Genomic DNA, 72,089 nt, shown 5'->3' with positions numbered 1-72,089 from the left:
GAATTAAATAAAATGAAATACATTAAGAGTGTAGCACACTGTAAGCACTCCATACACTACCTTCTACATTGCTAATTACCTTCTAGAAATCCAGAGATGAGAGGGGATTAGACAAGTTCTCAGGGACTGTGTTCTTGATGCTATCAGCTCACATACTGAGTTTCAAGTTCAGTTTTCCATTCACTTGAATTCCATTGCAGTGTGACTGACCAGATTACTGTCTCCAACTCACTGCGGTTTTGTTTCACTCTCAATAAAACCCACAATCCTTTCATCAGTGTCTTTTATTTAATGGGGTGAGGGTGGGATTCTGCCGCAGAGAAAATATCTCAGGAAGTTGGAAGTGTGGTAAAATGGAAAAAAGAAATCCTGTGTCTAGTGTCATTCTCTAGAGAGCTTTAAAAGGCACGATGAATGAAGGCAGGAGGGACGAGAAGGTTTTGCACAGGGGTTTGGGAATAACCAAATAGTTCAATGTAAGAAACGGAATGGAAGGAAGATGTATTTGTACACCAGACTGCCATAAAGAAGAATAACCCCAGAAGCACCTTTGCAGGGTAGGAGATGGAGAAAGCATGGAGTACGACATTGTTGAAAAAAGAAAAGATGGGGTAGGCAGCACATGTTACAGGGGCTGGTGGAGTTACAGTGCAGGGCGGTCAGTGCGGACCACAAGCAGGTAGGCGTGGTCCAGGCAGGGTCCTCCACATCATGAGCAGCAGAGCTACCAAAATAGTGAGAGCGGCAGAAGCTGCGGGATGGGCGCACTCCCGGTGTCCACCTCACCACGTGCAGAGACCGCCTAGGCCAGGACCGCAGTATTCCAAGCCTCCTGCACACAGAGCAGGGCAGAGGGAGCTGACACTGGGGTGCAGAAAATGGTAGGCCCATGAGACAGAATATATGTATCAGGTTAGAGACCAAAATTCTGCAGGAACCCTCCTTGTCAGACAGCCTAGAGAGGAGGGCAATAAAGAAGATAAGGAAAACCCAGGACACCAGACCAAGGTCAATGGCCACCTCAACGTGGATACTGCTGCAACTTCAACTACTGACGCAGACACCCAGAAAACCCTCAACCTAAGGAGAGCAAAGAGACAAATATAGTCCATCCACCCACTGAGAATTCATCCACTCCCAGGGCTGACTGAGTAGGGCAGTGCTAAGTCAATGCCAGCTTATCACCACTGCAGTCATCCAGTTTAATCATCCAAGAAGAAGAAATGAACATGAGATTCCAGCAGTATGAAATGAACAGAAGATAGGCGCTGAAGACCTTAACTGGTTACTTTTGCGCATTGACCAAATGACTAGAACTATCTGCACTGTCCCTGCAGCATGGAGTTTTCATTTTTACCTAAAGACATCTCTTTTTGGTAATGACAAATGTGGTGTTTTTCTTTTTTTTTTTTTTTTTGAACCCTGGTTTTTCTCAATACAGCATTAAAGGTTTTAAATTGTTTCATATCTAGTGAAGCTGAGATTTTTAAGAACCTCATTTTTAAGTTGTAAATGAAAGTTTACAACTTGATTTTTTCAAAAAAAAGTCAACAAACTACAAACCCCATCTTAATAAAGGTCTTAACTTGTAAAAGGACTTTTTAAAGTTAAAAAAAGAGAATAACATTACATTACCTGTCCTGGCTTACAGAGCCCTATCCGATCTGGTCCCCTCTAATCTTTCTGATCCTATCTATTGCCACATTTCCACTCTCCTTCAGAAAGCATCCATAAGGCCTTGGCATTAATTGTCTCCTCTTATTGGCATGCTCTTCCTCTAATCTTTGCAGGATTAGTTCCTTCTTGTCACTCAGTTCCCAGCCTATTACCTTCTCAGGGAGGCTTTTCTTGACTAAACAGAGGCACCCAGCCACTCTGTTACATCAGCCTATATTAATTATCACTGTGGTATCTATATTTTTCATTTTTCCATGTTGTTTATATTTGTTTTCCTCCCTTAGAAAGTAACCTCTTTAAGGGCAGGGATTCTGTTTGTTATTTTTTGCTGTTTTCCTGTCATCAGAAACAGTGTCAGAAACATAGTAGGTGCTCAATAAATGCTCATTAAGTAGACATATGGGGCTTCCCATGTGGTGCTAGTGGTAAAGAATCTGCCTGCCAATGCAGGAGACGTAAAAGATATGGATTCACTCCCTGGATCAGAAAGATTTCCTGGAGAAGGGCATGGCAATCCACTCCAGTATTCTTGCCTGGAAAATTCCATAAGCAGGGGAGCCTTGCAGTCTACAGTCCATGGAGCTGCAGAGTCGGACACGACAGAACAACTGATCACACAGACAAGTTAGATATATTCATGCGTAAATAAGTTGTAGAGAGAGGTCTTGTTCAACACACAGTGATTCCTCTCGGCATTCGAGGCCCCCACCTGTCTCCAAAGAGTTCAACATCTCCACCCAAATATCACATCTTGGCATGTCAATGTAAAGCTCAATTGTCAGTAGGATAGCCCAGACCTGAAGGCAGCGAGAATTTAGAGAACAGAGATAGAAGAAACAAGAAGAACCCAGGTACAAGTGGTAACAGAAAGGAGGACAAAATGGTATCCAGGTAAACCAAGCAAGCACACACTGACATCCATAGGTGCCAGGTACTTCACTATACCCTGGAAAGATAAGAGATGCGATAGTCCTCATCTGAAGTGCCCACGTGGTCCCTGACGACCCAACCTGAGAGGCCCAGCAGGAAGGGGCATCATTTGGGTGACCCGACAGATGGGGTTAACAACCTGAGCAGAGTGGCCAGAGTGAAGAGAATTTCATCTTAGAGATGACAATCACCAGGCAAACAACGTAGTCAGGGACCAAACCAGTGGCCCCACTTCCCTTCAACGGGAATAGGTTCCTCGTTACCTGTATCACTTACTGGGCTTCTGGGTTCAGCACGGGATCCCATAGTCAAAAAGTGTTTGAAGCCACTGTGTATAAGGCAGATTCAGATCTTGGGCTAGTTTAACAGCAAAAGAGTTTCAGTACATTCCATTATTTAAAGACAATATTTGCTTTAAACCTCTTCCACTTCTGTCTTTAAGAAATAGATAAATAGAAGCAATGCACCAACATTCTCATTTTCAAGTCCCCAGTGGGTTTCACTGTCACAATCACCTGGGGTTATCATGTTCCTACCTCAGCAATTGCTGGCCAGCTGAGACCCAGAGCATCCCACTCCAGTTGGAACAGAGTTGTCTCATTCTTCAGAACAGAAAAAGTGAAAGTGAAGTCACTCAGTCGTGTCCGACTCTTTGTGATCCCATGGACTATAGCCTATCAAGTTCCTCCGTACATGGGATTTTCCAGGCAAGAATACTAGAGTGAATTGCCATTTCCTTCTCCAGGAGATCTTCCCAACCCAGGGATTGAACCCAGGTCTTCCACATTGAAGGCAGACTCTTTACCATCTGAGCCACCAGGGAAGTCCAACAAAGGCTAGTATTGATTTCTCTATGAGCAACCGTATTTAGCTCTTGTGCCTTCAGTCTGAGGGGCTCTGGAAGCTTCAGGTACTTTTCCTGGAAGAGACTAGGCATCTTTTTTTTCCTTTGGACTGGGGATGTTTGTTCCCCTGGTTTCTTAGATAGGCAACAGGAAGCAACTTTCATGAGCTGAAAGGCCAGACTACAAAAAATCAATACGTCAGGTGTTTACAAATTTTTCACACTCTCACCTGCCATCATGGGTTAGTCTTTACCAAGATGGCCATTCTGAGTCACTAATTTTTTTACTGGAGTATAATTGCTTTACTGTGTAAGTTTCTGCTATACAGTGACATGAATCAGCTATATGCATAGATATATTCCCTCTCATCTGAGCCTCTCTCCCTCTCATACTGCCCCTCTAGGTCACCACAGAGCACTGAGAGACCTCTCTGTGTTTCACAGCAGCTTCGCACTAGCTATCTATTTTATACATGGTAGTGTATTTATGACCAACCTAGACAGCATGCTAAAAGCAGAGACATTACTTGGCCAACAAAGGCCCATCTAGTCAAAGCTATGGTTTTTCCAGTGGTCATGTACGGATGTGAGAGCTGGACTATAAAGAAAGCTGAGGACCAAAGACTTGATGCTTTTGAACTGTGGTGTTGGAGAAGACTCTTGAGAGTCCCTTGGACTACAAGGAGATCCAACCAGTCCATCCTAAACAAAATCAGTCCTGAATGTTCATTGGAAGGACTGATGTTGAAGCTGAAACTCCAATAATTTGGCCACCTGATGTGAAGAGCTGACTCATTTGAAAAGACCCTGATGCTGGGAAAGATTGAAGGCAAGAAGAAAAGGGGACAACAGAGAATGAGATGGTTGGATGACATCACCATTTCAATGGACATGAGTTTGAGTAAACTCCAGGAGCTGGTGAGGGACAGGGAGGCCTCGAGTGCTGTGGTCCATGGGGTCGCAAAGAGTTGGACACGACTGATCGACTGAACTGAACTGAGTGTATTTATGTCAAACCTAATCTCCCAATTCGTCCCACCACCCCTTCCCACTCTGTGTCCACATATCCAGTCTCTCCATCTGTGTTTCTATTCCTTCCCTGCAAACAGATTCATCTGTACCATTTTCTAGATTCTACATATGTGTGTTAATATACAGTACTTGTTTTTCTCTTTCTGACTTACTTCACTCTGCATAGTAATGTAAACTGATAAATAAAATTCAGGGGGAGAGAGGGAATGGTAACTTCTAAGATATGTACAGGTTCCAAAGTTAACATAGGACATTCCAGTCCATTCTCTGAGATGGTCTTCCTAGCAGCTCTGTAACAGAGAGAAGGCAGGGATGAGAAAACTGACTCAATTTCCTATTGTGCTTCTTTTCAGAAAAACTGTTTGGCTGTTCTTCCCCTGACATGTAGAGTAATTTGAACCAAACTGATCAAAACAATTGTTTCCTTTAATCAGAGCCATCTTTCACGCATATTTAGTAAAACTTAGGTGGAGAAAGACCCTGGTCTTGGTGTAAACCATGGTTAGCCCCAACAATTTATTCTTCCGTCCCAAAGATTCTACCAGTTTTGCATCTGTCTATTTCTCCTGACACAGAAATTACAAAAAATAATTTGTTCATAAGTAATATCATATGGTAAAAAGAATAATAATGCTAAATCATTTGTTTAATGTTTCCACACACCTCATGTTACACCACTCTTACAACAGTGACATGAATATTAGTACCTTATTTTACAAAAGAATAGATGAAGAAATTGAAAAGCAAAAAATTAGTTAAATCACATTTAAGATGGCACTCAAAAGGAAGGAAAGCTCTGCATGCAAGCATTTTTACTGGCCTCTAAAATCTGTTCTCTTACCGCCCTCTTATAATGCATCTCAGGCTCAGAGGTTGAGAAGGAAGTACCTGTGTGTGTCCAGAAAGGAAACTGTCCAATTCTCCCTTCTTTCCACTAATATGTATTGAGTATCTGTTATATGCCAGATATTAGTCTACTCACTGGGGCCAAAGCACTGAAAAACAAAGGCTCCACCGTCCTGAAATTGACATCCTAGATGCAAACACTCTTGGGTTTTGAGCAATTATTATTCCTCACTATCTACTCTCCCACAAAAAGAAAATAGGATCTCCTTATACACACATCACAAAATAAGAAATTATACCTCTAGTCATAGTTAACTGTGAAGGCAGTGGTTCTCGGTCTTTTTATTCCAAGGTGCCGGTTAAATACCAGAACCACCACTCCATTGATGACTGTGACGTAGACAAAGAGGCTGGGTTTTCTATACAATTCCCTGCATGCTAGCTAATCTTAATTGCTTTTTTGTTTCTCAAAGAAGCACAGCACTCTGCAAGAAAGTATTCTGTTATTGTAAGGTAACTATGAATCCAGAGGTAATTATATGCGAACTGCAGCACTTAACTATGAACGGTCACAAATTACTCGTGACCCACAGCATAAATGAGGTAGATATTGAGATACTATATTCTGGGCCAAGTTTGTATCACCAGGATTCCTGTCTTGGAGAAAGGAGTAACTTACTAAATCATCATAGACAATATATATATATATATATATATATATATATATATATATATATATCATATACCATATATCATGGATCCATAAAGCCTATGTATTGGCTGCGGATCCGAAAATGTGTGCAGCTTTTGGGATCATTTTTTAAAATTCATCAGCTTAGCACACAATAGCAGTCAACATGAAAGGTCAGAAATGGCCTTCCAAGTAGGCAGGGAGAGGAGGAAATCAGAAGATATGGAAAACCTTCCTCCTAACTTCACAGACAGGATTCCCAGGTAGCTCAGTGGGTAAAGAAGATGCCTACAATAGAGGAGACGTAGGCAGACGTGAGTTTGATCCCCTGGTCAGGAATATCCCCTGGAGGAGGGCATGGCAACCCACTCCAGTATTCTTGCCTGGAGAATCCCAGGGACAGAGGAGTCTGATGGGCTACAGTCCATAGGGTCGCAAAGAGTCAGACACGACTGAAACGACTTAGCATGCACGCATGCACACAACCTTACAGATAAGCCTTCGGCCAGTCTCATATATGGTTCATACCAGAAAGGGCATGATAGCAATTACTAAGATTCATCAAAGCTCCCTCTTTTTATTGTCGCTAGGATGTGGGAATCAAACATCTTGGGTGAGGAAAGAAAAGTGGTACTTTTATTGGATTTACGTGATGTTTCCTCCACTACACAGCCTTAGAACCCACCCAAATGAGTCAGGCTCCCTGCAGGAAGCAGAACTGATCCTAGATCATTCAGATGAAGATATTTTAAATTAGGGACAATTACAAGAGTACAGGCATAGTTAGAAAAAGTGAAAGTGAAGTCTCTCACTCATGTCCAACTCTTTTCCAACTCTTTGCAACCCCATGGACTGTAGCCTACCAGCCTCCTCTGTCCATGGGATTTTCCAGGCAAGGGTACTGGAGTGGGTTGCCATTTCCTTCTCTAGGAGAGCTTCCCAGCCCAAGGATCGAACCCAGGTCTCGCACATTGCAGGCAGACACACAGCACCATCTGAGCCACGAGGGAAGCCATAGTTAGGAAACAATCCAAGATGACGGGCAATGAGAAATAACAGTGTGGGGACTTCCCTGGCAGTCCAGCAGCTGAGACTCTGCGTTCCCATTGCAGGGGGCCTGGACTCAATCCTTGGTCAGGAATCTTGATCCCACATGCTGCAACTGAAAAAAAAAAAAAAAGATCCTGTATGCCACAACTAAAGATCCCACACGCCACAATGAAGATGGAAGATCCCATGTGCTGCAAGTAAGACCTGGCACAGCCAAATAAATAAATACATTTTAAAAATAATAATAATATGAAGAGATGACATTAATATCCCTAAAGCCAAAGCTAAGATGTTCCAGGAACCCAAGATGGAGATGGAGCCTTGGAGGAGAGTTCTCCAGACAAACTGGGGATATGTAGTTCTTGCCTGAGACAGGAACCAAAGCAGGAAGAGGGTTTGGACAGATACATGCCAACCTCTCACTCCCTCCACATTTCAGTATACTGCCATTGCATCTTACTGGTTAAATCCAACAATTAGCCTTCCAGCCAGGAAGTCTCATTGAGGCTATCTGCAAGGGTCAAGTGTGCAAAGCACAGAAAAGAGCAGAAAAGGGAAAAGAATAGAACTGTGGGTACAAGTGAATAAAAGGGGTAAAGTTGACCCATCCTTCTAGCCCCATCTCAAGTCAGCCTCCCGTATTTCTGTATCCCTTCCCTGATTCCCTGGTGTCTCTCATCTCCACTGACCTCCTGGTCTCAGCAGCTGCTCTCTTCTCCCCAGCGCTCTTGCACATACTGCTCCTTTTTTCTCAGACTCCTTCTCCCAGTCCTTCTTCAAACATACAGTTTTTCCTCCTCCTCAGAGGCTCTTTAAACACCATTTCTCAGGGAGACTTCAGGAGACCCAACATTTCAGAGTCCTCCTCTAGAAAAGGTAGAGAAATGAAATGAGCAGACAAATTGAATCTACTGGAGTCCTTTAGAGTGTGTACTATGGAACTGCTGGCGAGGGTGAAATTCAGAGGGGCTGAGTGGCTAAAACCCGCAGTAGCTAAACTTCCTCATGAGGAGAGTCTCAGCGCTGCCACCACTGCTCCCCTATTCAGCCCCTCCTGCAAGTAGCTGATGAATTTGCCGGCAGTGCAGCAGCTGCAGGAGATACGAGTTTGGTCCCTGGGTTGGGAAGATCCCCTGGAGGAGGCCATGACAACCCACACCAGTATTATTGCCAGGAGAATCTCATGGATAGAGAAGCGTGGCAGGTTACAGTCCATAGGGTCACAAAGAGTTGGACACACTTATCCAAGTGGGGCGAGGGGTGGCTACACTAGCAGGCTGCTCAAACTTCTAAACCCAGCTGGGGACTGGGGATACCCGTTATGGACTGCTTTAATGTCCCCCACTGCACCATTGTTAAAATATGTCACACATGCAATGATGTATTAGCATGCATCTTCCCCTCACCCCACACCGTCAGATTCAGCTTTGCTCATTCTGTGTCAAGACTGCATAGCCCTTAGCTCACTGCTGGGAACCTCCTAGGTAGATCTTCAAAAATTATACTGAATAAAAGAAAGGAATGAGCCCAGGATTTAGACAGACAAATGATACAAATAAAGACATAAAGATAGATGTACATATATATAGACGCTAGATCAGAAAATACAGTTAGATTGCATTTTCATTCTGTGCCAATGAGACCCCATTTGCAATTTTGACTTTGATATTAGGTATCTTCATTTTAAGGAGACCTTCACTAATCAGAATACTCCTATAAAAATGGGAAGACTTACAAAGTACTGGAAGTCATCTGACAACCTTAGTGGTAGATATCTTGCTCATTCTAAATATACTTTTTAAATGCCTTTTCCTTACTAAATACTGTCAAATGAATTTGCACAGAAAGGGAGTTTTGCTTTTAACTGTGATAGGCAGCTTACTTATTTATACATGTATACCATGCTTAGATATGCACATTACACCACCCTTATGGCAGAAAGTGAAGAGGAACTAAAAAGCCTCTTGATGAAAGTGAAAGAGGAGAGTGAAAAAGTTGGCTTAAAGCTCAACATTCAGAAAACGAAGATCATGGCATCTGGTCCCATCACTTCATGGGAAATAGATGGGGAAACAGTGGAAACAGTGTCAGACTTTATTTTGGGGGGCTCCAAAATCACTGCAGATGGTGACTGCAGCCATGAAATTAAAAGAAGCTTACTCCTTGGAAGAAAAGTTATGACCAACCTAGACAGCATATTCAAAAGGAGAGACATTACTTTGCCAACAAAGGTCCGTCTAGTCAAGGCTATGGTTTTTCCTGTGGTCATGTATGGATGTGAGAGTTGGACTGTGAAGAAGGCTGAGTGCCAAAGAATTGATGCTTCTGAACTGTGGTGCTGGAGAAGACTCTTGAGAGTCCCTTGGACTACAAGGAGATCCAACCAGTCCATTCTAAAGGAGATCAGTCCTGGGTGTTCTTGGGAAGAAATGATGCTAAAGCTGAAACTCCAGTACTTTGGCCACCTCATGTGAAGAGTTGACTCATTGGAAAAGACTCTGATGCTGGGAGGGATTTGGGGCAGGAGGAGAAGGGGACAACAGAGAATGAGATGGCTGGATGGCATCACTGACTCGATGGACGTGAGTCTGAGTGAACTCGGGAGCTGACGATGGACAGGGAGGCCTGGCGTGCTGCGATTCGTGGGGTCGCAAAGAGTCGGACACGACTGAGCGAGGGAACTGAACCGAGCCATGCTTACTGGGCTTCCCCAGTGGCTCAGCAGTAAAGAATTCGCCTGCAGTGCAGCAGCTGCAGGAGACGCAAGTTTGATCCCTGGGTTGGGAAGATCCCCTGGAGGAGGGCATGACAACCCACACCAGTATTATTGCCTGGAGAATCTCATGGATAGAGAAGCGTGGCAGGTTACAGTCCATAGGGTCACAAAGAGTTGGACACAACTGAAGTGACTTGGGATGCATGCACCATGCCTACTACTTTTATCCAAATCATAAGATTTTAAGATTGTGAAAGTTTGCATGAACTGCCAGGGGACAGTGAAAGACAATGAAATTTATGGTTTAAAACCAAAAGCTCACATTTTTACAAGTCTATTTAAAGAAGTTCAGGAAATAGAACTGCCTTATGACAAAGCAGTCCCACTACTGGGCATACACACCGAGGAAACCAGAATTGAAAGAGACACATGTACCCCAATGTTCATCGCAGCACTGTTTATAACAGCCAGGACATGGAAGCAACCTAGATGTCCATCAGCAGATGAATGGATAAGAAAGCTGTGGTACATATACACAATGGAGTATTACTCAGCCATTAAAAAGAATACATCTGAATTCATTCTAATGAGGTGGATGAAACTGGAGCCGATTATACAGAGTGAAGTAAGCCAGAAAGGAAAATACCAATACAGTATACTAACGCATATATATAGAATTTAGAAAGATGGTAATGATAACCCTGTAGGAAAGACAGCAAAAGAGACACAGATGTATAGAACAGTCTTTTGGACTCTGTGGGAGAGAGAGAGGGTTGGATGATTTGGGAGAATGGTATTGAAACATATATAATGTCATATATGAAACGAATCGCCAGTCCAAGTTCGATGCATGATACAGGATGCTTGGGGCTGGTGCACTGGGATGACCCAGAGGGATGGTACGGGGAGGGAGGTAGGAGGAGGGTTTAGGATGGGGAACACGTGTACACCATGGTGGATTCATGTTGATGTATGGCAAAACCAATACAATATTGTAAAGTAATTAGCCTCCAATTAAAATAAATAAGTTTATATTAAAAAATAAACATAAAAAAATAATAAAAGGGAAAATGAAAAAAAAAGAAGTTCAGCAACCAAAGTAATGCATATGCTCACCATAAATGTTTAGCTACAAACCAATATACTCAATTAAATGCTTATCTTCCATAAATAAACTAAGCCCCAAAATAGTAAAAATCAGGAGACAAGATAATGCCCAGAACTTCATCTTTTCCTAAAGAAAAGGCCACTTCCCAAACTAACTTTTAAGAAAGAAAGATATATTTTTTTTATTTCAGAGGCATTTCCTTCCTTTATGTTGGCAATATACATTCCAACAGCAAATCTGCTTCTAAAAAAATGAGTTTGTATTAATGCATCTTAAAAGCATGAAACTATAGCTCAGACTAGATGACTAGCTGCAAACAAGAATGCGGATGGAAACACTGTTTTATGCTCTGTAAGCATGCTGCACTCTGAAGCATAAAAGTACTGGGAATGTCACACTGAAGATTATCTGTGCATATCTTTTCTTCTTTCATTTTGGACTGCAGTTAAAGTCCATGCTAATATCATTTCCCATTTCCCAGAAAAGAAATTAAAAGTCAGAAACAATTTAAATTACTTGAATCCTCTCCCATGAGAGGAATTTGTATACCTCAGAAATGAATGTGGCTCTTTGATGGTGAATGCTTATTTGCTGTTGACAGCTTTTTAGTGAAAAAGATAGAAATCAGATTGAATTTCGACAGTGAGAAATTGAGAGCTTGTTCTGCCAGCAGGAGGCTGAGGCCTCTAATTTTACCTCTGCAAAACAAAGATGAACCAAGAATATAATCTACCTACTTTTCAAAAACAAAACATAAAAATTCTTCATGTAGCCTGCTTCAAAGTAAGAAAAATTGCACATAGGGTCGGCTCTGTTCTATCTATCCTGGTATTAATATAATAGCTGGACTGTATTCAAAAGCAGATAGAGTAGATTCCAAATTCCATTATACTCTCGTTTCTGAACTTTTCATTTGAACAATGAAGTCCACAGTAACCCCATCAAACTTCCTTAAACCAAAGGTCTGACAATCCCTGAATACTAAAATATCTCTAACACACAAAATTAAATTCTATTCTACACGCAAAAAAATCGATTGTCAAAAGTACTTTGTTGCAATAGTGGTGATATACAGATAGCCTTCATTAGACTCTAGTAAGCTCCTAATGATATATAATAAATCCAAACAGACAATACTTGTTTCATAATAGAAATAAAACTTGGCTTTGGCGAATCTGTCAGATTCTTCAAAAGCATTTAATTTTCTAACATTTGGATCTGAGGCAAAAGCAGTGTTTATAAATTTCACATCCCAAATGAAGCCTGAGGGGGGGAAACATTGTAACAGTTTTCCAAGCTAATAGATTATGGTTGTGAAAATTCAGTTCAGTTCAGGTCAGTCGCTCAGTCATGTCTGACTATTTGCGACCCCATGAATTGCAGCACGTCAAGCCTCCCTGTCTATCACCAACTCCCAGAGTTCACCCAGACTCATGTCCATTGAGTCAGTGATGCCATCCAGCCATCTCATCCTCTGTCGTCCCCTTCTCCTCCTGCCCCCAATCCCTCTCAGCATCAGAGTCTTTTCCAATGAGTCAACTCTTCACATGAGGTGGCCAAAGTACTGGAGCTTCAGCTTCAGCATCATTCCTTCCAAAGAAATCCCAGGGCTGATCTCCTTCAGAATGGACTGGTTGGATCTCCTTGCAGTCCAAGGGACTCTCAAGAGTCTTCTCCAACATCACAGTTCAAAAGCATCAATTCCGGCACTCAGCTTTCTTCACAGTCCAACTCTCACATCCATACAGGACCACAGGAAAAACCATAGCCTTGACTAGACGGACCTTTGTCGGCAAAGTAATGTCTCTGCTTTTGAATATGCTATCTAGGTGGGTTATAACTTTTCTTGCAAGGAGTAAGCATCTTTTAATTTCATGGCTGCAGTCACCATCTGCAGGTTGTGAAAGAGACTTTTGCTAATACAGATTTTTAACATCTAGGATGTTTCTGATACCATGACCTTGCGTGTATTATCTCAGGAAGAAAACAAGGTAGGTGTTAGTACAAATTCAAAACAGGGTTTCACCAGGCAAAATTCCTTGGGCTCTTCTTTGTCCTGTAAAAGAACAGAAAATAAAAACAATAACAACTGTTTCTACTACTACTATTACTACCAAGCTGCCATACAGAAAAGCATGATGTTTCAGGGGATAAAATTAATCAAATACAAAAGTAAATACAATGAGGGATTTCCCTGGTAATCCAGTGGCTCACTGCTGTTCAGTCACTCAGTCTTGTCTGAATCTTTGCAACCCCATGGACTGCAGCTCACCAGGCTTCCCTGTCCTTCACCATCTCCCAGAGCTTACTCAAATTCATGTCCATTGAGTCAGTGATGCCCTCCAAACATCTCATCCTTTGGCGTCCCCTTCTCCTCCTGCCTTCAATCTTCCCCAGCACCAGGGTCTTTTCTAATGAGTCAGCTGTTCGTATGAGGTGGCCAAAGTATTAGAGCTTCAGCTTCAGCATTAGTCCTTGCAATGAATATGCAGGATTGATTTCCTTTAGGATTGACTGGTTTGATCTCCTTGCAGTCCAAGTGACTCTCAAGAGTCTTCTCCAATACCACAATGGCTAAGACCTCACTTTCCCAATTTAGGGGGCCCAGGTTCAATCCAGGACTACACAACTATAGGGAAATGTAGATGTGATATTTGATAGAGGCAAAAATATATAGATACAGAATATTTCTGTTTTAGGAAGCCTCAATCAACCATGTGTTTTCAACAAGTTTAAATTTTGAGCATCAACACTACATAACAATCTAGCTATAAAAAATAAATGAAGTCTAATTGAGCTTATTAGTCCAAAATTACTTTACTAAATTCTAAATTTAAAGTAATATTAGGATACAAAAAAAGATCTGAGAGCTCATCCAGTTTAATTTGAGAATTCTACAAAAGAGAAAGTAAGTCCACTGAAAGAACCAACAGATTTATTTTTCTGGAACTTGGTTAGTTATCCTGAAAAAGCTCCTAAAAACAACCAGAAACACTAGCAAAAAATATGGTAAACATCCTTTTAAAGTGTGTTGGTTAGTCAGAAAGAAAATGATCCCAGATGGAAATATGAGAATAGAAGATGAAATGAAGAGCAAAGAAAGGGTTTTTTTTTTTAAGGTGGATGAATCAAAATAAGTATTTATTAGGCAAAATAATGAATATAGTAATAAATTATGGTATTTAATATACATTAAAAAGTGTAGAATAATAACAGTACAGGCAAGAGTTAAATCAATAAAGTGCACTACAGCCCTAGAATTTTTATTGAATTAGTAAAAGTATTAAACTATATTACACTGGAATAAATTAAGGATGCATGTCTTAATGTCTTAATGCCTAGAAAAACCACAAAAAGAAAAGTGAAATAACAATGTGATGGAAATGAAATAATAACTTTTAACGATAATCAATAAAAGGCAAGAAATGAGAGAAAAAAGAATATGACCAATGTGATAAACAGAGAACAAATACTAAGTCAGTTAATGTAACAGTAAACATCAGTGGACGAGACCCTCTGCACAGGCACACATACACACATCCAGCAACAGAGCAATGTACCCACCAACATCTGAATGCAGTTAAAGCTACTCTTAAATGCGTGTGTTAGGAGAGAAATGACTAAGTATCACTTCAAAGAGAAAACTCTTCAAAAATAAAGAATAAAAAATAAAATCCGGAGAAACAGGGGGAAAGAAGTAACAAAACAAGAGCAGAAAATAATGTGAAGACAAATATATCAAATAAGTCTACAAACTTGAAAATTTTTTGAAAAGATAAAAAAAATTGTTTCCTAACAAAAATGATTCACAAAAACAGAGAAAAGCAATGCACAAACCATCCATTTCAGTTAAGAACAAAGGGATATTTCTACAGATTCTTCAGATGTTAACAAGATAATACAATGTGATTATCAACATCTCTGTGCTAATAAATTTAAAAATTAGATGCTACAAAACATTGTCTAGATTAAAAACAACTTAAACTATCTTCTTAAAAGAAATACAGGGAAAAATAAGGAATTTCTAAATAGTTTTATACTCAAATTTAGAGAAATTAAACCTATTATTAAATTTTACCACAAATAAAATTTCAAATCAGATTATTTCCCTAGTAAAATCTTCTAAATATTTAAGAAATAAAGAACCCCAACAGTATACAACCTCTTCCCTAAAAACAGAAGAAAATATGGAGAAAACCTCCAATTCATTTTATAATGCCAGGGTAGTTAAGTTCAGTTCAGTTGCTCAGTCGTGTCTGACTATTTGCGACCCCATGAATCCCAGCACACCAGGCCTCCCTGTCCATCACCATCTCCCGGAGTTCACTCAAACTCACGTCCATCAAGTCAGTGATGCCATCCAGCCATCTCATCCTCTGTCGTCCCCTTCTCCTCCTGCCCCCAATCCCTCTCAGCATCAGAGTCTTTTCCAATAAGTCAACTCTTCACATGAGGTGGCCAAAGTACTGGAGTTTCAGCTTTAGCATCATTGCTTCCAAAGAAATCCCAGGGCTGATCTCCTTCAGAATGGACTGGTTGGATCTCCTTGCAGTCTAAAGGACTCTCAAGAGTCTTCTCCAACACCACAGTTCAAAAGCATCAATTTTTCGGTGCTCAGCCTTCTTCACAGTCAAACTCTCACATCCATACATGACCACTGGAAAAACCATAGCCTTGACTAGACAGACCTTAGTCGGCAAAGTAATATCTCTGCTTTTGAATATGCTATCTACGTTGGTCATAACTTTTCTTCCAAGGAGTGAGCGTCTTTTAATTTCATGGCTGCAGTCACCATCTGCAGTGATTTTGGAGCCCAAAAAATAAAGTCTGACACTGTTTCCACTGTTTCCCCATCTATTTCCCATGAAGTGATGGGACCAGATGCCATGATCTTCGTTTTCTGAATTTTGAGCTTTAAGCAAACTTTTTCACTCTCCTCTGTCACTTTCATCAAGAGGCTTTTGAGTTCCTCTTCACTTTCTGCCATAAGGGTGGTGTCATCTGCATATCTGAGGTTATTGATATTTCTCCCAGCAATCTTGCTTCCAGCTTGTGTTTCTTCCAGTCCAGCGTTTCTCATGATGTACTCTGCGTAGAAGTTAAATAAGCAGGGTGACAATATACAGCCTTGACTTACTCTTTTTCCTATTTGAAACCAGTCGGTTTTTCCATGTCCAGTTCTAACTGTTGCTTCCTGACCTGCATACAGATTTCTCAAGAGGCAGATCAGGTGGTCTGGTATTCCCTTCTCTTTCAGAATTTTCCACAGTTTATTGTGATCCACATAGTCAAAGGCTTTGGCATAGTCAACAAAGCAGAAATAGATGTTTTTCTGGAACTCTCTTGCTTTTCCCATGATCCAGCGGATGTTGGCAACTTGATCTCTGGTTCCTCTGCCTTTTCTAAAACCAGCTTGAACATCAGGAAGTTCACGGTTCACGTATTGCTAAAGCCTGGCTTGGAGAATTTTGAGCATTACTTTACTAGAGTGTGAGATAAGTGCCATTGTGCAGTACTTTGAACATTCTTTGGCATTGCCTTTCTTTGGGATTGGAATTAAACCTGACATTTTCCAGTCCTGTGGTCACTGCTGAGTTTTCCAAATTTGCTAGCATATTGAGTGCAGCAGTTTCACAGCATCATCTTTCAGGATTTGAAATAGCTCCACTGGAATTCCATCACCTCCACTAGCTTTGTTCGTAGTGATGCTTTCTAAGGCCAACTTGACTTCACATTCCAAGATGTCTGGCTCTAGATGAGTGATCACACCATCATGATTATCTAGGTCATAAAGATCATTTTGTACAGTTCTTCTGTGTATCCTTGCCACCTCTTCTTAATATCTTCTGCTTCTGTTATGTCCATACCATTTCTGTCCTCTATTGAGCCCATCTTCGCATGAAATGTTGCCTTGGTGTCTCTGATTTTCTTGAAGAGATCTCTAGTCGTTCCCATTCTGTTCTTTTCCTCTATTTCTTTGCATTGATCGCTGAAGAAGGCTTTCTTATCTCTTCTTGCTATTCTTTGGAACTCTGCACTCAGATGCTTATATCTTTCCTTTTCTCCTTTGTTTTTCACCTCTCTTCTTTTCATGGCTATTTGTAAGGCCTCCCCAGATGGCCATTTTGCTTTTTTGCATTTCTTTTCCATGGGGATGGTCTTGATCCCTGTCTCCTGTACAATGTCACGAACCTCATTCCATAGTTCATCAGGCACTCTATGAGATCTAGGCCCTTAAATCTATTTCTCACTTCCACTGTATAATCATAAGGGATTTGATTTAGGTCATACCTGAATGGTCTAGCAGTTTTCCCTACTTTCTTCAATTTCAGTCTGAATTTGGTAATAATGAGTTCATGATCTGAGCCACAGTCAGCTCCTGGTCTTGTTTTTGTTGACTGTATAGAGCTTCTCCATCTTTGGCTGCAAAGAATATAATCAATCTGATTTCGGTGTTGACCATCTGGTGATGTGCATGTGTAGAGTCTTCTCTTGTGTTATTGGAAGAGGGTGTTTGCTATGACCAGTGCATTTTCTTGGCAAATCTCTATTAGTCTTCACCCTCTTCATTCCACATTCCAAGGCCAAATTTGCCTGTTACTGCAGGTGTTTCTTGACTTCCTACTTTTGCATTCCAGTCCCCTATAATGAAAAAGATATCTTTTTTAAGTGTTAGTTCTATAAGGTCTTGTAGGTCTTCATAGAACCATTCAACTTCAGCTTTTTCAGCGTTACTGGTTGGGGCATAGACTTGGATTACTGTGATATTGAATGGTTTGCCTTAGAAATGGTTTGCCTTTAAGCTAACATCAAAATCTAATCAGAGAAACCTATTTTTTAAAGAACATAGACACACATTCCTGAACACAATAAAACTCACCAGTATATAGGAAAATATGTTACAACCAACTTGCATTTCTTCTCAACAATATTAGTTTATCATTGAAAATTCAATATAATGCATCAAAATAAGAAAATAAAATGAGGGGGGAAATCTATTATTTTTACAGATACAGAAAAGGTATTTAATAAACTTCAAAACTCTTTCATTATTTCAAAATGAAACTTTCAGCAAATTAGAAATAGCACAGCATTTTCTTTATCCGAGAAATCACATCTTTAAAAAAAAATCACACTTCATATGCTTTCATGTAAAAATTCTTCCAACTTTAAGTTGAAATATTAAAAGATTTCCCCAAGATCAGGAATAACAAAACAAAGTCACTGCTTAGCAATTCAATCCAACATTTAATAATGAAAAAGTGCCTAGCCAAGGCTTTAGAATTAAAAAATGCAAAGAAAAGCAAAATTAAAAGTGTCATTATTTACACACTATATGGTTGTGTACATAGTTCAACTCTATCGACAATATATTAGACATAATAAGTGAACTTAGCAAGAATTCCTAATGAAAATGTCAATACACAAAAAATATTTGTATTGATAAATATCAGAAACAAAAATAAATTTATTTTTCAAAAATATGTATCAAAATATCATCCAAAAATTGAATACCCAAAAATTTATCTCAGAACAGTATGAAAGACTTTGGTGCTAAAAATTAAAAACTAATACTGAGAAAAAAAAATTTAAAGGATAAAAAGATGGAATGAAAGAAAAAATGGGAAAAAAAACATGGAAAGAAAAGTCATGTTCAAAAACTCAGTGATCTAAAGGTATCAATTTTCCTTAAACTGATCTGCAGATCTTATGCAATTTTGAAAGAAATTTCAAAGGTGTGTATGTGCATAAATTAATGTCAGTAAGAACAATTTACAGGGAAGCATAGTCTGAGCTTTGTTTTAAATATCAAAGCTGTGCACTTACACTACTAGAAATCAGAACTTAATTATGAAATTACAACAATTTAGACTGTTGGATATTGGTATAAGGAAAGGCTAAAAGACCAGTGAAAGATTTTCTTAAGTCCAGAAGTGAAATCACAATAAAATGAGAAACAGCCTTTATTGCTACTGGGCCAATTGAAAATGCAAATAGAAATATTGACCTCCTACCTCACACCATACATAAAACTCAATTTTATATGAATTGTAAAAGTAAATAATAAAACAATAAGCTCCTAGGAAAAAAATAAGAAAATATCTTCATGACTTAGAAGCAAAAATATTACAAATGGGATGCAAAACTGCTAATCATAAAATTTCTGCCTCATTATATCAGTTCGGGCCCAAAGTGCCATCCCAAATGACTTCTATAATGCCTGCCAACAGAGATTTTAAAAAACAACCCAGAGGTTTGGAGACACTAATCAAAGTGACAAAGGTTGACCAATGAGAGACAGAAGATGGATAATAAGAATTCAGATGACAAACTCTCTTATCATTTATCCCTTCAAAGTACTATTCCAAAACAGCTTCTCTGTCCCAAAGCACCCTGTGATCTTGAGTAGTTGGATCTGCTGAGCAATCAGCTGTGTCTGCTGTGGCTTGTAAAGCAGTGGCCACCTTCTTTTGAATACCTCTCCTCTCTCTCAACTCATATTCCTTTTCGCTGATTTTTAACTGCCAAGTGAATACCTGCTGATTGTATCAGAATTTACCCTTGCCTTGGGCTCTGTTTTGGTGCAGACCTGTGACAAATGCACTGATGGATGGATAAATTAATGCATGCATGTGTGATAAGTCATGTCAGCTGTACCCGACTCTTTCCCACCCCAAGGACTGTAGCCTGCCAGGCTCCTCTGTCCACCGGGTTCTCCAGGCAAGAAGACTGGAGTGGATTGCCATGCGCTGCTGCAGGGAATCTTCCCAACCTGGGGATCTAACCTGCGTCTCCTGTGGCTCCTGAACTGCAGGTAGATTTTTCACTGCTGAGCCACCAGGGAAGCCCCGCATAAATGAATAAAACAAGTATTATAATATCAAGTATGTCAATATGAGAAGCACTATTATAAAAATCACATACACGTAGTCCCCTATGTCTAAGCCCAGAAATCATAATTGTGAAATTTTTTATAAATATATATATTTTTGTCCTTTAAAAAAAAACTTTTCCACTTTATTGACATATAGCTGACATATAACATATGTTTAAGTTGTACAATATGATTATTTGATACATATATATACTGTGAAGAGAGTAACAGAATACAGTTAGTTAACACATCCATCACCTTACATGATTACTTTTTTTTCTGAAGAGCTGAGAACATTCTTCTTTTAGCAATTTTCAAGTATATAAACAATATTGTTACCTACAGTCATCATGCTATACATTAGATCTCTAGAACTTAGGTTTCTTATAACTGGAAGTTCACACTCTTCGACCACCTTAACCTACTTCCCCCACCTCCCCACTCCCCGCCCCTGGTTCCAGAGGCTGGGAAACCTAAGATCAAGGCACCAGTGGATTTGGTGTGTGGTGAGGATAGCTGTTGGGGCTTTACCACTTTACAGTGGTAAAGAATCCACCTGCCAATGCAGGAGACACAGGAGATGCAGGTTTGATTCCTTAATTGGGAAGATCCCCTTGAGTAGGAAACAGCAACCTACACCAGTATTCTTGCCTGGAGGATCCCATGGACAGAGGAGCCTGGTGGGCTACAGTCAATGGGATCGCAAAGAGTCAGACACGACTGAGCAACTGAGTACACACACACATGAGGACAGCTGTCATCGCACTGTGTTTCATGGACAGCTGTCATCTCAGTGTCCTCACGTGCTGGAAGGGGCAAGGGGCACACTGAGATGTAGCAGGGCACTAATCCCATTTATGCGGGCTCTGTTCTCCTGATCTAATCACCTCCCAAAGGCCGCGCCTCCAAATCCCATTACACTGAGAAGGACAACATGTGAATTGAGGGGGACACAAACATTCAGTCTATGGCAGGGTGGATGCTAGAACTTTTCCTGTGTGAATTACAGGGTGTCCATAATAGAAGATGGCAAAACCCAGTAAGCCTTCAATAATATCATTTCCAGAAAAAGGAGAAATCCTAAAATAGCTTTATTTTCCTCTGGCGCCTCTTATCAGCTTGTTTGCAAAGATCATTTGTGGGCAGTAAACTAGGCTAGAGGCTGCTTTTCTGACCCTACATCATGAAAAAGAAAAGGTGGCAAAAGATAAACAACTACACTTCTAGGAGAAGCTTAGGAGCATGTTCCCTTCTCCCCTTGGAAATAAAGCTCAGAAAAAACATCAGGAAGAAGACCACATTAGAGAGAGACGACATAGAACTGGGATGGGGCAGCTAAAAGTGAGGAAGTCTATATAACAGTGAGAACAGAAATAAATTCATTTTCTCGTTACCTGCAACTTCTACTTTTCTGCAGAAGTGAATGGAGAAAACCCATCTGATGGAAGAAATAAAATAATGCACCCTTCCCACTGCAACCCTATGAGCAGTAATATACAGGAGCATCCTTTTATAAGCAAGTTTTTAATCAACTGGATTCAGGTTTGGAATTCATATTTGATTTAGACTAGGTCCTATGCCGAATTTGCCATTTAAAATCATAAATAGATAGATGGGTAGATATATGATTTGTCTATTTTTATATAATTTAGTAATGAAAGGATTCAACATTCTTAATCATTTCTTGAGGCAATAATACAGAATTGGGAGAGCAAAGGCATTTGAAATGAGTCTTTAAAAAATAAGAAATAACAAAATAAGATATTTTTGAAAAACACATTGTGTCTGGCTTTTTCTCCCTTTCCAATTCTCTTCTTGCTTACCAAAGGGCTGAAAGCATATTTTTTGGAGTGATAGGATTACACAAAAGGCAAGGACACTTCTCCACAAACTTCCTCACATTCTCGCACCTCAACTTTTAATTAAAATATTGTCAGTTGGGGATAAGGGGAACAAAATACAAAAGTAATTATATACAGGAAAAAAAAAAAAAGCATATTTCACCAGAGCATAAGCTATTAGCACTTCCTTAGTTATCTGACCATCTGAATTTAAACTCACATGCTGAGCTCCTGTGAGACTCCAGCATCCAAATCTGCAGAGAAGAGGAGTCAACACCAGAGCTGGAAAACGGAGCAGATGCCCTTGTGAATGAACCCAAGGCCAGAGATAAGGAGAGGGGGCAAGTTTGCCTACGGAGAATCCACACAAGCCTGAGTCTCACTGTGAATGAAACCAATGACTAATCACAGCTCCTTTCATGGTACACATAACAGACATGAGTACCTTGGAAAGCAGAAGCCCTGGTTTGTACAAAAGAGGAGGAAGAGGAAACGACTATGGCCAGTGGTCTATTGGTTTGGACACCATGATTCAAGCAATAACTTTAAAAGATGATGAAGAGCTCAAATAGAGCATCGGGCATGCATAACTCCCTCCCCATATCACCTCCTCTCACTGACACCCCTGAGGTTTCCCAGAGAACCCACTGATGTGGGACATAACTGCTTTCAGTGCTTAACCCTCTCTCCAATACATCTGAGGAATTTAACTTTCTGTCAGTCCTGCCCTTACTCTGCAAGCGAGTGGCCAGATTTCAACTGGCTGAAGATTTCCACCTACTTTAGATCAACAAAAATAAAGGCACCTATTTCACTTGGCTTTATTCCCCAGTTTTGTTGACTTTGTAATACTACATACATCAGGAAAACACAGGTTCTTAAAGGTCATTACAGAAAGAAACATTAGTGAGTATTTTTAACATCTACTTTGTGAGAAGTGTTTTAAACAAATGGCTCATTTCATCATATGGGTGTGATGCATATTATGTCCATCATTCACATGAGAAAGCTAACCTGGATCATGCTGCTTAATTTCTCTGAACTTCAAATAGCTAATCTGGAATCAAGCCTGGGGACTTCCTTGGTGGTCCACTGGTGAAGAACCTGCCTTGCAATCCAGGGGACCCAAATTTGATCCCTGGTCAGGAAACAAAGATCCCACATGCCTCGGAGGAACTAAGCCCCAGAGTTACAACTAGAGAGTCCGTTCACAGCAACAAATGATCCCATGTGCTGCAACTAAGACCCAATGCAGTCAAATAAATAGTGGAAAAAAAAGAAAAAGAAACCAAGCTTGAATTTGAAATCATGCAGACTCTACACACACACACACACACACACACACACACACACAATCTTTTATTTCCCCTACAAATGATAACTCAGCAGGGCCCTTGAAAACAAGAATATCTCTCTTCAGATCTTTTTAAGCAGGCTGACTCATCCACTAGGTTCATCTCAAACAGAGGTGATGAGGTTGAGCTGATGATTGGGTATAAGCTTTGGTTTAAAGAGGACTTGATTCCTGGATTGAGATTCCCAGTGGCAGGCAAAATTGACTCTTGTAAGTTTAATCATAAAGTTCATTAACTCATCTCCAACTGTTGACTAGATCTGTGTCTCTGACAACTTGAACTCCTTGATATTCGATTTTCTCTTCTATAAAATGAGAATCACAGAGAATCACTCTATCTGGGTGGCTTCTGGCTTACAACAGTAAGCTCAGAATTTGATAACCAATGTAAAACACCAAAGCAGTGTCCAATAATTGTGAGTTCCTTTCCTTGTCTCCACTGTCAATGGGCAAAGAGAGTCTGATCGTGAGGAGTGAAGGAGGAAGTTAGCAATTATGTGAGGCTGCTTTAGAGTGCAGGTAGTTTGAGCAGAATCAGAAAGCATCTCTACAAGGAAGCTTTAGGTAATCGGCCACATCCACAGACAGCTCAAGCTGTACAGTAATAAGCATTTCTAGTACTTCCATGATTTTTCTTCCATCATGTTAAAGGTTGACACCAGCAGATGCGCAAGCCATTTCACTGGCAATTTTCACAAAATGCCCTGAACAGGCACAATAGCAGACTCCGCGGTGATGCATAGTGATGCCAGTGAACAAAGCAAGTACAGCCCACTGCTCTGAGCTGCAGGCTGCATTCTGAGCCCATCACTGTGTAAATGGATGTGGTTGAGAGAGGAAGGGGAGGACAAGACATTGTAGGATAATTCAAACGAGCTTCCTTGACCCACAACTGGATGTAATCAGAAAAGTCTGGTAAATGTTGCTAGAAGTAAAGGAGAGACATCTGGAATATTGGTGCTGGAGCACTTCCACAGGTATACTGGCACAAAAGAATTTTGTGATTCTTGGGAACTGTTTTCTCTAGACGATGAACAGCCGTAAGGAGAACTAGAGAAACTGTAGAAGGAATCTGTAAGGATAATTTAATGCAAGCTACTTTTCCTCTGCTCAGTCCTCCCCACCAGGTACTGCTGCTGCTGCTGCTGCTAAGTCGCTTCAGTCGTGTCCAACTCTGTGCGACCCCAGAGACAGCAGCCCACCAGGCTCCCCCGTCCCTGGGATTCTCCAGGCAAGAACGCTGGAGTGGGCTGCCATTTCCTTCTCCACCACCAGACACTGGCCAAGCATTAATGCAGTTTCTAACCAAGCATCTCCACTTGCCATTCGATGTTCCCACAATCACACAGTAAAGTGTTTCCCAATGTCAGACTGCAGTCTTCTTCACTGTACTCAGACAGAATCCATTGTTTCCAGATCTTACACCTAGGGCAGCACAGATGAAGACTCACCTTCCACAGGAAAACCTCCAATATCCTGGTTCCTCATCCCTGAAAATGTACTAGCTTGTCAACATTCTACCTGAAGGATCCCAGAAATGCTTACTTTCAACAGATAATAAGGCCTGAAGGACAGTGGAATTTTCACCTCCCTCACTTTTAATATTTTATTTATATTAACCCATTCTATGCACTCACTATTCTGATAAGCCACAAGGGACTGAGAGTAAATACCCTCGAATTTTGCTGAGCTCTCTATAGGTATTTTAGGTACTTTATTATTACTTTTCTTAATCCTTGTTTCTACCCTGGAAAGAAAGGGTTGTTCAAACCATTTATGAGTAAGCCAATTTAAGCCAGTCTATGGAGAAGGAAATGGCAATCCACTGCAGTATTCTTGCCTAGAGAATCCCATGGACAGAGGAACCTAGCAGGCTACAGTCCCTGGGGTCACAAGAGTCAGACATGACTTAGCGAAAAAAAAACACCACCACCACCACCATGGTTATACAGCTAGAAAAAGTTTAAGCCTTCCAAAATCATATCCAGGTCTGTCTCCTCTAGAGTTCATGTTCAAACCCACTAGTATGCTGTTCTTGTTTGGATGAGCTACAAACACAGACATGGGCTTTTCCAACACAGGTTGCACAGGCTTGGTTAATTTTTTTCAATCAACAGAGCACTAAGATATACATCAATTAAAGAAAAACAAGTGTTTTCTGACCTTCCAAACTTTGGTGTTCTCAGTGTCATACCTAGTTCTACCAGGGAGTGGTAAGGGAGGAAAATCAGAGTGGGTGGGATGGATAAAGAATCTGCCCTTGAGGAACTTTTGATGGAATTAGGAATTTGAAATAAATTAGCTTTAGTTCAGTTAGAAAAAATTACCAGGTATAACATGATAAAATGGTAAGTGGTATAGGACCCCCCCCCACACACACACACACACACATACACACACTCCAAAAGCACAAAAACCTATGAAGAAGTGAAATAGTCATGGTGGGCTATACTTGAGCTGGAATTTAAATCAATTCTTATAGGTAAGTACAGAAACTGCTGTTACTCAATCCACTGGTCTGGTTTATATTATATGTAATAGGAACCTATCCTAATTTATGCACAAAAAAAGACCTTGTTGAAAGGATATACTATACTTCATAAAATCAACAGTAAGCAGAGAATAGAGCTAGGAAAATGAGCAGGAACCAAGGGACGCCAACCAAGGGATGTGTCGGTCTCTTTGAGACCGCCCTGGACTGTAGCCCACCAAGCTCCTCTGTCCATGGGCTTCTCCAGGCAAGAAAACTGGAGCGGGTTGCCATTTCCTTCTCCAGGGGCTCTTCCCAACCCAGGGATCAAACCCTCATCTCTTACATCTCCTACATTGGCAGGCAGGCTCTTTACCACTAGCATCACCTAGAAAGACCAACATAAAACACAGTCAAGGTCATTTGGTAGTGAGTCTGAAGATCACTACTGACATGGAACCAGAACAGTCGCCAGACAACTGGTATCACTACAAACGGCTCTTGACTCTGCTGCTATAACTATGGAATCTAGACTATTCTCTACTATTTAGATAACTCCCTCAGTATTAAAGACAAAAAAGCAGGAATGAGAGGAGAGAAAAGGAAGGGAAGGGAGGGGACTTCCATGGTGGTCCATTGGTTAAGACTGTGTTCCCAATGCAGGGGGTTCAGGTTTGATCCCTGGTCAGGGAACAAGAATCTCACATGCCACAGGGTGTGGACCAAAAAAAAAAAAAAAAAAGGCAAGGAAGGAAGAGAAGAAGGAGGAGGCAAAAGAGGAAATGGGAGGAGAAGGGAAGAGGAAGGAGACAAGGAAAAAGAGTCTTTGTTAATAATAAATCCCATAAAATGGCATCTTGGATACACAGGTGAGGAAAGAAAGATCCTCTCAACTCTACCCAACTACCCCTGAGTTTCAGAAATGGAAAGTACCCCTACACTATATACAATAGGGAACTTATTCTAAATAGAAAGTTTGAAATCTGAGTAGCCTCAAAGTTTAAACTGCCCCCTCATCCCCTTCAAATAAAAGCTCCAAAGAGCCTCAAGACTTCAACAAGTATTCATTCTATTTGGTGTGCTAAGAAATTTTGCCTTTCACGTATAGTTAAACTATATTTTTTAAAAGAATATACACAGAGTTTTAAATATTTGAAGCTTGATTTTGGTGTTGGCTGTGTTCTACACAGCGACTCTGTGAAGGTTCCCAGGATGTCTTAATGCTTTAGGAACCAGCATGGCCATTCCTAAGGAGAAGCACAGCAATGCTGGGAACTCTGGGAGTTCCTCCTTGACAGCAGTTCTATCTTTTCCAAGAGCTTCTTCACTTCACAGACTGCCACGTGGAACACAGGCATGGGCAAGCCAGAAAACACAAGGTCTCAGGAACAGAGGTTCTACTGAAATATCCTGAATATAAGTAATTCTCTGTCAGCGGGCTGCTGAAATTATAGAGACTGAAGCATAACAACCAAAGAGAATACAAAAGACTAAGTCCTCTTAAATCACTATACACTGGCCAGTGAGACCTCAACAATTCATATGTTAACATATATAGCCTGGCCAATAGGACAAGGGTATTAAAATTACTGAGATCTTACTCTGTGCCTATCACTGACATGTACAATTTTGTCAGCAAATGTATGCCTGTGCCATCATTTCCAGTCATTTATTTCACCTCTTTTAAGCCTTCCTTTATTTTTTTACCAGTAAAATTCGAGTATATATTCTTGCCCGGATGATTACACTGGATTGATTGTTACAAAGATCAAATGAATGAGTGAATGTAAGAAGTGTTTTGGAAACTTAAATGCAAGGGCTTGTGATAATGACAGCTACATTTGATGGCTTAGCCTCCATCTGAGCTCTCCAAACATTCAGGGCAATATTCTGTTCTTTGCTTTGTTGCTCCTCTGAGAGTCTCAAGCGGGAAGCATACTTTTAAATGTAGCTCTGCTGGCTCCAAGACACAGATCTACCCTGTAAAAGATAAATGGAAGGTTGTTCCTAAAAGTACACTGCAAGCTGCCAAGGGAGAAGACTTATCAAAGAGAGGACATCAAGATGTCACTCACTCTTCCCATCTGCACCTGTGATTGAGAAAAATGTTTTCTTTAATACAACTTGATATTTGAAAGGAAAATGACAAAATGAGATCCATTCCCTTTATCATTCACATTATGCCGGAGGGGTACAAATTTGATCTAAGACATTTTGATTTATGCCAACTGACAGAGTGTGCCCAATGATGGAAATAGTCACCTTTATTCCTAGGAGATACATCTAAGATATGTGTATTGATATATATAGACACACATATATATGAATGTATATAGATATATATGGAGGACTTTCCTGGTGGCCCAGTAGTTAAGAATCCACCTGCCAATGCAGGGGACACAGGTTCAATTCCGGAGAACCAGGGAAGACTCCACATGCCTTGAGGCAACTAAGCTTCTGGGCACAATTGCTGAGCCTACACACTAGAGCCCAAGCTCCACAGCAAGAGAAGCTCCACACCGAAATGAGAGCATGTGCACCACAACTAGAGAGTAGCTCCCACTCGCTGCAATTCGAGAAAGCCCATGGGCAGCAACAAAGATCCAGGACAGCCATAAATAAATAAATAACCGCCCCCAAAAAGCAACAAAAAAAGATAGATATGATAGAGCAGAAGCCAACACAACATTGTGAAGCAATTTGCCTGCAATTAAAAATAAATTTTAAAAAACAAAAATAAATTTAAAAAAAAAATAAGAGCACCCCCCCAAAAAAGAAGGGGAAAAATCATATATGTGTTTGCAATAATAAATTGTTCTGATCCATTAAAGAAAAAAGATATATATGAGCAGGTAACTTCCTTGCTCAAAAGTACCCAAATATTTCCCATCATATTATGATCTGAAACTGTTACCAAGGTCTACAAAGTGACCCTTGATCATCTCTCCTACTGTGTTTTCTATAGCTTTCCCTCAGTCCGCCCCTTGTCCCTTGCTTCCCTGCTACTTGAGCACACTAAGAATACACCTGTCTCATACAAAGCACAGGAATACACCTGTGCTTTACTTTATGTTTCTTTGATGTGACATGTTGTCCTCTGTGTTACATGGGTCAGTCCCAGCCTTTGTTCAGGTCTCTCCTTCAATGTCACTTTCTCAGATGTGTTATCCCACATCCTATTGAAAAATAACACCATTGGTTACTCTTCCTCCTCTTATTTTCCTCCATCTCCCTTGTCACCACCTGAAAATACGTCATATATTGGTTTATCTGTTTATTGTTCATCTCCTCTACCGGAATGTAAGTTTTACAATGCAGGGACTTTACCAGACATTATTCTAGGCTCTGAATACAGTAAACAAAGTAAATAGTTAATGGATATTTTGAACAAAAGAGATGCAGCCGCATTCCAGATTGAAAAGGTTTGAAGGCACATCCCCATGATTTTCTGATTCTCAATCATAGGTTACCTCAGTACAGGCTTTTGGAAAACCATGTTCACATAACTTGGTCTATTTGTTGTTGTTCAGTCGCCAAGTGGTGTCCGATTATCTGTGACCGCATGAACTGCAGCACGCCAGTCTTCCCTGTCCTTCATTATTTCCCTGAGTTTGCTCAAACTCATGTCCACTGAGTCAATGATGCCATCCAACCATCTTATCCTCTGTCGCTCCCTTCTCCTCTTGCCCTCCATCTTTCCCAGCATCAAGGTCTTTTCCAGTGAATTGGCTCTTCACATGAAGTGGCCAAACTATTGGAGCTTTAGCTTCAGCATCAGTCCTTCCAATGAATATTCAGGGTTGACTGGTTTGATCTCCTTACAGTCCAAGGGACTCTCAAGAGTCTTCCCCAGCACCACAATTCAAAACATCAATTCTTCAGCACTCAGCCTTCGTCATGGTCCAATTATCACTTCCATACATGACTGTTAGAAAAATCATAGCTTTGACTATATGGACCTTTGTCAGTAAAGTGATGTCTCTGCTTTTTAATATGCTGTCTAGGTTTGTCATAGCTTTTCTTCCAAAGAGCAAACATCTATACGTACTTATGAATTTATGAGTAGATGAATGCCAATCTCCCCACTGGAGCTATAAGCTCATGGGAACAGATATTGCACCTCTTTTTATTTATATTTGTTTCCCAGCTCCTTACAGTATGTGTCACATACAACAAATATTGCTGGTTGAATGACTGTGTGTACTGATGAATATCTGACCCAGTTATGGCCAACAGCTGAACCTGTGCCTTCCAACTGTTTAACAAGGCAAAAAGCTTCATCATGCAACAATTGCTGTTACTGAAAACAATCATTTATTTCTGTCATATACCTCCATTCAGAATCCAGGTGTCTTGGAAACATGATATGGAAAGGAATAGGAGCTAGTATTTAGATATACCTGGTTTCTAAATCTGACTCCCCTACCTAATAATCTCATTGAATAATTTGTATATAACTGTCAGAATATCAGAATTATCACATATAAACTTGAAATATCTGTACCTATGTTTTAAAACTATGAAATCAAAACAAATTTATGTTTATATAACCTGAATTTAAACCATGGTCCAGCCTCTTTGCCACCTACCCATAAAACTAAACTCAGGAATTATCAAGGGAATCCATTCTTGACATGCATCTCCTTAAAAATATATTTAAAGGGGTCAAATTCCTAATTTACAGTCACCTCTCAAACTTCCCACCACCAATTTTCTATTCTCGGGAACTTTGTGGCCACTCCAACCCCTCTCATAGGACTTTGCCAAACTCCCCAGTCCCTGTCATTCTTCCCTTTCTCTTTCATCTCTTTATTATTCCACTTTGCTTTAGGCTCTTTATTGTGCTCTCTCATTTTCCCTCTCAAGTCTCCATGGTTCTTCCTCTCTCAATCTATTTCTCACATTTACCAATGGAGATGCAACTGCCAAAAACAAAGCAAGCAAAAAGCCAACTCTGTTCACAGGAATGGAGGGAGGGAGAGTAAAACAAACCAATAAAATAAATCTTCTTCTTCAAACTGAGAACAGGGAAAGAAGGTAGCTGCTTAGGTTACTCAGCTAACAACACTGGAGCTAAGGTTAAAACTCAGGCACACTGGACCTTGTAGGGAGATTCTGAAACCCCAAATCTGCCTTAAAATTAGGGTAATCTGAGACCACATCTGAAATGATAAAGCAGGAGGACGTTTAAGCTGCTTAGTTCTTTTTTGCCCCTTTTTGGAGGGCTCTAAGTAAAGGAACATGAGCGGCTCTCACATATGTATTTATATTTACTCCTTTCAACTGGTGGCCTCCAGAAAGAGAGCTCGGTGGCAGGCTTTGATTTAGCTGCAATCAGCTTGTTGCCATGTTAGCTCTGTTTAAAAAGGGCAAGCTACGTCGGTCTGCTCCAGCCCGTTGCGTGGTGCGCCAATTTGGTGAGGTTTATCATCTGTCTCTAATAGCAGTGGGCCCCAGAAATGGCACAGAGCAATTTTCTGCTTTCATTTCCGCTGCACTTGAGAAAAATCTGGGGGCAATATTTTAGTCTGAGGCAATATTTCTTAATGTTTTTGTCTCTTAGAATTGCTACTTAATTCTCTCCTTGACTCACTTTCAAGGAGTCAAGTTTAAGGCCATGTCAATCGTTCAGTAGCTTGGTTCCAACCAGGTGGAGCAAAAGTGGAGTTAGGAGGCTGAGCCAGGCACCCAGGGTAAGGGAATGGGGAGAGGGAGTTGGCTTGATCACAGGGCAATTTCTCTATCCTTTTGCCTGGTGCAAATTTGTCCACAGAATCATTTCCTTGACTAGCAGGTGCTTAGTGCCTCTGTTGGGGGAGGTTATTAAGAGAATGTGATTGCAAGTTGACCCACCAGCTGGACCTGGGCTCCTCACCCATCCTCTGCCCTTGGAGCGTATCTTCCACTTGCCTTCCACACACCTGAGGCTTCCCTAGGACACAGTTTGAGACAGTAATGTATTGTGGAGACAGCTGAACTGTCTACGTGACTGAGCCCTGTTAAGACTTCCATATAAAGTTTGTGATTCTGGAGGACGAGTGCAGGGACCTACCCGTCTTGCACCACCCCAAACAAGCCTCATACATAAGTTCCTTTGCTTATTAAACCTGCCACCAATCTAAAGGGGTTTGCCTCTTTCTTCCATCTCTCTCTGGCCTCCAAGTATGGGGACCAGTTTTGGATTACACCTAGGAAGCTCCCAGGTCTGCAAATAGGTAATTGGTAAGCTGGCCAGGAAATAGAGAAATGGGTTTTAGGAAAAAGGCATATGTGGAGGAAATCTCAAGTGAACTATTGGCCTAGTATGGCTGATAAAAAAATCAGATGGCTCAGTCCATCATGAGTGGACCACTGACAGCTGAATAAGGTAATGTCCCGCATTCATGTGGCTATACCATCACTGTCACCATCTTAGATACCCTGGCCTTGGTCTGAGGGGTGTGCCATACTGTGCTGGGCTCAGCAGATACTTGGCCACTGAGTCACAGATCAATTTGCCTTTACAAGAGAGGTGCAAGAATGGACCTTTCAAGTGCTTCCCCAAGGTTACCAGCACAGCCCCATTTTATGCCATGGGATTATAACCCAAGACCTGTTACCTCCTTCCTCAATTCAATACAATGAATCTGTTACATTGATGAAATAATGTTAACATGTGAAGACTTGCCTCTGCTGTAGGACACTACAGGTTTTGCTGGAACATCTGTGAGGGAGAGGCTGGGCAGTGGACCCACAGAAAGGTCCAGGCACAGGCACCACCACCAAGTTTCAGGGAATCATTTGGTTAAGAGGGTGTTGCCCTGGAACCTGTGATTGAGAAGATGAAAGCCTATCAACCCCTCAGAGCGTGAAAGAGATGCAAGTCTTTGAAGGGACTTTGATTTTAGGAGGATTTTATTCCCCACCTGGCACAGTACCTCCATCCCTTGTACGACCTGGTACAGAAAGAGCGCATATGGGCTGGGAGATCAAAGTGGCAAGCTGCCTTTGAGAGGCAAAACTACTAGTGAAGCAGATTAAAGCTCTGGGTACCGAAGCATGGCTACCATTTGAGTCCGATGCGCCTGTGACTCTGGAAGGGATGCAGAGAGCCCTGGGGCAGAGACACAAAGGGAGAGAGTACTAGTAGGGTTTCGGCCCCAGCTCCAAAAGTGGGCAGGAAGCTGATACACCCCTGTACTGGCAGCTCCTACCATGTACAGGGCACTCCTCCTAGTACAGCAGCGTGTCATGATAAGAACTTCCCTTCCTATCCATCAACCCACCTCTGCCGAGGTGCAAACCTCCACTCTGACTGAGTGGCCTGCCTATTTGCAGCAGAGGAGCAGCCTGTCCCCCAGTCCACTGCCTCTAAAAGTGCCGGTGCTGTTAGGCCCTGTAGAACAGGGTACTCAGGAAATGGACCAGAACCGATCTGTGACATGTTTCTAACCAGGCCACACAGCAAGAGGTGAGCGTTGAGAAAAACCAAAACCATCCCCCCAGACCCCTGGTTTTTCACGGAAAAACTGTCTTCCATGAAACTAGTCCCTGATGCCAAAAAGGTTGGGCATCGTCACTGTTGAATATGTTGTCCTCCAGAAGCCCCCGCTCCTGTGCCTATGGGAGCCTCTGCAGCCTAGAAAGAGAATGGGGGAAATTCCCACTGATGCCTGCTGTGCAGATGGAGCTAGCCTAGCCATCCGTCCACGCAGACTGCAGACACTATTCAGCCCCATAATGACACGCCCTGGAAGGAAAGAGCAACAAACAGCAGCAGCCAAAGAGCTGAGCTCAGAGTGGTTTGGTTGATGATCACTCATGAGCCCTGGCCATTAATCCTTCGCACTGATGGTAGGGCTGTTTAAATAGATGAATGCTGTGGCTTAGACAGCGGGAGGCTGAGGGGTGGATGATCATGAGTCATCATCATCATGATCATGATCAGGGTTCACCGGCATGAGCCTGAATCGATCGTCACTATCTTCCACAGCCCAGCTCATAAGGCACCGACAGCTCTTGGATTCAGGAAGCGGAAGCCCTAGCCTGGATAAGAGCCCTTACAACTGACCTTTCAGTAGATACAGCAGAAGAAGCCCCCAGAAAGACTGTTACCACAGGGCCTCCATGGAATGATGTATTAACAAGGATGCCAAGTTGCCCTTGAAATACAGTGACTTGGTTAATTCAGTAACAGCATGTTTTGCATATTCTCACAAGTCCTAAGGCAATTGCCCAAGGAGTCAGGGGCCATTCAGTGGAATTCCCAACAGGTGAGGGGTTGGCAAATTGATTACATTGGTCTCCTCCCTGAGAGTGAGGGTTCTAAATATGCCTTGTTTTACACAGACACTGCTTCAAGCCTTCCCCTGTTGCCATGCAAAGCAGGCTGCCACCATTAGGGGATTAGGGACACTGAGTACCATGTATGGATACTCTCATTGAATACACACATTTCAAACATGCAAGACTGGATAAAAGAACATGACATTGAATGGAAGTTCCATCTTCCCTCTAACACACGAGCAGCAGGGTTCAGTTCAGTTCAGTCGCTCAGTCGTGTCCGACTCTTTGCGACCCTATGAACTGCAGCACGCCAGGCCTCCCTGTCCATCACCAACTCCCAAGTTCATTCAGACTCATGTCCATCAAGTCAGTGATGCCATCCAGCCATCTCATCCTCAGTCGTCCCCTTCTCCTCCTGCCCCCAATCCCTCTTAGCATCAGAGTCTTTTCCAATGAGTCAACTCTTCACATGAGGTGGCCAAAGTACTGGAGTTTCAGCTTTAGCATCATTCCTTCCAAAGAAATCCCAGGGCTGATCTCCTTCAGAATGGACTGGTTGGATCCCCTTGCAGTCCAAGGGACTCTCAAGTGTCTTCTCCAACACCACAGTTCAAAAACATCAATTCTTCGGTGCTCAGCTTTCTTCACAGTCCAACTCTCACATCCATACATGAGCACTGGAAAAACCATAGCCTTGACTAGATGGACCTTTGTTGGCAAAGTAATATCTCTGCTTAGCAGCAGGGTTGGTAGAAAGCAAAAATGGATTAAATTAGTAACAGGCAAAATCACCATGGGCTTTCCCGATAGCTCAGTTGGTAAAGAATCTGCCTGCAATGGAGGAGACCCCAGTTCTATCCCTGAGTTGGGAAGATCCGCAGGAGAAGGGATAGGCTACCCACTCCAGTATTCCTAGGCTTCCCTTGTGGCTCAGCTGGTAAAGAATCCACCTGCAATGCAGGAGACCTGGGTTCGATCCCTGGGTTAGGAAGATCCCCTGGAGAAGGGAAAGGCTACCTACTCCAGTGTTCTGGCCTGGAGAATTCCATGGACTATATAGTCCATGGGGTCACAAGACTCAGACATGACTGAGCGGCTTTCACTTTCACTTTCCAAACCACCTTGGCTGTGTGGACTAAAGTACTTTCCCAGGCTTTAATACATTTGAATGATTAACCTGCAGGGCCTAGTGTCCCATATGCCAGACTGAGAACCCCTACCAAGGCATCAATAATCAGAAAGGTATTTCCCCCACTCACACCATGGGTCCATGAGTTATGCTGCTGAGAAGACAAGCCCCTTGACATCTGGGAAAGGAGTTAGAGTTTGCTATGGGACATTCTACCACACCCGTGAGTTACTTCACACCCACTGGGATCCCATTGTCCTGCTGCAAGCTAGTCCTGCTGAAATACACTATACCTGCAATGGACCACATGCCATCAAAAGAGGAAATAAAGTAAAGGTCCTGATCTGGAATATCCTGCCCCCATCCACCTCTTCACACCTGAGAGTGCTGCCTCCCCCACCCCCTGCAGTCACCCAACCTACTCGTATGATTTGGACAACCAGGTCAAGTTCCCAAAGTGCAGCCACATTAACATCTAAGGATCAGGTCACAAGTGCAATTCTTACAGAAGGGAAGACCTCCCCATACAAGTTCCTACTAAATAATCCTTGTTTTAGCGACTTCTTCATCTTTTGGCTCTGCCGGGTCTTTGTTGCTGCACAGGCTTTCTCTACTGGTGGCAAGCAAGGGCTGCTCTCTAGTTGCAGTGCACGGGCTTCTCACTGCGATGGCTTGTCTTGGTGCAGAGCGCAGGCTGTAGGCACAAGGGCTTCAGTTGCTCTGCGGCATGTGGGATCTTCGTTCCCAGATCTAACCCGTGTTCTCTACATTGGCAGGTGGATTCTTAACCACTGGACCACCAGGGAAGTCCCAATAATGTCTTTTTAACCTTAGACTTCTGTTGTTCCTGTGGTGTTCAGTCACAGGATGTGCACCTGATATAAATTCCCTCCTGCAGTGGCCCTCAAAGAATGCCCAGCAGAGAAATCAATCCAGTTGCTGGGTATGTGAGCAGCTCCCCATCTCTAGCTCATTGGGATCACCATGGTGGCTACCACTGCTCCAGGAAGGGGATTGGAAAGCCTGAAAGCAGTACATTCAGGAAGAACAAGCTACAACTAGGACTCAATTCAACTGATTTACCAACACTAATCCAAAAACCTGGCTGGTGGCATGCACCATCAATAACACAGTATTCTTTTCTGCCAATCAAATACAATAGGCAGTCCATCAGACTAGTGACCAGAAAGATCCTAGGAATCCCACCACTAGAGCTATGGGTGGCTATGCTCAGATTTGGAATAGCTTTATGGGTTTTACCCCAGAATGTGGACATTTGAACCTCCAGGCACTCCAGTGTTAGAAACAGGAAAATCACTCCAAAGAGAACCAGCTCGACTGTACCAGGAATATGAGAGGGCATCATCGCAAAGGACAGCGACTGATGTGCAGTGACTGCCACACTGCCAGGTATTCACTGAGTAGCCCACATGCCTCCCTGTCATGTGGCACGTGGTTTCCACCTGGATGCTTGGGCCACTGCACCCTGGGTTCCTCCTGAGCACAGGGGAAAAGCCACCCACAGCAAAAATTGCCAGCTTCCTCCTCCCCAAGGCCAGAGGGCCACATTTTGTTTCTCACTGGTACAATCATTTGGCTTCCCTCACTATTTCCTCCGATGACCTGGAGGATGTGATAGCACACACAGAAGCCCTTACTAAATTCACCCAGCAAGCCTTAAATGATAGCCAACAAAGCCTGTCCTTACTGAACACTGAAATGTGTCTATGAGCAACAGTGTCCTCCAAAAGAGGATGCGCTTGGACACCATTACTGCCTCACAAGGGGGCTCCTGAGCAGTTATCCAAACAGAATGTTGTGTTCATACCTGATGAGTCTGCTAATAGTGCCTTTATTAAATCACATAAAAACACAAATGCCCTGAGTGATCCAACCTCCAGCCTAGGGGACTTAATAAATCAGTGACTTGGATCATGGGGCTCTTGATTTCAAAAAAAAATCATCATTGATTCTGGGATTCATTGTCTTCATCTGCGTTTTCTCTTACATGTGCCTGTATTGTTGCTACATCTGGCCTCCAATGGAGTCAGTGGCCAAACAAGCCACCTCCGTGCTAATGAAACCTCTTGCTGGCCATTCAGAAGAGGAGAACACATGAGCTTATAGGAGCCTATAATGAGGAAATTATCTGGCAGTCCAGTGGTTAGGGCTCCACACTTCCACTGTAGGGGCATAAGTTTGTTCTCTGTTCAGGGAACTAAGATCTTGCAAGCCACATGGGGTGGCAAAAAAAAAAAAAAAAAAAAGCCCATAATGAGTGATAAAGTGTTGGAGGAGGTCACTGAAAGGATGTGTAATTGCCAGCTGACCCACAGCTGTACCCAGGCAATCGGAGGCTCTCACACCCTCCCCTGTCTTTGGAATGTGAGCTCTGCTTGCCTTCCCCACACTGGAAGCCAACCAAGGACACAGCCTTGAGATGGTAAGGTGGCATTGATACCACCTGGACAGTATATGTTATTGAGCCCCATTAAGGCCTCTATGAAATTTTAAGATTTTAGCAGACAGGTGCAAAGATCTGCTTGTCTGCAGCTGCCAGAGACAAGCCTCATATGTAAGCTCCCTTTCTTATTAAACCTGCCACCTACCAACCTGGAGTGGCCTGCCTCTTTTTCTGTCTCTCCCTGCTCTTTATCCATGAGGCCAGTTTCAGATTGCACCCAGATAACTCCCAAGGTTGATTTTGTCTTTGCAACAAACACTAACATTTCCATCCACCCTTTTAAAGTTAGAAGCTTATATACTGAAAGTATAGCAACGCATCTGTTCAAACTTTCAACATTTAGAGATAACCTCTAACAACTTTTCGTGGCTTGCAGTCTCACATACAGACACATTCTTAATGGACAAAGCGGTGCATACTATTTAACTTCCTACCATCAAGTAATACAACATAATCATCTTTAAAAGCCAGCTAATTTTCTTTCTACTGCCTATTTTTTAATAGCACCACAAATCTGGTAGTTTATTTAGCCAACCATCTGTGGCTGTTCATATATTTTGTTTACAAATCATTCACTTAGACATGATACTCCAATCAACAGCTTAATATTGAGATACTATTGAGTAACTGAGAAGTTTTTTTCCACGTTCTCATGATGATGGAGAGCTAATGTTTACCCTTTGACTGGCAGCCAAAACTGACGTCAGGACTTGGAACCCCACTTGAAATTCCAAACTGAATCACCTTTCCCTTATCATTCAGCCTTCACGCAAACCCAGAGGTCCTGACTTCATGTCACAGAGCCATGTGGCAGCCACCTTCCTAAAGGCTGTAAGTGAGGCAGTTCCAGGCACGATGTGGAAATACATGCCTTGGTAACAAGGGGCTGCTGAATAAGTTCTCTCAGGAAGGAAGTCCATTTTCTCAACTGACTCTTCTCTCTAACACTGCAAATGCTGAGGTGATATGTTAAGGGACAGAGAGATATGTAACATGAAGATAGAGGGGGGAGTGGAAGTAAAAAAGAAAAATTAAGGTAAGGGAGAGAGGGGTTCGTAATCAGTTCCACGTTTCTCTCTCCCTCCTCAAAACAGGTCTGGGATCCTTTTAGTAGAAAGGCAAGGTTCCATCATTGCAACAGCTCTTAGAAACCATAGCATTCAAACTCTTCTTGGCAATGATAAGAAAACTGTGGACTAACAAGGATTTACAGGCATGCCTCATTTTATCATGCTTTGCAGAGATTACGCTTTTTACAAACTGAAGGTCTACGGCAACCATGGTTCTAGCTAGCCTACTGGCACCATTTGTCCAACAGCTTTGCTCACTTCATGCCTATGTGTTATGTTTTGGTAATTCTCTTGATATTTCAAATTTTTTCATTACTGTTATATTTGTTACAGTAATCTGTGATCAGTGATCTTTGATGTCACGATTACAGAAAGGTTATGTCTCACTGAAGGCTCAGATGATGGTTAGCATTTTTTGACCATAAAGCATTGTTAAATTAAGGTATGCATATTGGTTTTTTAGCTATAATGCTACTGCACACATTGTGGACCACAGTATAGCGTAAACAGCTTTCGTATGTACTGGGAAACCGAAAAAATTTGTGGGACTTGATTTACTGCAGTCTTTGCTTTATTGCAATGATCTGGAATTGAACCCACCGTATCTCCAAGGTCAGTCTGTAGGAAATGGAAACCCACTCCAGTACTCTTGTCTGAAAAATCCCATGGACAGAGGAGCCTCGTGGGCTACAGTCCATGGGGTCTCAAGGAGTCGGACACAACTGAGTGCCTGAGCACAGCACATACTACCTGTTTGTGAATTTTCTACCCAGCTTTCCGTAGGGCTCTTTTCACTCTGCCTTGTTACCTCCAACCAAAAATTTAAACCAACATTTATAAAGAGCTTATTAGCACTGAGCAAAACCACTCTGCATACATGATTCTATTTAACGCCAAAACATCTGTTTCAGGCAGCCACCAGCACCATCTCAGGAAGCCCAGGTACCATCCTTAAGGTGCCCCAGAACTGGCTGGTGAGGGAGCTGGATTTGAATGCAGTCACACAGCTTCTCAAATACTTCATCACACATTTAATGTGTAATTTAAGCTCAACATTCTCATTGACTATGCTGAGAGCAGAACCACAGATATTCCTTCTCCAACATGAGAAATAATATTGTGCTTTCTGGGAGACATATTTTTAAAACAAGCCCCAAAGAGTGCCTTCCAGAAGATGCAAACCTTTCTAAGAGAAAAAGTATTTTCAGCAAAATGGAAAATCTCCAGTGCATAGTATAAGTAGTTTTGAGTATGAAGACAAAATATTGGCAGGATTAATGTGGCTCGTTATGTATTTACACCTTAAGAGTTGCACCCAATGACGGCAGTTAAAAAAAAAAAAAACAAAAAAAAAACAGAGAAGAACCACTCATAGAATTTATCAAGAGAAGTATATGTCTATTATAGTTTGACTGAAAATGGTCTATTTATAGCACACAAATGTGTCACCTTTTCTCGGTTATTTTACATTCTCACCTAGGAACTTTGGAAAAAAGAGGGTAGAAAATAGTGATTGCAAATAGTCTGATTATCTTGACAAATGCAGCACAGCCTCTTAGGCATGACACTCCTGCAAGCCTCTTCAGCAACCCCGTGAAATCTGGAACATTGCTTGGTTCCACTACCCACGGGGAAATACAGTTCGCGTCAGGAATTACCTGAGGCTGATGCAGCTGACAAATGTTATCTAATCAAGTCTATAAGCGTCTCAGACAGGTGCATCTCTTCTCCAACCTAGGAAATCACCCTGAATAATTCATTATCTAATATGTTTCTCTACGCTAACATAACTGAGGGGGGAAAAAAATGTCACATTGTGGCACTCCTTATGTAGAAAAAGCAAGGGCTTTGGAATTCTTAAACTCTCAAAGAAAACATCACAAAACTTTTTTTCTGTTAAAAAAAATAATTTTTTTCTGTCAAAAAAATGTTTAAAATACCAGGGAAATGTGGGCTTTGCTGCTCCATTACCAACATCCTAGGTGATTTCCAAACCCATACCTTGGCTCTGTTGTGTTGTTTAGTTGCTAAGTCATGTCCAGCTCTTACATGACCTCATGGACTATAGCCCACCAGGCTCATCTGTCCATGTGATTTCCCAGGCAAGAATACTGGAATAGGTTGCCATTTCCTCTCCAAGGGATCTTCTTGGTTTGGGAATCGAGCCCACATCTACTGCATTGGCAGGCGGATGCTTTACCACTGAACCACCAGCGAAGCCCCAAACCTTGGCTCTGTCTGGCTTCTAAGACAGTCTTCTCCATTGGTTAAATCCATCTCTAAATCGGCATTCTCCCTCTACGTCCATTTTGCCACAAGACATGAGCAAGACGTGAACATACTTCTCTGCAGAGCCTGTGGGTGGCGCCTCAGATCACTCCCCGTTCGGCCCGGACAGAGTCCAGGCAGGCTCACAGCTCTGTTTCTGGTGCCTCCTGGTTCTCATCCGCACCCTCACTCCCCACTGTCAAGACTAGAAGCTGGTCTGTTTTGTTTTAACCCTTCAGATGTCAAACCAGGTAGGTACTGGTCTGGTTTCGAACTAGTTTCAAACTACGGTGCTAGAGAACACTCTTGAGAGTCCCTTGGACAGCAAGGAGATCAAACCAGTCAATCCTGAAGGAAATCAACCCTGAATATTTATTGGGAGGACTGATGCTAAAGCTGCAACTTCCAATAGTTTGGCCACGTGATGCAAAGAGCCAACTCATCGGAAAAGACTCTGAAGCTGGGAAAGATTGAGGGCAGGAGAAGAGGACGGCAGACAATGTGCTAGATAACATTGCTGACTCAATGGACATGAGTTTGAGCAAACTCTAGGAGGTTGTAAAGGACTGGGAAGCCTGGCATGCCGCAGGCCATGGGGCTGCAAAGAGTTAGACATGAACTTAGCTAATGAACAACAGGGCACTGGACATGCTCCCATCTCCCTAGGGCCCAGCACTAAACAGCCTCCTTCCATCAGTGACTCTCAAATGTTAGTGCACACCTGGAGAGCTTGTCAAAATACAGATTACAGAGCCACCCTGGAGAGTTTATGATTCAATAGATCCAAAAAGGATCAGAAAATACACATTTTAAAACAAGTTCCCAAATTGATGCTGATGCTACAGGGGATCACATTTTTAGGAACTTTCAGGTTACGTTAATGTTTCCCACACTGGCCCGTTTTTAAGAATTACCTGGGAGTGCCTGAGGAGGAAAAGGCACAATTTCATACCCCCTTTCCTTGTGGATTTCCATTCAGTAAATCTCTAGTGTTCACAAACTCTCCAGGTATTTATAGACAGGCATGTTGGAGCTTTTGAGTTGTCAAGAGCAAAGAGCAGCTCTAAACTGACAGATTTCGTAAAATTATGGTCTGAGGATAATGGTTGATACAGGTAAAGAACAGATTGATGGCATTCTCAGATTTAGCATTTCTCTATTTGACTGCTCAGTAGCAATTGTACTAAACTATAAGTTCTTTGAGCGCAACGTTTTACGTCTTTCCTCCCAGATTAGTACAGTAAAGATTAGTGGAAGGGAGGAAAGAAGAAAGGAGAGGAAAGAAGTGGGAAGGCTGCTTTAAAAATACATAAGCCCAGGCCCAACATGACAGGAATTCTGATTTAATTGGGCTGGAGTGGGATCCAGGCATGGACGGTTTTAGAAAGAACTGTAAAAGAGATAAGCAAGCAAAAATTTAAAAAGAGCTCTAGGTGATTGAAACATACAGCCAGTAGAGCATACACTATGACCTACTGTTCTCAGAATCAGCACCTCTGTTTTGGGTTAACATAGAAAGAGCAGAGTGACTAAGGTTCTAACTCAGCCATATCCTTCCTACCACATATATTCTACTCTACTGAATCTCTCTAAATTTTAGTTTCATCATCTATAAAATGAAGATAAAGTATCAACTACAATCAGTTACTCATGACAAGTAAATGAAACAAAAGTATCCATCTCTCCTTCACTCTTTTCTTTTCACTCCCTTTAGTAGTTTTCAACCTGGCTAGGAAGGGATAAGACAGATACATTGAAAATAAATACTGGGCTGGCCAAGTTCATTCAGGTAACATCTTACAGAAAAACCTAAAAGAACTTTTTGGCCAACCCAATAGATAAACAACAATCCTGCTACATGGCGCAGGGAACTACACTCAAAATCCTGTAAAAAACCACAATATTTTCTTCCCTCTTTCAATCATTATTTTATTCACTCATTTAACCTATATATATTGATTAGCCACCACATGCCAAGCACTGTTATAGGTCATATGGACAGAGCATTGACAAAGACAAACAAACACACCCATGTCTCAAAGAACTTGGCAGAGTCCTGGAAATACAAGGCACGTTCAACAAATGCTTATTATAACTATTATCCAAACTGAAGATAATAATGGTTACCTGGTCAACACAAAATGACAGAATGGAAAGTAACATGCTTTATATATTTCAAAGGAATATTCTAATTAATAATTATAGTTGTGTTATGGCTACTACTCATATTATATTAATATGACTAATAGTATACATTTGAAGATTCATTCTTTTTTTTTTTTTCTTTTCTCCCCACAACCCAAAGGGTGATATAGCCAAGGGATCACAGAATTCAGGAATTGACCAGGACCTCAATATCCTGGTTTCTCTTCAGGTCAATAAACCTTTTGTCTTTTCAAAGAGGACCTCCTAGGTCTTGCCTGGAACTCCCTACATGGTACAGGTGAGAACTCCACGGCCCTCTGCAGAGATGTTCCCTTCTATTAGACTTGCTGATTCTCACAGGTCACAGACAAAGAGGGGTTTTCATAGGTGAACACACCACAGTACTTGGTCAGTGCTTATTGACTTTAGGTTCTGAATAAATGTTTGTTGACTACAATAATAAATGAAAAATGTATAAATAAAGGTCAAATGGCAATCTTTGCTCAAGGAGTGCACATTGAACATTAGGTAGCCAATGGGCAGCTTCTCAATTGGGTGTTTTAAAATATGACCATAAGCCTGTAAATATTTCATTGTCTCTGAAATAGTACCATGCATAAGCATGGAATAGTACTGAATAACTTTTATTACAAATAAGTCTCTTTTCAATGGAAATTAATAAATTTCCTTTTCATATTATTTTTAGCTATCTAGGTCTTTAGCCTTTACTTAATGATGATGCACTTGATTAAATAAAATGAAAGAAAAATGAAAGTTCTTTCAGACATTAAAATGAATAATGAATTTAGACTTAATCCAAAAGCAATTTGACTTTAAACATTCATATGAAATTAAATGAGCCATTGAATTTGCTATATAAGCAAGCATTAATCTTATCTGGCTATGAAAACTAGAAAGTTATACAGTGACCCATTAATTTCAGAGCCTAATACAAGGTCTGTTTAATGCCTTTTCTCCATTAAGAAGTCTTATTCCACAATATAAGTGCTTTTTCATAAAAATTTAAACTCCAATTCATTTTTTTTACTGTTCCAATCATGTGATAATCGACTCTTGACAAGATTATGGCTGCAAATCTAAATATGGTATATAATGTTGTCATGTGAAGCAGATTTTCTCATGGCTGGCCTCCACCAAAAAAAAAAAAGGAACATTTATATCACTGGCAGGAATGTGAGTATAAATTATCACAGTCCCTCCATCCAACAGTGTTTGAAGTAGTTTATAATTCACCCAGCACGCGGATAGATGACCCTGTTACACTGAAGTAAAATTTACATAGAATTACCCAAACCAAAAGCAGCATTCCAGTACATATGAATCATACACTATAACCAGGTACAGTTCAATATTGAAACCAAAGAGCATATGTTTATTTTTAACACATTTAAAATATTTCCCCAGGGACTTCCCTGGTAGTCCAATGGTTAAGAATCCACCTGCCAACACAGCGGACATAGGTTTGATCCCTAGTCTAGGAAGATTCTACATGCTTCAGGGTAACTAAGCTGGCATGCCACAACTACTGGGCCCTTGCTCTAGAGCTTGTGCCCTGCAGCAAGAGAAGCCACTGCAATGAGAAGCCTGCACACCGCAACTAGGGACGAGCCCTTGCTCACCGCAGCTAGAGAAAGCACGCTCAAGTAACGAATACTCAGTGCAGCCAAAAATAAATAACTAAAATTTTAAAAATAAATAAATAAAATGTTTCCCCACATAAAAAACTAAATCATAATCTTATCAGACATTTTTATATTCCAACTTTAGGTTCCATGTGCAATGAGCCCATTTTACAGTTGAAACCATACTTAAATGAAGGGTGAAGACAAAGAATAATCAACAGTGTTGCACTTATCACCTGATAAAATACTTAGCTGAATGGAAAATCTATAATGCCATTCTACGCATGACATTTCATTAATCAATGCTGGAAGATGTGGGGGGAAAGGACAACAGGCATGAAAAGTGACATACATGTTTTTCATTGGCAGACAGGGTTACTATTAATTTCATTATATGCCGTATGACAAACACGGATTCTTTCATCATAATAACAAGGGAACCAAGGAAGCAGGATGTGAGAATATGATACAGTGATATGGACTCGCATGTATTAATGATTTCATTGCATTGGGATTAGATTAAGAAAGTAGATGGTTTACATCTGTTAAACCCTCATTAATAAATATTAGTTCTTATTACTTAGAGACTGGCTAATAAGTCACTTGCTGAAATCTACAGCAGTACATTTAAATAATGAAGTCGATTATTAATGAAGAAGGATTTTGTAGTTTAAGAGAGTAAATCATTACAGAATGTTTTTAATGAAATAAGCATTGTTTACAATATAAATCTATTCATCCTTGGGTGGCTACTCAAAGTCTATATGGTCTGTCTCCAAAATACAGAATATGGAGATGGGGGAGTTTTCTGTGTCATTCATTCAGCTTTGTAGCCACTGATATCACTTGGGATTAAAGAATTTAACCCCATCTCTGCATTTCATCACCTCCCCAATCTCATGCATGAGTGACTGTCAAGACCATGTGCTAGGTTGCTTCAGTCATGTTTGACTCTGCGACGCTATGGACTATAGCCCATCAGGCTCCTCTGTCCATGGGATTCTCCAGGCATGAATACTGGAATGGGTTGCCATTTCCTTCTCCAGAGCCAAGACCATATGGCCAATTCCAACCAGAGGAGTGGGTGCACCCACTAACCCAGAGGCTTAGAAAGTCCAAGTGCTTCCCTGCCCAGCCCAGCACAGCAGTCCTCAGGGGAGGCTTGAAGAAGGATCACCAAAGCTATGTTTTCTTTCTTTGTACTCACCACAAAACTTAAAGCTACTTTCACAAATTCTAAGTACTCATAGACAATTGATGATGAGTACCTTAACATTTTGAAAGTGAAAGTGAAGTCGCTCAGTCTTGTTCGACTCTTTGTGACCCCATGGACTGTAGTCCACCAGGCTCCTCTGTCCATGGGATTTTCCAGGCAAGAATATTGGAGTGGGTTGCCATTTCCTTCTCCAGGAGATCTTCCCAACCCAGGGATTGAACCCAGGTCTCCCGCATTATGGGCAGACGCTTTGCCGTCTGAGCCACCAGGGAAGATTTCAACATTTTGAGTTCTTCTAAAATGAGAAAGGAAGGTACAAAACTTTCCACTTTGAAAACAGATAAATGTGAGTTTGGAGTTCTAAAAAAATTTAAATAAAAAGAAGAGTTGGGCGTCAACTACATTTCTAAATGTGACACTGGGCAAGTTATCACTATTGTAAATATGTCCTATTTTGAGAACTGACTCCTCTTCACATTTTGGAGAAGCCTTTCCTTTTTCGAGTCTTAGTGGAATTCAGGGCTTCCCAATATTCTTCCAATAAATCATCATTTTTTCATAAGTTAAAGTTGTTTCTCATCATCTGCAATCAAAAATTCTTTATTTATTTTTTAATTGGAGGAAAACTGCTTTACAATGTTGTGTTGATTTCTGTACAACAATGTGAATCAGCCATAATTATATTATATTACAATCATATATATTATATATTTATATATTGATTTTTATTTTATTATTATATTTATTTTTATTTATATGTTATATATATTATATCCCTCCCTCATGAACCTCCCACCTCCTCATCCCACCCCTCTATGTCATCACAGCACACTGAGCTGACTCAGTGTACAGCACTCGGTGTCGATTGAGCCAGTGTACACCTGACATGGTAGTGTATACACAGTGATGCTGCTTTCTCCATTGGTACCACTATCTCCTTCCCCTACTGTGTCCACAAGTCTGTCCTCTCCACCAGCATTTCCATTCCTTCCCTGCAAATAAGTCGATCTGCACCATTTTTTTAGATTACATATATATATTAATATACAATACTTATTTTCTCTTTCTGACTTACTTCACTCTGTATAACAGGCTCCAGGTTTATCCACTCACTAAAACTGACTCACATTCATTCTTTTTTATGGCTGAGTAATATTCTACTGGACTTTCCAGATGGCACAGTGGTAAAGAGTTTGCCTGCTGTGACAGGAGACGTGGGTTCGATCCCTGGGTCAGGAAGATCCCCTGGAGTAGGAAATGGCAACCCACTCTAGTATTCTTACCTGGAAAATTCCAAGGACAGAGGGGCCTGGCGGACTACAGTTGATGGGGTCACAAAGAGTCGGACACAACTGAGTGTGCAGCATGCGTTCAGCACACATTCACACAATACTCCATTGTATGTGTGTACCATAACTTCTTTTTCCATTCATCAGTAGATGAACATCCAGGTGTAACCAAGAATTCTGAGTAGCGTATTATGTCTTTAATATCCCAATTCCCCATCTCTAAAACTGGGAATAGTCCCTCACACTATATACAAAAATAGACTCAATAGGTTGAAGACCTAAATGTAAGACCTGAAACCATAAAACCCCTAGAGGAGAACATAAGCAGGACACTTTTTGACTTAAATCATAGTATTTTTTTGGATCTGTCTCCCAAGGCAAAAGAAACAAAAGAAATATAAGCAAATGGAGCATAATAAAACTTGAAAGCTTTTGTACCAGGCAAAGAAAACCAATGACAAAACAAAAAGGCCACCTACTAAATGGTAGAAAATATTTGCAAACTATATGACCTATAAGAGGTTAGTATCCAAAATACATGAACAGCTCAAACAATATCAATATCAAATGAACAACTCAATATCAAAAAAGAAATAAAGATATACCCAATTTTTAAATGGGCTGAAGACCTGAATAAACATTTTTCTGAAGAGGACACGCAGATGCCAGATAGGTACATTAGAAGATGCTCAACATCACTAGTCATCAGAGAAATGCAAATCAAAATCACAATGAGATATCACCTCAAACCTGTCAGAGTGGTCATTATCAAAAAGTCTATAAATAACAAATGCTGCCAAGAATATGGAGAAAAGGGAATCCAGGTACACTGTTGGTCAGACTGTAAATTGGTTAAGCCACTATGTAAAACAGTATGGAGGCTCCTCAAAAAATTAAAATAGATCTATCACGTGATCCAGCAACTCCACCACTGGGAATAAATCCAAACAAAAGGAAAACATTAATTTGAAAAGATATATGTACCCCAATTTCACAGCAGCGTAATTTGTACTAGGTGAAACATAGAAGCAACTCAACTATCCATCAACAGATGAATGGACAAAGAAGATGTGTTGTGGGTGTGTGTCTGTGTATGCACAATGAAATATTAGCCATAAAAAGAATGAAATTTTGCCATTTGCAACAACATGGATGACCCTATAGAGTATTGCTGCTGCTGCTGCTAAGTCGCTTCAGTCGTGTCCGACTCTGTGTGACCCCGTAAACAGCAGCCCACCAGGCTCCCCCGTCCCTGGGATTCTCCAGGCAAGAACACTGGAGTGGGTTGCCATTTCCTTCTCCAGTTCATGAAAGTGAAAAGTGAAAGTGAAGTCGCTCAGTCGTGTCCAACTCTTAGCGACCCCATGGAATGCAACCTACCAGGCTCCTCCGTCCATGGGAGTTTCCAAGCAAGAGTACTGGAGTGGGGTGCCATCGCCTTAGTGAAATAAGTCAGACAGAGAAAAACAAATATATATGTTAACACATATGTAGAATCTAAAAATTAAAACAAATAAATGTATATAACAAAATAGAAGCAGATACATAGATACAGAAAATAAACTAGTCAATAGGGAGAAGGAAGAGGGGAGGGGCAAGTTAGGGGTATGGGATTAAGAGGTACAAACTACTGTGTATAAAATAGATAAGCAACAAGGATATATTGCACAGCACAGGGAAATATAACCATTATTTTGTAATAATTTTAAATGAAGTTTAGAAGTATAATATCTCTATAAAAATATTGAATCATTATGTTGTATACCTGAATCTAATATAATACTGTAAATCAACTATACTTCAATTTAAAAGAATAAAAAACATAAACATTAAAAAGTAAATAAAAATAAATTGGGGATATTATGACCTGTGCTGCCTACCTCATTAGACTAAGAGAATAAAATGACATAATAAAAATAATGTTTATGTTAGAAGCTACATGTGGTCTTCTATAATAGTATGTTCTCTTCTTGTAATATTCTCCATAAACGTTGAGAAGTCCATTCCAGAAAATCTCCTAATTTTTGTAAAAATGGAAATAATTTGTTCTTAAACTGTTATTGTGAAGACCAAGTGAAATAATACATGTAAAAAATAACCAACCATTGCCTAGCATGTTATAAACATTTGAAAATATTTTTCTTTTTTCCTCTTACTAAGAGAAAAAGAATAAAGGAATTTCAAACTTTATGAAAATTATGTCATCCAAAATCACAGAATGTCTAGTTGAATATATATCCCAAGCACAATCAAAGCTATATCAAAAAGAGAAGTAATATGTATTGGTAAGAAAATGAAAATATAGTCACACCTTCCTGGTTTATGTTCTCTTATTAACTGTAGGAGTTTCTTAACCTCTTTGATTCTCAGTTCCTTCATTTGTAAAACAGGGATAATTACATCTCCTTCTCAGAGTTACAATTAGGATTTAAATACACAGTACATGTGGACATGGTTTATGAGCTCTTACATACTATACACAGGCTATTTATCATCATTTCATCAATTGATGAAATCTATTGATTTTTCTCCTGACAAAATTCCCATCAACAAGTGATGTGGCCAAAAATGTACTGGCCCCCTGTTTAAGACTGATAGAATTCCAGCAGAAACCAGGAATTAAACCAACAGAGCCATGTTAATTTCAAGCTTAATTAGAACTTGGGCAAGCGTGCCTGTGGAGACCACCTGAGTAAGGGATTCACCCAGCCAAGCCCTCATTCACCATAAACCACATTCTATGTGTTTACCACAGCAATGCACAGTCCCTTTATCCTACGGACACCTTGTTTGGAATAATTCAGATTTCCTATTGCATTTTTCTTGAATCTTATGACAGATTAAGATAATCAGCTGAAGATAACATGTTTGCCAGACTGAATTAGCCAAAAGATTAAATAATTGATGATAATTGGCGATAAACAGATACTGATCTAATAATCCAGTAATTGATGATAAATAGATACTGATCTATCAATCAGTAGATCAGTCATATATGAGGTAAGCTATGGAAAATTTTATTCTTCAGTTTCCTCCAAATCAATGATTCCTTAAAAAGCATGGCTTCTGGGGAGGGAGGTGGGAGGGGGGTTCATGTTTGGGAACGCATGTACACCCATGGTGGATTTATGTCAATGTATGGCAAAACCAATACAGTATTGTAAAGTAAAGTAAAAATAAAAATATAAAATGAAAAAAAAAAGCATGGCCTCTGAGAAAATGTACTTTCAACCAATAAAGCTTAAATAGAGCAATCCTTGAAGGCAGCTTATTAAACTTAACAAATTTATAGTGAAACAATTTCCTTAATGTGGAAAACTGTAACTAAATAGTAAGACAAAACCATAAGAAAAATTTAGATATTTTCCATTAGTCTTTCTTAAAGGCATTATAAATTATACATTTTTAATAAAATAATTAAAATCACTCTTTTGCAAGTCCTTTTTAAATGCTCAGTTTAAGGTACTCTGTATAAAGATCACTATTTTAAAAGGGTGTGTTAATCTAAGATTAAACATTCAGGGACTTCCCTGGCAGTCCAGTGGTTAAGACTTCACCTTCCAGTGCAGGGGGTGCAGGCTTGATCCCTGGTCAGGGAACTCAGATCCCACATGCCTTGCAGCCAAAAAACCAAAATATAAAACTGAAACAATATTTTAATGAATTCAATAAAGACTTTTAAAATGGTCCACATCAAAAAAATCTCTAAAATTTTTTTAAAATAAAACCAATACAATATTGTAAAGTAAAAAAATAATAATAATAACAAAATAAAATTTTAAAAATTTTTTAAAAAATTTTTAAATTAAACATTCAAAGATGCTGTCAGGAAAGACACCTATGTGAGAGTTGTAAAGGCTGGGAAAACCATCAAACGAGGAAGCAATCTGATCTCAAATGAAAGAGTGATGGAGAGAGGTTGGGTCAAGGCATCCTGAACTGTGATGAAATCATAGGAAGTTTTCACAAGACGATCAGCAAGCCTTCAAGCCAGAATCACCATTAGATGAGCCCCATGTCTCCTTGGAATAAGCCCACTTTACTACTCTGCCACACTCCTTCATTCTGGGAGCAGCTGGCAGGAAACACTCTCTGAACACACAAGCTGCTATGGATTTCAGAGCACAGCAGCCTGTGCTCTTAGTCAATTAAACTTAGAGATTTGCAAGGTATAATCTCAGGGCTCTCATAAAGGATAAAATAAATGTTTCCAAATGAAAAATGTTTATATATGGTATATATCTCCTTTTTATTTATTTTATTGATATGATGATTAATGTGGACAACAGTTCCATGGTATTTCATATACACAGTGAGCAGGGGTCAATATCTTCATTTGCTCTCTATTTTCAGTTACTGTATTTGATGAGATATGTTCTTTGAAGCAATGGTTTGATGACTGAGTGAAACATACTCTTGCCCTCTCTCCCTTAGCTCACAAGCAGAAAGGACTGTTAAAGTATTTTGTCAATGTCTGGGACACAAACTGGTCTGTGTTTATCAATCAGCAGGATAACTATTGCATGAAGCATTAACTCATACGGGTGTGGCTCAGTGTAGGTGGGTTGGCAAACTAAGAGCCTAAAACCTCAGGGTTCCCTCGTCACTAATTTATTAATTACTGCAGTAATCCATACCATCTGAGCCACCAGGGAAGCCTCAATCCATAGCGTAATAAGGTCCTATAGTCTACATTAGGATTTGGGGAAACTGGCAATCTCTTTTAAGCCTTAAGCCTAAAGACATGCACTCCAAACCTACTTTCCCAAATGCTGTTCTGCAGAGCACTGAACCCTGGTCCAGTCACCAGTGCACTTTGCATCCACTTCATATTACTCCTTGTGTTCACTTCTTCTGCAAGAGGTTCTTGGGTCTTGCAACATAATTCCACTTTGTATGTGTGTGATAAGTCTCCTTCAGTTGTGTAACTCTTTGCAACCCTAAGGACTGTAGCCCAGCAGGCTCTGCTGTCCATGTGATTCTCCAGGCAAGAATACTGGAGTGGAGAGGCATGCCCTCCTTCAGCAGATCTTCCCTGCCCAGGAAGTGAACCCGGGTAATTCCACTTTAATACACCTTAATGTATGTGTTAATACCTTCAGTTCAATTCAGTTCAGTCGCTAAGTCCAGTCCGACTCTTTGCGACCCCATGAATTGCAGCACGCCAAGCCTCCCTGTCCATCACCAACTCCCGGAGTTCACTCAGACTCACGTCCATAGAGTCAGTGATGCCATCCAGCCATCTCATCCTCTGTCATCCCCTTCTCCTCCTGCCCTCAATCCCTCCCAGCATCAGAGTCTTTTCCAGTGAGTCAACACTTCGCATGAAGTGGCCAAAGTATTGCAGTTTCAGCTTTAGCATCAGTCCTTCCAGTTAACACCCAGGACTGATCTCCTTCAGAATGGACTGGTTGGATCTCCTTGTAGTCCAAGGGACTCTCAAGAGTCTTCTCCAACACCACAGTTCAAAAGCATCAATTCTTCGGCACTCAGCTTTCTTCATAGTGCAACTCTCACATCCATACATGACCACTGGAAAAACCATAGCCTTGACTAGACGGACCTTTGTTGGCAAAGTAATGTCTCTGCTTTTCAATATGCTATCTAGGTTGGTCAAAACTTTTCTTCCAAGGAGTAAGGGTCTTTTAATTTCATGGCTGCAATCAACATCTGCAGTGATTTTGGAGCCAAAAAAATAAAGTCTGACACTGTTTCCACTGTTTTCTTATCTATTTCCCATGAAGTGATGGAACCAGGTGCCATGATCTTCATTTTCTGAATGTTAAGCTTTAAGCCAACTTTTTCACTCTCCTCTTTCACTTTCATCAAGAGGCTTTTTAGTTCCTCTTCACTTTCTGTCATAAGGGTGGTGTCCTCTGCATATCTGAGGTGATAGATATTTCTCCCAGCAATCTTGATTCCAGCTTGTGCTTCTTCCAGCCCAGTGTTTCTCATGATGTACTCTGCATAGAAGTTAAATAAGCAGAGTAACAATATACAGCTTTGACGTACTCCTTTTCCTATTTGGAACCAGTCTGTTGTTCCATGTCCAGTTCTAACTGTTGCTTCCTGATCTGCATACAGGTTTCTCAAGAGGCAGGTCAGGTGGTCTGGTATTCCCTTCTCTTTCAGAATTTTCCACAGTTTATTGTGATCCACACAGTGGATCAAAGGCTTTGGCATAGTCAATAAAGCAGAAATAAATGTTTTTCTGGAACTCTCTTGCTTTTTCCATGATCCAGTGGATGTTGGCAATTTGATATCTAGTTCCTCTGCCTTTTCTAAAACCAGCTTGAACATCTGGAAGTTCATGGTTCACGTATTGCTGAAGCCTGGCTTGGAGAATTTTGAGCATTACTTTACTAGCGTGTGAGACGAGTGCCATTGTGCGGTAGTTTAAGCATTCTTTGGCATTGCCGTTCTTTGGGACTGGAATGAAAACTGACCTTTTCCAGTCCTGTGGCCACTGCTGAGTCTTCCAAATTTGCTGGCATATTGAGTGCAGCACTTTCACAGCATCATCTTCCAGGAATTGATAGCTCAACTGGAATTCCATCACCTCCACTATCTTTGTTCGTAGTGATGCTTTCTAAGGCCCACTTGACTACACATTCCAGGATGTCTGGCTCTAGGTGAGTGATCACACCATCGTGATAATTTGGTCATGAAGATCTTTTTTGTACAGTTCTTCCATGTATTCTTGCCACCTCTTCTTAATAGCTTCTGCTTCTGTTAGGTCCATACCATTTCTGTCCTTTATCGAGCCCATCTTTGCATGAAGTTTTCCCTTGGTATCTCTAATTTTCTTGAAGAGATCTCTAGTCTTTCCCATTCTGTTCTTTTCCTCTAGTTCTTTGCATTGATCCCTAAGGAAGGCTTTCTTATCTCTCCTTGCTATTCTTTGGAAATCTGCATTCAGAGCTTATATCTTTCCTTTTCTCCTTTGCTTCTCTTCTGTCAGCAAAAACAAGACCAGGAGCTGACTCTGGCTCAGATCATGAACTCCTTATTGCCAAATTCAGACTTAAATTGAAGAAAGTAGGGAAAACCACTAGACCATTCAGGTATGACCTAAATCAAATTCCTTATGATTATACAGTGGAAGTGAGAAATAGATTTAAGGGACTAGATCTGATAGATAGAGTGCCTGTGAACTATGGACGGAGGTTCATGACACTGTACAAGGGACAGGGATCAAGACCATCCCCATGGAAAAGAAATGCAAAAAAGCAAAATGGCTGTCTAGAGAGGCCTTACAAATAGTTGATACCTTAAAATATGCCAAACCATAACTTAATATTACCCAAAGCTTCATTTCTAAATAATACAGTAAGAATAACATCATCAAGGTATTAGATAAAGAGATCCTGGCCCTCACCACCACACGAAAACAAAGATAAAGTAAATGATCCATGGGTGAGGACAGCTCTGGAAGAACCCTGTGGGGGGCATTAGGGGCTGCAGTGACCCAGAGTGGCATGAGGACTGGGAATGGCAGCATTCAAGGAGGCCAGAAACATTCTGCCTGCATTGCCCCCATCACCTTCACTTGTGCATCACCATGAAGAATCCCACTGGCCATGAGCTCCTCCCATGGAGGGAAAGAACAGCGGGATATCTCAGCAGCCTTGGCCACTGTTGATAACAGCAGCCCTAGCTACTACCACAGAGCACCCCCTGAGTCATCACACAGACCCAGCTGCCAGACCTGCCTGGAGCCAGAGGTTCTGTGCCCCTTGGAACGGGAGCTATCAAGAGCCACCCTTTCCCCATTGGAGTCAGAGGTGCGGTTCCCCTGACCTGAGTCCTGGTGAGGCCACAGCCCCCATGTCTAGGAACTGACACCCACCATGAAGCATGTGCCCATGCACTGGTCCCAGCACCCACTAGCACTACCACACATGCAGCCACATGCATGCTGGACCAGGCACCTATCTCAGCCGCAAAGGTACACCCATGAGCCTAGCTGCCTGCCACAGCTACATACGCATCCACACACCACCAGACCCAATCGTCATGCTCCACTGAGACCACACCACTGCGTACTCCCAGAACTGGCATCCTCGTACATCTTCCCACATGGATCTATTGCTCACCTCACCCAGCTAATATCCTTGCAACCGCCTATGAGAGGAGGTCTTTCCCTGCCTTGGCCAGTCCTTCAAGTTTAGAGGGGAAGACTACTTCAAATATGAGGACAGCAGTCCAGGAGTACAAGGAAACATAACAATTCAAGGAAACATGACACTGTTAAAGAAACGTGATAACTGGCCATAACCAACTCCAAAGAAATAGAGATCTACACTTTGCCAAAGAATTCAGGATAATTTTTTAAAGATCAATGAGTTACAAGAGAACACAGGTAAACAGCTCAATGACATCAAGAAAATAACACTTGAACAAAACAAGAAGCTCAACAAAGATATAGATATCATAAAAAGTATTAAAGAGAAACTGAGGAGCTGAAGAATACAATGGCTGAAATGAAAAATGTAGCACAGAACTTCAACAGCTGACTCAACCAAACAAAAGAGAGACCTCAAAGGTAGGTCATTGGAAATTATGGATTTTAAATCCATTCAGACACTCTCAGTCTTTGGACTGGGAACTTTAATTCACTCACATTCAAAGAAATCATTGATAGGCAATGACTCGGTACTGCCATTTTAATAGTTTTCTGTCTCTTTTGCTATTGTTTTGTTCCCCTCTTCTCCTGCTATCTTCCTTTGTTATTGATGAATGTATAATGATTTCTTTGATTCTTTTCATCTTTTGAGTATATATGTCATAGGCTTTTTCTTGGTGGTTACTGTGAGGTTTGCACAAAATACAGGTATAATCATCTGTTTCAAGCTGGTAACTTCTTGACTTTAATTGCATTCAAAAACTGCACTTTAACCACTCCCAATTTATAGTTTGTTTTTTTAGTCCAAGTTTCAGTTCAGTTCAGTTCAGTTGCTCAGTCGTGTCCGACTCTTTGCAACCCCATGAATCGCAGCACGCCAGGCCTCCCTGTCCATCACCAACTCCCGGAGTTCACTCAGACTCACATCCACCGAGTCAGTGATGCCATCCAGCCATCTCATCCTCTGTTGTCCCCTTCTCCTCCTGCCCCCAATCCCTCCCAGCATCAGAGTCTTTTCTAATGAGTCAACTCTTCGCATGAGGTGGCCAAAGTACTGGAGTTTCAGCTTTAGCAGCATTCCCTCCAAAGAAATCCCAGGGCTGATATCCTTCAGAATGGACTGGTTGGATCTCCTTGCAGTCCAATGGACTCTCAAGAGTCTTCTCCAACACCACAGTTCAAATTTACTTCTTTTTATATCATATATCCATCAATAAACTTTTGTGATTCTAATTATTCTTAATATTTTTGCCTTTTAAGTTTTACATGTTATTTACACACTACCATTACACTATTACATTATCTGTATTTGACTATATATTTAACTTTAACCATGTATATGTGTGTGTGTGTGTATATATATATATACAACATAACATTGTTCAGCCTTTAAAAAGAAGAAAATTCTGCCATTTTCAACAAGATGAATGAAACTGGAAGATATTATGCTAACTGAAATAAGCCAAAGACAGAAAGAAAACTACTGCATTATTTCACTCATATATGAAATCTAAAAAGTCAAATTCACACAAATCAGAGAGTAGAATGGTGGTTGTTGGGGACTAAGGAAGGAGTAATGGGGAGATGTTGGCCAAAGAGTACAAAATAGCAGTTATATGGGATGACTACGTGTAGAAATGAGTATGGTGACCATAGTTAATAATATAATATTATGCTATATTTGCTGCAGTATATGCTGCTGCTGCTGCTGCTGCTGCTGCTGCTAAGTCGCTTCAGTCGTGTCCGACTCTGTGCGGCCCCATAGACGGCAGCCCACCAGGCTCCCCCGTCCCTGGGATTCTCCAGGCAAGAACACTGGAGTGGGTTGCCATTTCCTTCTCCAATGCACGAAAGTGAAAAGTGAAAGTGAAGTCGCTCAGTCGTGTTCGACTCTTAGCGACCCCATGGACTGCAGCCGACCAGGCTCCTCCGTCCATGGGATTTTCCAGGCAAGAGTACTGGAGTGGGGGCCATTGCCTTCTCCAATATGCTGCATAATATACTCAAAATAGGCTAAGAGGGTAGATTGTTAAGTACTCTCACCTCAAAATAAATAAACATGTGAGATGGTAGATATGTTAATTAGCCTGACTGTCATAATAACTTCACAATGTATATGTATATTAAAACACCACACTGTACACTTTAAAATATATATAATTTTGTATTAAAAATTAACTAGTAAAAGTGAAGAGCTATTCCTAAAGCAAATAATTATAGGGAGATTAAAGCCTTGAAAGTAAAAGTCACTCGGTTGTATTTAACTCTTTTAGATCCCATGAACTATACAATCCATGAAATTCTCCAGGCCAGAATACTGAAGTGGGCAGCCATTCCCTTCTCCAGGAGATCTTCCCAACCCAGGGATCAAACCCAGGTCTCCCCCATTGCAGGCGGATTCTTTATCAGCTGAGCCAGCTGGGAAGCCCAATTAAAGCCTTAAATGGATGCAATAAAAAAGAAAGATTTAAAATGAATAACCACTTGAATAAAGATCTGTTTTTTTTTTTAAGAGCAGAATAAACATAACAGAAATTAATAGAGGGACACAAGAGCTAAAAATAACAAAATAAAAAATAAAGAAATTATAGAGAATAAGATCCCCACTGTGGGGACTTCCCAGGTGGTCTAGTGGTTAAGACTCTGCACCCCCAATGCAGGGGGACCAGGTTCGATCCCCAGTCAGGGGATTAGATCCCACATGCCACTACTAAGAGTTCACATGCTGCAACTAAAAATCCAACATGCCACAACTAAGATCCAGAGGAGCCAAAAAAGAGGACCATTGTTACTTAATTAGCATATTTATCTTTTTACTTTTTTAATATAAATTGTTTTTAATTGGAGGTTAATTACTTTACAATATTGTATTGGTTTTGCCATACATCAACATGAATCCTCCACAGGTATACACGTGTTCCCCATCCTGAACCCCCCTCCCTCCTCCCTCCCCATACCATCCCTCTGGGTCGTCCCAGTGCACCAGCCCAGAGCATCCTGTATCCTGCATCGAACCTGGACTGGCTATCTGTTTCATATATGATATTATACATGTTTCAATGCCATTCTCCCAAATCATCTCACCCTCTCCCACAGAGTCCAAAAGACTGTTCTATACATCTGTGTCTCTTTTGCTGTCTGGCATACAGGGTTATTGTTACCATCTTTCTAAATTCCATATATATGCATTAGTATACTGTATTGGTGTTTTTCTTTCTGGCTTACTTCACTCTGTATAATAGGCTCCAGTTTCATCCACCTCATTAGAATGAATTCAAATGTATTCTTTTTAATGGCTGAGTAATACTGCATTGTGTATATGTACCACAGCTTTCTTATCCATTCGTCTGCTGATGGACATCTAGGTTGCTTCCATGTCCTGGCTATTATAAACAGTGCTGCGATGAACATTGGGGTACAGGTGGCTCTTTCAATTCTGGTTTCCTCGGTGTGTATGCCCAGCAGTGGGATTGCTGGGTCATAAGGCAGTTCTATTTCCAGTTTTTGAAGGAATCTCCACACTGTTCTCCATAGTGGCTGAACTAATTTGCATTCCCACCAACAGTGTAAAAGTGTTCCCTTTTCTCCACACCCTCTCCAGCATTTATTGCTTGTAGACTTTTGGATCGCAGCCATTCTGACTGGTGTGAAATGGTACCTCATTGTGGTTTTGATTTGCATTTCTCTGATAATGAGTGATGTTGAGCATTTTTTCATGTGTTTGTTATCCATCTGTATGTCTTCTTTGGAGAAATGTTTATTTAGTTCTTTGGCCTATTTTTTGATTGGGTCATTTATTTTTCTGGAATTGAGCTGCAGGAGTTGTTTGTATATTTTTGAGATTAGTTGTTTGTCAGTTGCTCCATTTGCTATTATTTTCTCCCATTCTGAAGTCTGTCTTTTCACCTTGCTTATAGTTTCCTTTGTTGTGCAGAAGCTTTTAATTAATTAGCATATCTAAAATGCAATGTATTCAAGAAAATAATCTGCACACAAAATTTTTAATAAATGTATAGTTTCCTTAAGAATAATAATAGTATACAAATACAAAATGGAAATTAATACAGTAAGTTTCTCAATTCATGTTAAATATCTAAATGTTACTATCAACTCAATTTATCTGAGACCCAGTCACTTTGGTCACAAGTTTTAGTACCATAAGGAAATTCCTAGTATTTTGATGAATGAGTTATTTGAGAATTAATTATATACTCATTTCTTATATCTTTTTCAGGAATTAAGGCTTTAAATATCTATATCTAATCAGTAGAACTTTCAAAGCCAATCAGAGTAAAAGGCTGATTTTTAAATATGTTTATCCTGAGGCAGGTGTTCTCATTGACATACTATACCCTCATTCACAATTACAAGGTCAATATAAAATTGCAGTTCTTGAGATGGGGAGAATTTTAGAGTAGCAATGCACATGATAAATTAAAATATAATATTCACTTATTAAAGCTTAGCATTACCATGCCTTTCCTCACATGATACCCCCAATTCTAGTTTCTGGGGATTGATGAATTTTCCTAAGTGACTATATACATTGGCACATTATATATACATATTATATAATTTACCCATGGAAATGTCCTAGAAAGTAGTCATTTCAATGGCTAAATTGTCTTTTGGGCTAAGGTTCTAAATGACTGCCTACCAATATCCATGGTCTTTGATGGATCAACTAAACTAAACCCATACACCTAGGTGAACCCACTAACATTAACATGTACTGGTGAATGGAATACATACTAAAGGGATATACGCCACTTCCAGCCCTAAATAAGTATGTGCTAGTAAAGATTTAACAACCAGCTATTGGAAAAGTGAGGGGGGAATCTTGGTTTGAAGCATTTGCTGATTTCCATGGTAAACTTCTCCCACCATGCCTAATTTCAAAGTACCAACATAATGTTACTAAACATGGAGTTGGGGGGAAAATGTATTATGTAGTATTTCTATCATATAGGAACAGTAGATGGAAATAACCTCAAGAGCACATAAACATGTAGTAATATTAGGAAATGATGTTTATTTTAATATAATTTAGTTCATTGTAAGTTTATGTAATTTAATTGTTCATAGTGGTCATATTTTCAAAACAACTCACAAAATTCCTACAAATTTAGCAGTTGCTTCTCACAGCCCAGTTTGAGCCAGCTCCTGCACACCGCTGCTAAGATCTACTGTGTGATACTCCATACTCTCCTTCTTTCTTTGTTTCCTAGCCAAAAGCCTAGGATTCAGTTAAAGTCTCAGTGTCTATAGAACCACTGGAGGAAGTTTGAGCCCCTGATTGAATGAAGCAGAGACTCCTGTCCTTCCTGATGCTGCTGATCCACAAGGGATTGAAAGTAAGAAATAAACCCTTAGTGTGTTAAACTCCTTGATTATGTGCTGCAGCAGCCGATATTGACTATCCTGACTAAAACACCATCCAAAGAACAAATAAAGTCTCTCATTCACTGATTCCCATGTTTGGTGAATCGCCAAACCCACCTGAAAATGTTTAATAAAATACAGATTTCAAAGCCCTAGAGATGAAGAATTTTCAGATGTATGGTCCAAGACTTTTAGGTTGGAAAGTCTTTCTTATAATTATCTAGGTCTGGGAACCACTGATCTAGTTCATCCCATTTCTCCCCAGTTGTTTTTACTAAAGCACCCCTACAGTTCTGCAGAAGGAAAGCATTATCCATTAGCAGTAAAGGGACTTCCCTGGCAGTCCAGTGGTTAGGACTCTGGACTCTGTACTTCCACTGCAGGGGACTGATTCAGTCCCTGGTCAGGGAAGTAAGGTCTCATATGATACACAGCCCATCTACAACAACAAAATATAAAATAAATAGAATTCTTTTAAAAGTAAGAGTAAAATTAGAAGTGACAGAAGGTAGAAGATGAAAGGTGGAATACAGATGCAAAGACAAGGGGAATGGAAGGGGTGCAGTAACTCTTACCGCACATAAAGCAGAGATGAATATTGACTAGAGGTGATGGAATGTGAAGCAAGGAAGTAGCAGTAAAACTAAAATTAATATCAAACTATTAAACATTGGAAGGAAGAAAGGTGGGGTAAAGAGGTGGCATTATGAAATTTTCACATTTCATAAAAGGGAGTAAATAGATAATGCCTTAAGTTAATTATTAAAAAAAGGAAAAGGAGTTACAAGTGTATAGCTTAAAGCTAAAGAGTAATCACCAGGAAATCTAAAATCAAAACGGCCCATCCTCTAGGCTCTGGGACTGGAGGTACTGGGATTAAGAAAAAAAAATTCCAGGCCCCGTCCCAGATTTACTGAATCTGAATATGCATTTTAACAAGATGTCATGTGATTAGCACGCACATTATAATCTGAGAAGCACAGACATAACAAGCTACAGAGAGACTTGGCATGTGCTGTAGCACTCAGGAGAGGAAAGAGAGAAAAAAAGATTGTTATTACAGATGCAAACCAAATCCATAAGGAGTGACCATGGGAAAACTCGGAATACTATGAAAAATCATAGTATTGTTTTCACCTTTTATTACATATGAAGTATATACTACAATATTTTCAGTGCTTACAGTCTCTAAAGGTTTTAGCCTAGCTCTTTTGCTATGTCTAAGACTCTGAACTTTATCTTGCAGGGAATGGGGGATCATTGAGCTAGAGAGTGGAGCAGTTAAATCCGAATTATAGGACCCTCCCTCAGGTACTTGAACGGAATGTCTAAGTGGAAAGAATGGCACTTGCCGATGATAATTTCCCATAGTTTTGTTTGTTCTCCAGTTGCTTAAAAATGCAAGATGGTGTATAAATGCTTCTTCACACTTCTGTTATCAAAAATATATTCCATCTTTAAACAATCTAAACTATCTCCTCTTGTATTATGAATGCAGTCTCCTTTCCTTATGGCCCTAAAGATTTTTTTTGTCTCTCTGACTGTATCCAGGGTTACAATGCTGATCCTCATTTCAAATTCAAATAGGTCTTTTTTTCAAGTGCAAAGAAGTCACTGAATCTGTTGGTCTTTGGGCCAGCATGATCCACTCAAATTATGAGAAAGCCCTTTAGTTAGATAACAACCCTGGGTTGGAAAAGCATGTTTTTTGCTCTCTGGTGTCCCAGACCCCAGAGTATTAGCACGAATATACTTATTTCAGAGTAACTGCAGATTCATGCCCACATCTACCGATTAAGGGGAAAAGATAAGAGAGGGAAAGAGATCAGAGGGGACACAGTGACAGATCCGCGTCTACTCAAGATTGTCCTGGGTGTCTGTGGGGACCACAGTTTTCCACCTTCAGACCCTGTGGTCTAAGAGGAGCGCCCCCACCCCCGTCATTCCAGCAGGGGACAGTTGAGGTTGGCCTGGCCAAACAGGCACAGCATCAACCCCACCAGTGACAGTTTCAGGGCAGGCATGGGCTAAGCCTAACCTGTGAGAACCACACCTGAGACTTCTGTTTTGGGTTGGCTAAAAAGTTCGTTTGGTTTTTTCTGTACCATCTCATCTCATGGAAAAACCTGAATGAACTTTTGGCCAACCCAGCAGAAATAATCAGGGAGGAAAAATGTCTGTGATCAAAAATCTCCACAAAAACAAAAGCTCACACCAGATGCCTTCACAGGAGAATGCTATCAAACATTTAGAGAAGAGCTAATGCCTATCCTTCTAAAACTCTTTCAAAAAATTGCAGAGGAAGGAGCACTTCCAAACTCATTCTATGAAGCCACCATCACCCTGATACCAAAACAAGACAAAGACAACACAAAAAAAGAAAACTACAGGCCAATATCATTGATGAACATAGATGCAAAAATCCTCAACAAATTTTTAGCAAACAGAATTCAGCAACACACCAAAAAGCTCAGACACCACAATCAAGTTGGGTTTATTCCAGGAATACAAGGATTCTTCAGTATATGCAAATCAATCAATGTGATATACCATATCAACAAATCAAAAGATAAAAACCATATGATAATCTCAATAGATGCAGAAAAAGCCTTTAACAAAATTTAGCACCCATTTTTTATTAAAACTCTTCAAAAAATGGGCATAGAAGGAGTCTACCTCAACATAGTAAAGGCCATATAAGATAAGCCTACAGCAAACATTATTCTCAATGGTGAAAAACTGAAAGCATTCCCCCTAAGATCAGGAACAAGACAAGGGTGTTTACTTTCCCCACTATTATTCAACATAGTTCTGGAAGTCCCAGCTACAGCAATCAGAGAAGAAAAAGAAATAAAAGGAATCCAGACCAGAAAAGAAGTAAAGCTCTCACTGTTTAAAGATGACATGATACTGTACATTAAAAACTCTAAAGATAGTATCAGAAAATTACAAGAGCTCATCAGTGAATTTAGCAAAGTTGCAGGATATAAAATCAATACACAGAAATCACTTGCATTTCTATATACTAACAATGAAAAGTCAGAAAGAGAAATTAAGGAGGCAATCCCATTCACCATTGCAACAAAAAGAATTAAATATCTAGAAAGAAACTTACCTCAGGAGACAAAAGAACTGTACACAGAAAAGTATTAGACACTAATGAAAGAAATCAAAGATGACATAAACAGATGGAGAGATATCCCATGTTTCTGGATAGGAAGAATCAATATTGTGAAAATGATTATACTACCAAATGCAATCTACAGATTCAATGTGATCCCTATAAAATTACCAATGGCATTTTTCACAGAACTAGAACAAAAAATTTCACAATTCATATGGAAACACAAAAGACCCTGAATAGCCAAAGCAGTCTTGAGAAAGAAAAAATGGAACTGGAGGAATCAACCTTCCTGACTTCAGATTATACTACAAAGCTACAGTCATCAAGACAGCATGGTACTGGCACAAAAAAAGAAATATAGACCAGTGGAACAAGATAGAAAGCCCAGAAATAAATCCATTCACCCAGGGGACGTTATTTTTGACAAAGGAGGCAAGAATATACAATGGGGCAAAGACAGCCTCTTCAATAAATGATGCTGGGAAAACTGGACAGCTATATGTAAAAGAATGAAATTAGAACACTTCCTAACACCAAACACAAAGATAAACTCAAAATGGATTAAAGACCTAAATATAATACCAGAAACTATAAAACTCTTAGAGGAAAACATAGGCAGAACACTCGATGACATAAATCAAAGCAAGATCCTCTATGACCCACTAGAGTAACAGAAATAAAAACTAAAGTAAACAAGTGGGACATGATTAAACTGAAAAGCTTTTGCACAGCAAAGGAAACTATAAGAAACTTGAAAAGACAACCCTCAAGAGACTGTTCTATACATCTCTGTCTCTTTTGCTGTCTCACATATGGCAAAACCAATACAGTATTGTAAAGTAAAATAAAATAAAATATGAAAAAGACAAAAGAAAAGACAACCCTCAGAATGGGAGAAAAGAATAGCAAATGAAACAACTGACAAAGGATTAATCTCTAAAATATACAAGCACCTCATACAACTCAATGCCAGAAAAACAACCCAATCAAAAATTGGGCAAAAGACCTATACAGACATTTCTCTAAAGAAGACATACAGATGGCTAACAAACACATGTAAGGATGCTCAACATCACTCATTATTCAGTTCAGTTCAGTCGCTCAGTCGTGTCTGACTCTTTGCGACCCCATGAATCACAGCACGCCAGGCCTCCCTGTCCATCACCAACACCCGGAGTTCACTCAAACTCACATCCATCAAGTCGGTGATGCCATCCAGCCATCTCATCCTCTGTTGTCCCCTTCTCCTCCTGCCCCCAATCCCTCCCAGCACCAGAGTCTTTTCCAATGAGTCAACTCTTCACATGAGGTGGCCAAAGTACTGGAGTTTCAGCTTTAGCATTATTCTTTCCAAAGAACACCCAGGACTGATCTCCTTTAGAATGGACTAGTCGGATCTCCTTGCAGTCCAAGGGACTATCAAGAGTCTTCTCCAACACCACAGTTCAAAAACATCAATTCTTCAGCTCTCAGCTTTCTTCACAGTCCAACCCTCACATCCATACATGACCACAGGAAAAACCATAGTCTTGACTAGACAGACCTTTGTTGCAAAGTAACGTCTCTGCTTTTGAATATGCTATCTAGGTTGGTCATAACTCTCCTTCCAAGGAGGAAGCGTCTTTTAATTTCATGGCTGCCATCACTATCTGCAGTGATTTTGAGATATGCAAATCAAAACTACAATGAGATATCACCTGACACCCATTAGAATGGCCATCATCAAAAAGTCTAAAAACAATAAATGCTGGAGAGGGTGTGGAGAAAAGGAACGCTCTTGCACTGTTGGTGGGAATGTAAATTGATACAGCCACTATGGGAGATGTATGGAGAGATCTTTAAAAACTAGGAATAAAACCACCGTATGACCCAGGAATCCCACTCCTAGGCATATACCCTGAGGAAACCAAAGTTGAAAAAGACACATGTATCCCATTGTTCATTGCAGCACTATTTACAATAGCTAGGACATGGAAGCAACCTAGATGTCCATCAACAGATGAATGGATAAAGTTGTGGTACATATTCACAAGGGACTATTACTCAGCCATAAAAAGGAATGCATCTGAGTCAGTTCTGATGAGGTGGATGAACCTAGAACCTATTATACAGAGTAAAGTGAGTCAGAAAGAGAAAGATAAATATTGTATTCTATATATATGGATTATATATTCTAAATATTGTATTGCATATATACAGAATCTAAAAAAATGGTACTGAAGAATTTATTTACAGGGCAGCAGTGGAGAAATAGACATAAAGAATAGACTTAGGGACATGGGGAGAGGGGAGTAGAGGGTGAGATGTATGGAACAAGTAACATGGAAACTTACATTACCAAATGTAAAATAGATAGCCAACAGGAATTTTCTGTACGGCTCAGGAAAGTCAAACAGGGGCTCTGCATTAATCTAGAGGGGTGGAATGGGGTGGGAGACTGGAGGGAGGTTCAAAAGGGAGTGTATATATGTATACCTGAGATCAGCCCTGGGATTTCTTTGGAAGGAATGATGCTGAGGCTGAAACCCCAGTACTTTGGCCACCTCATGTGAAGAGTTGACTGATTGGAAAAGACTCTGATGCTGGGAGGGATTGGAGGCAGGAGGAGAAGGGGACGACAGAGGATGAGATGGCTGGATGGCATCACTGACTCGATGGACGTGAGTCTGAGTGAACCCCGGGAGTTGATGATGGACAGGGAGGCCTGGCGTGCTGTGATTCATGGGGTCGCAAAGAGTCGGACACAATTGAGCAACTAAACTAAACTGAACTGAACTGATGGCTGATTCATGTTGAGGTTTGACAGAAAACAACAGAATTCTGTAAAGCAATTGTCCTTCAATTTAAAAAAAATCAATTAAAAAAAATATCTTTAAGGAGATAAAAAGGGAAAAAGTCCCTATGGACAAAGACATGGATTGAGTTTGAAGCTGCCCCTTCCCAGTGTCACAGAGGCAACAACACACACACTTTCGAGCAGGGCACAAAGCCAAGACAGGCAACACATGGGCCGATTAAAGATTGGCAACTACAGCCGGTACTTTGGCCATCTGATGCAATGAATCGACTCAATGGAAAAGACCTTGATGCTGGGAAAGATTAAAGACAAAAGGAGAAGAGGGCAGCAGAGGACAAGATGGTTAGATAGCATCATCAACTCAATGGACATGAATTTGGGCAAACTCCAGAAGATAGTGAAGGACAGGGGAGTCTGGCATGGTGCAGTCCAGCAGTCCTTGGGGTCTTAGGAAGTCATGGGGTCTCAGGGGGTCTCAGGGGTCTTAGCAACTGAACAATAACAAAAAAACTAGAGCCAGACTGCCTAGGTTTGTAGCCTGGCTCATTAGCAAACTGAGTGATGCTGGGCAAGCCATTTGATCCTTGCTTGTTACTTGTTTACTCATCTATAATTTGCAGTGAATGGTAGAACCTACTTAAATAGGGCTGATAGATGAATTATGTGAGGTAATAACATGAAGCACTGAGAAGAGTGACTGGCACTGAAAAGAAATATACTTTTGATGGCTACCTTTTTTTAATCTTCCCTCCCTTCCTCCTTCCTCCTTTTCTGAGTCCATTATCTCCTCTTCTAAGTCAGAGATTGCACAGTGCTTAGGGAACAGATATGGACACACTTCAGTCTGGTGGGGAAGACACTGTGCCCATTGTGAGTTTGGATTTATGTGCCACACATGCAAAGATCAGGGTAAAGAAACTCCAGACTTACAGAGAAGGGATTTCCCCCTGCATCACTGGGATGGTCAGGAAATTTTAAGGAAAGGGATCACACACTGCAGTCACACCACAACGCACAATGGTGATGCTGTGAGGAAAGGCCTCCTTGCAGAGATTTATAGGAGCATCCCACATTGACTCCCTCCTAAGGCAGGAAGTATTCAGCATGGGCCAAGTGCAAATGTGTAGGCAGTGTGAGCAGAACAGATGATCAAATTAACAGGGCATATTATTCCTGATAAAATACATTTACACTGGGTTGGGGTTTTTTAAAAAAGATCTCTGATTGCTGCCAACTCTATAGCTCTCCTAAGGAGTTATGAAAGTTGGGGTTTATGAGTCAGTACAAAGGCTGAAGTGGGATCCTAGTGGTTCTATTCTTAGGGTGTGAAAAAAATCAATTGGAAAGGCAGAATTAGGGCTGTGATTAACATGGAACAATAAGATCTCGGGAGTGTTTCAATCCGAGAAGGTGAGTCATCTAACATGCCTCCAAATAGTTCTGGGGAATCTCCCCAAGGCCCCACCTCTAGAAATACACACCCTGAGAGGGAGTGTGTTGCCAACTGCAATGCAGCTGAAACACGGAAGCCAAATGCTTCTATTTATGACAACTATTCTGATCTATAACTCTATAGCTTTTGAGCAATGCAGCTGAAAAATACAAAACTAACATAAAAAGACAGGTGAAGACACACAGATACACATTCACACACACAGTCCCACATGTCTATCACAACAAATACATATGGCAGACACCCACAATGCACAGAGTGTATACCCCATGAATACTGATACTCACAATATTACATTCATACACACACACCCTTCACACATTCATACAAAACAAAATACATGTGCCTCTTGCATACCCCTCTCCTACACTCACATACCCAAGACATGGCCACTATATAAGCCAGACCAGATAAGTCACACCAGTTGTATATATCAGCCCCACACCCCAAACATTCATCCAAAATATGCATCACACACAAACACACACACTAAAACACATTCCAAATTTAATAAGACTGTCTTTTTTAAGAGATGCAAAGCTTCAATTTTTAATGATGAAAAACAACAGAAAGGGATAAAAAGAGGAAACAGTTTCCATTTAAAAATCAAGAAGTCCCAGACAATCAAGATTCAACAGTTTTTGCATGACCAGGCTGAAGTTGCCCCAGGAGATTTACAACACATTTTATCCATTCTGCACTCAGGTATGAAGATGGAAAGTGTCTGATGAAACAGCCTCCGCTGAGCCCTTCAAAGGCGGGGGCTCTGATGTGGAGCTGGTGTGAATGGTAACAGCTATCTTATGTCTTCCCTTGGCTCTATCTTTATGCCTTTTCCAGGAATCTACAGCCCTGTGGTGGCACCTGCAGGGCTCAGCTCCCTAAGGTGAAGAAAGGCCTAATAAGAGGTAAAAGCATTCAGTTCTTTCCCCAACAGTGAAACAAGCAATACCCCAGGATAAAGACCACAACAATTTACCTTTTTTTTTTTTTTTTTTTGGCCATACCACACAGCATGTGAGAGCTTAGTCCCCAAGGGAAGGATCTCAGTCCATCCAGGGATGGAACCATGCCTCCTGCAGTGGAAGCATGGAGTCCTAACAACTGGACTGCCAGGGAAGTCCCTACAGCAATTTTAAATAAATCTCCTCCTTCACAGAAGATAGTGAAGGACAGGGGAGTCTGGCATGGTGCAGTCCAGCAGTCCATGGGGTCTTAGGAAGTCATGGGGTCTCATGGGGTCTCAGGGGTCTTAGCAACTGAACAATAACAAAAAACTAGAGCCAGACTGCCTAGGTTTGTAGCCTGGCTCATTAGCAAACTGAGTGATGCTGGGCAAGCCATTTGATCAGTTTGTTGTCAAAGAGGAAGAATAGGAGAGCCTAGGGGGAGATTTAGCCAAATCATTTCACTGATAGAAGTTTTGACGCATGACATGATGATGGTACATGCAAGGTGCTCTAAATTCAAGGAAGAGTGACTCAAGAACGTTATGCATAAGAACAGATGCTATACCGTATTTTGAAAACCCAAGAAGACATTGAGGTGGGGCAATAAAACTGGGGAGAAAGAAAAAGGAGCTAAAAAAGAGTTTAGCTATCAGTAGACATGCAAAGAAGCAGGAGCCGATTTCCATGTTCTGACACTACTTCCTACCCCTATTGCTTGTTTGCAGTCAGGACAGAGCATCAGCACAGTCTACCCATAAGCCTCTACCTGGCAGCGAGCACATGCTCTCTGCTTACAGAGAACTTAAGCCATTTGGGGAAGTCACCTGTTATGGCCACTGGCCCCCTGTGGCCTCCAGCTAGACCGATTTCCTTGTGACCTGAAAGAATAAACTATAACAGGAGAAAGATTTAAACAAAAGTTAGAGCCAGGAATGTCCCACTTTGCCACTTGAGCAAATATTCCATGTGTCATTTTTATTAATGCTATCAGGAAAAAAAGGATTTTACCAGCCATGAGTGGGGAGCTTAAGTGTCTTTTCTGGAGGTGCTGCTTGTGCAGTGAGAAATTGCATTAGGACTCTGGGCTTCCTAAGCTGATGGAATGCATTCATTTCCTCCTGAAACAAAAGTAAATAATTCTGGAGGGAAACCAGTAAGTTCAGGCTTCCAGGACCACTCTTGCTTATTCCCTAGATGTACAAAGAATCCATCCAGTTGGAAATTGGCCAACTGTGAGAAGTACAAGTGATTTATTAAAATTGTTGTTGTTGCTGTTTAGTCGCTAAGTCCCGTCCAACTCTTTCGCGACCCCACGGACTGCAGCCCGCCAGGCTCCTCTGTCCATGGGATTTCCCAGGCAAGAATACTGGATGGGTTGCCATTTCCTTCTTTGGGGGATCTTCCCGATCCAGGGACCAAACCCATATCTCCTGCATTGGCAGCTGGATTTTTTACCACTGAGCCACCAGGGAAGCCCAGTTTTTTTTTTAATATTGATAGTCTAGGGAAAATCCCATGGACAGAGGAGCCTAGTGGGCTGCAGTCCATGCAGTCGCTGAGAGTTGGACATGACTCAGTGACTTCACTTTCAGTTTTCACTTTCATGCATTGGAGAAGGAAATGGCAACCCACTCCAGTGTTCTTGCCTGGAGAATCCCAGGGACAGTGGAGCCTGGTGGGCTGCCATCTATGGGGTCGCACAGAGTCGGACACGACTGAAGCGACTTAGCAGTAGCAGCAGTAGGCCATCTTGGCCCATGATGGTTATCACATAATGCATACAGTTGTCAAGACTTCCCTGTGGTGTGACACAAGAGGATGCTGCAACCTGGAGCTATATAATCTGACTGCACTGGAGATAAATGTCTCTTGTCTCCCAAAGTCAACAAATATGTATGTGTATGTGTGTGTGAGTGTCTATTCATGTTTAAATGACTTAGTTGATAGTTTTCATTGAATTACTCTGGGCTCACATATCCTGCCTCCCTTGCTTTCTCAAGATGAATCCAATCTTAAAAGATACAACTGTTTTATGCGCTATTTATGTGGAAAATCTGACCTGTAGGCCATTCGTGCCAGTTAATTAATTTTCCTTTGCTCGCCAGGCAGCTGTCACAGGGGTGGAGGATGCTCTCATTTTATGCCTTAAATAGTGCAGGGAAGGTTCTTCAAATTAGAATGCAAGAAGACACTCAGAGATAGCCCCTAAGGGGAAAAAAAAACATGAAGCTGGAAAGAACCCTCAGCTTGGTCTCCTTTCCTTCCCATTTGCTCATATGCCTGCTTCCTCTCACAGTCCTTGGATTATAAATTTCATATCATAAAAGTCTCTTCTACCCACCTATCAAAAAGGGCTTCTTTCCACTTATGCATTCATGCATTCTGTCAGTCAGACAGTCATTCGTTCATCTGCCCATTCCGTCATTTCATTTATTCACTCATCCATTCAGCCATTAAACTCATTTTTCTAGTTTCCTGTGCAAAAGACCATTCTGAGCTGCTGCTTCTTGCCCACATAGCACCTGCATGTACGTTATCCACAATTGCTTTCAGAAACAGACAGTTTAGACACAGTGCCATGTCTGTCTTCCGAACTCTTTCCCTGCCCTCCCTGAGCCCGTGCTTGTGCCTTTTCCTGACTCTGGTCTATCTCCTCCTTTCCTTTAGGACTCAGCTTAATTGCCACCTCCTCAGAGGTCTAAATACCTCTCATTATACTCCCCCTCAATACCCCGACTTCTTTTATTTCTTCACAGTATTCATCACTACATGCAATTATTTTTTATATTTCTTCATTTGCTTTATCTTTATTCCCACTTGCCCGCTAGCTCCACAAAAGCAGGCACCAAGGTGGCTTTCACTTTTGAATGCTGAGAACCTACAGTACACTGTACAAAATTGTTGCTCAGTGAATACTGTTAGTGATCAAATGGATAAACACTTTTATCTTTGCATCTCCAGCTAATAATTCAGGATTCTGTATGTAACAGGTGCTTGGTAAGTGCTGGCGGCTCAGAAATGAATGGATTCTATCAAATATGGACTGTGAATTGAAAATACCTGGAGATGAGTCCATTTCTATTTTCCATTTTCTTTCTCCTTTGACACTAATAACATCTCTGTCCCCCTCTGTCTCTCTCTATCTCTATGTCTCTTTCTAACTTTGTTACCTAGAATCCTTTGGAGCCATGTGGGGTTCTAAATGCTATTCCGAAGCCATCCTCGGAGAGATGGATAAAGCTGTCTCAGCAAAGCACAAACCATGAAAATACAACCAGCTGAGCTCTGAACACTTCTCATGATGGCTTCACATTTATATTAAAAATGTGGGTGAG

The 72,089-nt window shown here is 40.9% G+C and overlaps 1 pseudogene; it reads left to right on the top strand.

Moving 5' to 3' along the window:
* The window catches only part of LOC128063469 (Y-box-binding protein 1-like), a 3,132-nt pseudogene extending 1,981 nt beyond the window's left edge, over nucleotides 1–1,151 (top strand).
* Nucleotides 1,152–72,089: the final 70,938 nt, after the last annotated feature.

Source organism: Budorcas taxicolor, chromosome 18, assembly GCF_023091745.1.
Source record: "Budorcas taxicolor isolate Tak-1 chromosome 18, Takin1.1, whole genome shotgun sequence".
Lineage (NCBI taxonomy): Eukaryota > Metazoa > Chordata > Mammalia > Artiodactyla > Bovidae > Budorcas > Budorcas taxicolor.
Note: the sequence above shows the minus strand (reverse complement) of the source record. Positions and strands in the feature narration are given on the sequence as shown.